A 72,089-nucleotide genomic window follows, 5' to 3' on the forward strand; every position below is an offset into this window, starting at 1 on the left:
CTGTTATATTTGATTTCTGAAACTTGTTTTCATTTTACATGTGTGTTGGTTTTTCTGGAGAAAACTATACGCTGGATAGTTCTGAAGTCCTCGGGGCTTAGTTCACCAGAGCAATCTATGATCTCTTGCTGATTCTGTATAATTTTTTTCCACTCACTTGCAATTCAGGGCCTGTAATGACTTCTTTCAATGTTTTAGTTACTCTCAAACCTATTTTCTCAGTTTGATAAAAAAATAACCATGTCTTAGATGACAGTGGTAACTGAAGATGAAGATAATTGGACATTAGGAGAGATATCTTGGTGATATTATCAAGAGGAATTGCTTATGGTCTAATGTAGGAGTGAAGAGGTGCTCCAAAATGGTTTTTGGCCTTGAGTAAATGGATGAAGGTTTTATAGCAATAGGGGACACTGGGAGATGAATGACTGATAATGGAACAAGCAGGCACTCTATTTGGCTATGTGAAATTTGAAGTACCTGTTAGATAGCCAAGTGGATATATCAAAGAAGTAGGCCTGAACTGAGCGGAAAAGGTTTGCTTAGATGTAACTTCCTTTGGGAAGCCTTTCCTGAATACCCACTTTCCATCCCATGAAACATTACCCTTGCTACCCACAGCATCTTTCATCACTCCTATTGTAGCCTTTATCAAATTTATACTACAGTTTCTTCTTTATTAGTCCATTTTCTCTGTTAGAATGTGAGCTCTTTGTGGAGCAGAACTTATGTTCTCCCCTTTTTTCTCAAATTTCTTTCCTGGCTATGTGCTATGAGTCAGTTCTTATCATTTGTCCAATGAGTGCCTGTAACCAGGCAGCCAATTACATTTTTCTCCATAGCTACAATCATTGAAAGTTATTTTCTAAATTCAGTCAAAATTTGCCTCCTTGGACTTCAAGGAGATCCAACCAGTCCATCCTAAAGGAGACCAGTCCTGGGTGTTCATTGGAAGGACTGATGCTGAAGCTGAAACTCCAATACTTTGGCCACCTCATGAGAAGAGTTGACCTACTGGAAAAGACCCTGATGCTGGGAGGGATTGGGGGCAGAAGGAGAAGGGGATAACAGAGGATGAGATGGCTGGATGGCATCACTGACTCGATGGACATGAGTTTGAGTAAACTCCGGGAGTTGGTGATGGACAGAGAGGCCTGGCATGCTGCGATTCATGGGGTCTCAAAGAGTCGGACACAACTGAGTGACTAAACTGACTGACTTTCTATTCAGTTGAGGATATACCTATGAAGCTAAGTGTTATTAATTTACTTGTCTGAATACTGAGTTCAATAAGTTGCCTTAAACCATATATGATTATATATGTGTGTGTATGCATATTAGCCTTTCAAGCCAAGCATGTAATAAAAATCCCAACATTGTTTTCACATGTAATATCTTTCCCCCCCACATGTAATATCTTAAAAACAATGTCTCCTCAAACATGTTTTTGCATTGTCTTCCATAGCCAAATGCAGATTTAGTATTTATACCACTAACTTTTATCTTGCTATATTCAGCACTCAACTCCAGAAGTCGAGATCATTTTTGATCCTTGAATATATATTTAAATATCTCAAAATACTGTTACCTCCAAGTGTTCAGCTGCAGAAGCTGGAAGCAAAGCAAATGTGCCAAAGTAGGTAACAGAAAATTTATTTTATGGTGGGGTTAAGACAAAGTTCATATTTGGCCAAAAAAGCTTTTTTTTTTTTTTTGGCCAAAAAACACCCACCTAAAAAATTTCAAAACCATTTACTAGGGCAAGTCACTGATAACTTCTTCAAGAATGCAGTCAACACCACATCCTTATCTCTCATCAAACAGCAATTTAAATGATTTATCCAGTGTTGACTAAAATTTTAATTTTTAATGTGTACAGCTAATTTAAATGAATAATTACGTATTTTGGAAATAGCAGAGTAATTTTGTATCTTTGTGAATATTCTTATGATATATAGTTTGAATTCCAACCCTGCAGCTTTAAACACAAAATGGACTTCTGAAAAATAATTTACCAATTCTAAAAATGCTTGCAATTCAGTTGAACTGATTTTGTACTTTCTGTGGAAAAATAAATGCTACTTTTTTGGTCTGGAAAAGAGAATTTGCTGTTTTGTGACTAATTGACATTCTATTTGCACTACTGTGGTTGTTCTTTCCCCTCTCCTTTCACCAGTATATCAGATATGTTTTTCAAAAAGAGAGGAAGTGATATTGTAACACCAATAATCTTTACCAACAGTCTTGTGGAAGAAGAGTTAGTTTGGGGACCATCTAACTCCCTTTTGGACTATTCATTCAATCAGGTATTAGCCCAACCAATCACATTACGCTTCAGTTAATATTTACCATTTTATCCAAATTTCAAGAAAAAAAAAACAACTATTAAATGCCTTGCCTATAGGGCTTCCCTGGGGGCTCAGCAATAAAGAATCTGCCTGCAATGCAGGAGATGTGGGTTTGATCCCTGAGTCAGGAAGATACTCATTCCAGTATCCTTGCCTGGAGAATCTGATGGACAGAAGATCCTGGCAAGCTATAATCCATATGGTCACAAAGAGTCGGATGTAAATGAAGCGACTGAGCACACAGCACAAGTGCAGATAAATCACCATCTAAATTTAATTGCTTTTTTTGCTAGAATTAACATATCAAGGGAATACTATAGCCTATTTTTCCTATTCTTGATGACTCCATGTTGGATTTTGATGGTATTTCTACAAGGTCACATAGCAACTTGATGGTACTACTGAGACCAGAATCCTGGTATTTAGATTCCCAAGCTATTACTCTTTCTACTATACCATGGTGATGTTCAAACACTTACAGGTGGTGTTTATCATAAAACATAAATAAGGAACACCAGAATAAAAAAAATCAAGATGAAAAAATTTAAAGTTTCATCATAGTCCTCTCCCAATTATAAATTCTTCCTTCTTCAGTTTCCAGTATTTACTTGGTCATGGTTTTTTGACTTAAGACTGAGTTCAAGCTTGAATATCAGCTTCTTCTAAGCAAGATGTAGGCGAAATGAAATTATTAAAACTTTTACAGAGATTGGTTCAAGATGGTGGAGTAAGACATGAGCTCGTCTTCTCCTGCCAGAGCATGAAAATAACAACTAGCTGTTGAACAATCATTGACAGAAAGACACTGAAACCCACCAAAAAAAGATATTCCACATCCAAGTACAATGGAGAAGCCACAATGAAACAGTAGGAGGGGCACAATTACAATAAAATAAAATCCTATACCCATGAGGTGGGCAACTCACAAACTGAACAATAATATCAAAGACATGCTCACACTGTTGTGAAGGTTCTAGGTACCACATCAGGCTCCCCAGCCTGGGGATTTAGTCAAGGAACTGGGAATCCCGAGAATCTGACTTTGAAGGCCAGCAGTATTTGGGTATAGAGCTTCCATATGGCTAGGGGAAACAGAGACCCTTGGAGGGCACAAAATCTGTGTGCACCAGGACCCAGGGGAAAGTGCAGTGACCCTACAGGAGAGTGAGCCAGACCTACCTGTGACTATTTGAGGGTGTCTTAGAGAGGTGTGGGTCAGCAGTGGCCTGACACAGGGATGGGGGCATTGGTAGCAGCAGTCCTGGGAGATGCATCTCAGCATAAGTCCTCTTGGAGGTCACCAATAGCCCTACATGCTGTTCATGTATGACTGTGAGAGCTGGACCATAAAGAAAGCTGAGCACCAAAGAATTGATGCTTTTGAACTGTGATGTTGGAGAAGACTCTTGAGAGTCCCTTGGACTGCAAGGAGATCCAACCAGTCCATCCTGAAGGAGATCAGTCCTGAATATTCATTGGAAGGACTGATGCTGAAGCTGAAACTCCAATACTTCGGCCACCTGATGTCAAGAGCTGACTCATTAGAAAAGACCCTGATGCTGGGAAAGATTGAAGGTGGGAGAAGGGGATGACAGAGGACAAGATGGCTGGATGGCATCACCGACTCAATGGACATGAGTTTGAGCAAGCTCTGGGAGATGGTGAAGAACAGGGAAGCCTAGCGTGCAGCAGTCCATGGGGTCGCAAAGAGTCAGACATGACTGGGCGACTGAACCGTAACAACAACAGAAGGATATAGACTCCAGCTGAACAACTAACAGGGAGGGAGCACAGCCCCACTCATCAGCAGACAATTGGATTAAAGTTTTACTGAGCCCCAGAGCAAAATCGAGTTTTCCCCACAGTCAGTCCCTCCCATCAGGAAGCTTGCACAAGCCTCTTATCCTCATTCAGCAGAGGGCAGACAGAAGAAATAAGAACTACATTCCCATTAGCCTCCATAGCCTCCAGAACTAATACCACAATCATAGAAAGATACAAAAAGAAATAGAATTATGTCCCAGAAGGAGGAACAAGATAAATCCCAAGAAAAACAACTAAATGAAATGGAGATAGGCAACCTCCCAGAAAAAGAGTTCAGAATAATGATAGTGAAGATGATTCAGCATCTTGGAGAAAGAATGGAGGCAAAGATTGAAAAGATGCAAGAAATGCTTACCAAAGACCTAGAAGAACTGAAGAAGAAACAAGCAGAGATGAACAATACACTAGAAGAAATCAATAGCAGAATAACTGAGGCAGAAGAATGTATAAGTGACCTGGAAGACAGAATGATGAAAATCAATGCTGCAAAACAGAATATAGAAAAAAGAATGAAAATAAATGAAGGCAGCTTAATAGACCTCTGGGACAACATTAAATGCACAAATTTTCACAGTATAGGGGTCTCAGAAGGAGAAGAGAGAAAGGACCCAAGAAAATATTTGAATAGATAATAGCTGAACACTTCCCCAATGTGGGAAAGGAAATAGTCAACCATGTCTAGGAAGCAAAGAGAGTCCCAGGCAAGATAAACACAAGGAGGAATACACCGAGATACATAGTAATCAAATTGACAAAAATTAAAGACAAAGATAAATTATTAAAAGCAACAAGGTAAAAAGACAACATATAAGGGAAAACCCATAAGATTGTCAACCGATTTTTCAACAAAACTCAACAAGTCAGAAGGGAATGGAACAATATATTCCAAGTTATGAAAGGGAAGAACCTACAACCAAAAATACTCTACCCAGCAAGACTGTCCTTCAGATTTGATGGAGAAATCAAAAGCTTTCCAGATTAGCAAAAGATAAGAGAATTCAGCACAACTAAACCAGTTTTACAACAAATGCTAAAGGAACTTCTCTAGGCAAGAAACACAAGAGACGGAAAAGATCTGCAAAAAATAAATGCCAAACAATTAACAAAATGGTAATAGGATCATACATGTCAATAATTACACATTTTTTCAAGTGCACATGGGACATTCTCTAGGGCTGACCACACGCTGGGCCACAAGGCAAGCCTTGGTAAATTTGAGAAAGTCGAAATCTTATGAAGCAGCTTTTCTGATCACAGCACTATGAGATTAGAAATAAACTTCAAAGAAAACTCTAAGAAACACATGGTGGCTAAACAATACGCTACTAAACAACCATTTGATTACTGAAGAAATCAAAGAAGAAATAAAAAAAATACCTAGACACAAATTAAAATGAAAGTACAATGGTCCAAAACTTACTGGATGCAGCAAAAGCAGTTCTAAAAAAGAAGTTTATAGCTATACAATCTCACCTCCAAAAACAAGAAAAGTTTCAAATAAACAACCTAACCTTATACCTAAAGCAACTATAGAAAGAAGAACAAACAAATCCTAAAGTTAGTAGAAGGAAGGAAATCATAAAGATCAGAGCAGAAATAAATGAGAGACAAAACGATGGCAAAGATCAATGAAAACTAAAAGCTGGTTCTTTGAACAGATAAATGATATTGATAAACCTTTAGCCAGACTCACCAAGAAAAAAAGGGAGAGGACTCAAATCAGTAAAATTAGAAATGAGGAGTTACAACTGACTCCACAGAAATACCAAGAATCATAAGAGACTACTATGAACAACTATACACCAATAAAATGGACAACCTGGAAGAAATGGAAAAGGTACAGTCTTCCTAGACTGAACCAGGAAACAGAAAATATGAACAGACCAATCACAAGACTATAGGGCTTATTTCTGGGTTTCCTATTCTGTTCCATTGATCTATATATTTCCATTTTTGTGCCAGTACCATACTGTTTTGATGACTGCAATGAGATATCACCGCATGCCAGTCAGAATGGCAATCATCAAAAAATCCACAAACAATAAACGCTGGAGAGGGTGTGGAGAGAAGGGAACCCTCCTGCACTATTGGTGGGAATGTACAGCCACTATGGAGAACAGTATAGACATTCCTTAAAAAACTAAAAATAGAGCTACCATATGACTCTGCAAAAAACTGAAAATAGAGCTACCATATGACCCTGCAATCCCACTCCTGGGCTTATATCCAGAGAAAAACATGGCCTGAAAAGATGCATGCACCCCAATGTTCATTGAAGCACTGTTTGCAATAGCTAAGACATGGAAACAACCTAAATGTCCATCGACAGAGGAATGGATAAAGAAGATGTGGTACATATATACAATGGAATATTACTCAGCCATTTTTTAATTCTTTTTAGAATGAAATAAGGCCATTTGCAGCAGTATGGATGGACCTGGAGAGTGTCATACTGAATGAAGTATGTTAGAGAAGGAGAAATATCATATGACATCCTTTAAATGTGGAATCTAAAAAGAAATGATACAAATTAACTTATTTATGAAACAGGAAGAGACCCACAGACTTATAAAATGAACTCATGGTTGCCAGGGGGAAGGGATAGTTAAAGGCTTTTGGAAGGCCATGTACACACTGCTATATTTTAAATGGATAACCAACAAAAACCGATTGTATAGCACATGGAATTCTGCTCAATGTTATGTGCTAGCCTGGATGGGAAGGTGGTTTGGGGGAGAATGGATACATGAGTATATACAGCTGAGTGCCTTCACTGTTCACCTGAAACTATCACAACATTGTTAATCGGCTATACCCCAATACAAAATGTTTTTGGTGTTAAAAAAATGAATTAAAAAATAAATTAAAAAAATAGAAATACCAGTAAGGAAAACAAAACAAAAACAAAAAAACTTTACAGTGTGATCTCCTCAGAGGTGAAAACTGTTTATTTCCCCTCTCACTCCCAAAGTAAAATAATATTCAGCTGGGAAATAGTTATTTACATAAAACAATATATAGAAATTAAAACACTTTAATGTAATATAAACATTTACAGAATATAGACTTATTTTTTCATCAGTACTCTTTGAGAACTCTTTAAAACTATATATCATCTACATTTATTATAGACTGTTTCATTTCCCACTTTCAGAACTAGAAAATACAAAAATACACTGCAAATTATATTTAACAAACGAACAAAAAATCAATCTAAATTGCTTCACATATTTTCCTTGGAGAAAACCAAGAAACATAAATAAACATATAATAGCAATAAAAAATACCACCAACACTAACACAGCCCAAACAGAGGATGGATTCTATAATGCCTGATTTTCTCATTTAAAATTAATTTTCTCCCATAGGTAAATAATTCACTATCACAGCAACTGGATGAACAGGAGCAGAGACAGCCTCATTAAGAGAAATTACTTTATATGCAGGAAACATGTAATTTTTCTTTCACGTTAACAAATGAGGAAAAATAACTTGAGGACAAGGCATATTGAATACTTTTACTTCACTTGGCTTTTGTTAATGGTTAAAGTAACTGTCCACTTAGGGAAATTCAAATAACATGAATTTCATGAAACCAAACTCTTCAATTTATTTCTTTAATTCAACCTTAAAGGAACACAACAGGAAAGTTCAAAATCCAAGAGAAGACTCGTCCTAAAGCACTGACACCTTTGTCTTTTAACTGGCTTCCTTTTCTCTTATGTTCTTACTGTGTTCTTTTGTTCTTTCTCAGAGGCGAGGTTTTGGCTTGTTTGTCTCTTCTTTCAAGTCAATTTCAATTTTTACACACAAAAAACTAAGCTTTCTTGAACTGACACTGACTGTACTCACCTCTCTTTTTCCTCATTGGATGTTTCTGTCTTTGTCTAAATTCCCCCATTCTATTTCTCCTAGGGTAAACAAAGCTAAAAGTTTAAAATCCAAGAATAGACTCATCCCAAAGCATTTCCTCTTCTGTCTTTTCTTCAACAGATTTCTTTTTCTCTTTCTTGTGCTTACGTTCTTCCTTCTCAGAGGGTACGCCATGGCTTTTTTTCTTTTTTCGATGCTTAAGCTTTCCTGAACTGACACTAAGTTTATCTCTGTCTCTTTTCCCTTCCCCAATGCCCTTGTCCTTGTCTAGATCTGTATCCCCATAACTCTTTTTTCTTTTATGCTTGGACTGCTCCTTCTCTGGCCTTTCTTCACCTTCCTCCATGTGCCTTCTTCTCTTCTGATGTTTCCGCTTATGACCTGCTTGATGCTCATTGGTATCGTTTTCTGAGGAGAGGTGCTTATAAACTTCAGATTCTACACTGTATGTGCCAGAGTTATTGTCCTGCTGACTAAGGCTCAGGGGTACTGGTTTTTCTGGGAAACAGTCTCTGGTGGGTTGACAGTAGGTCACAGAGTCTAATCTCTGTTTGCTGTCATGAGTTGGTAAAGGATGAGGTAACTGGTTTTCTTCTGCCTGTGAAATACTGTATGATCCTGGGTAAGTCTGGAAAGTCTCAAATGGGAGTATTTGCTCAAACATTCTAGGTCTGGGTCTGGAATCAACCATTTCTCTGTGCTTATGGGTTTCCACAGAGCTATCACTTATCTTTCTGAAAGAAGTCTTTGGCTCTAGTCCTCTGGCTTTCTGCACTTGGATATAATCCTCAAGTTCACCTTGGAAAGAGTTATATGTCCTCTTTGAATGAGCTGGTAACCAGTGATATAATTGGCTTTCCACTGGTGAAGTAGTATATGGTCGTTGGTAGGTCTGAGAAGTCTCAAATGAACACCTTTGTTCACACATTCTTGGTCTGGGTCCAGAATCAATTTCTCTGTACCCATGGGTTTCCACAGAGCTCTCTCTTACCCTTCTGAAACAAGTCTTTGGATGTAGTCCTCTGGCTTTCTGCACTTTGATATAATCTTCCAGTTCATCTTGAAAAGAGTCATATGTTTTCTTTGATTGAGCTGGTAAGCAATGAGGTAATTGGTTTTCCACTATTTGTGAAATATTATATGGTCCTGGATATGTCCAGAAAGTCTCACATGGGGATCTTTGTTCAAACATTCTATGTCTGGATCTGGAATCAACTGCTTCTCTGTACCCATGGGCTTCCAAAGAACCTTCTTCCATCTTTCTAAAACAAGTCTTTGGTTCTGATCCTCTGGCTTTCTGTACTTTGATGTAATCTGTACATTCATCTTGGCAAGAGTCTGGTGGCTTCCATGAATTCTTCACTAGATTGATAACAATGGATTCTCTGCAAATACGACAGTAGAAAGTTCTTGTTACTAGATTATTTTATTTGGAATATTTGTTTTGCTTTCAAAAATACTAGTTTGAAAAACACAAATACAACAGAGGCCCAAGCAAAATTTTAAAACCTACCTTAATTTAAAAGCTATAAATCATGACTTTGTATGCCAAGGAGAAGAAGCAGGGATAGTCACATATCTCCTAGGCACCTCACAATTTTTTTCTACATAAAAAATTTTCAGACCTGGGATGAAAGGGAAGATAGGTACAAAGAAGCAGACACATCTGATATTGTTGTAGTACTTAAAAATGTAAGGCATGTTGGGATGTCTGGGAAAGGACCAATAATATTTAATGCCCTAAAGATGGTCTTATCTGCATGTCACATTGCTGTAAAAAGTTCTGATTATCAGTTCCTTGTATAGATCTATAAATGTGACAGCTATTTATTCTGGAACTCTGAAATTTTACAAAGAGTCTAAATGAAAGTTAATTTGGTTAGTTATACAATTTAGCTACCTAGTATTCAGACTCAATAATACAAATATTTTCTACCTGAAAGTTATATTAAAAGCAACAAAATAAATATACAATACTTAAGTGCCCCTCTGTCCCACTACTTGACTTATCCAGTCCCCAACTGTCCAGTCAATCTTCTCCTCCTTCAAATAACAGAAAAAATTGGAATAAATGTGTACTAAGCTCCCACAATGTGCCAGGCAAGGGACCTTGCCCATATTTTTATACTTCATTATAACCACTTTATGTCAGAGCTGTCCAAAGTTACTTGGTAGAAAGATCTGGTATTCCAGTTTGGTTCTGTATAACAGCAAGACCTTTTTTCTTAACCACTATACCTCACTGGAAGGATGACAAATGGATAGCTGAATCTCTGGAACTAGCCAACCTTCCAAGGATTATAGGGATTATTTGAATTATCTGGCCAGCCTGAGAATGATAGCATCTTTCCAAAGATGTCTGGTCAGGAGGGTTGCCCGTGAGCCAGCTCTTTCAGCATACTGTCATGGCTAGGGAAATCCCTGGGAGATGGAACTAGCATACAGTATGCTACAAATACTACCAACCATACCCAGGATCAACTCTTAGGGAAGTAAATGTCTAGGAAGTTTGTAAAATGCACGTAAAGATACTTGACAGAACCCCTGGTTTTTGGTATCATAGGAGCACTTTGGTAAGAAATTCTTACTTAAGTTGATGTTCACTTCTTTGCATGTGAGACCGGAACATTTCTAAAGATGTAAAGGTGATATTACAAATACGACAATCGTAGGTTCTCATACTAAATGCTGGAAAAAACAGAGTTCAAGTTAAAAAGGTCAACAGGAATATACTTAGAATCACATAGCTGGACAGGAATTTACTAGAAATCATTTACTTGAACTTTCCCAATTTAAAGATAAGGCCTAGAGAAGATAAATGATTTGGTTGAAGTCACAGAGTCAGTTAGTAACAGAGATAGCTTCTCAAATCCCATGTCTCTTAAAGTCCAAGATTCTTCACACTATACCACACTGCCGCTCCAGCCTTGGTCTTTTTAAGAAACTGCTATCCACTTGTTTATTTTTGTTATGTGAAAGTACAACAGACACCTCAAATGTAGTGTGCCTAATCTATCTTTGCCTCTTAATCCCTCAACCAACCTCTTTTTGTTTGCCCCAATTTTCTTTCTATCCAACTAAAACTCGAAACATCCAAAAATATTAAAGATGAATAAAGGCAAATGTTTACTCTCTTACCTGAAATCACTGTAATGCATTAGTTTACCAAAAGTGATTTCCATAGACAGATTTTAGAGAGAGTTTCAGTGAGCCCCACTCTCAAGATAAATGCTGAAAGCAAAATTCTAAAATAAAACTATTAGTTACCACTTCATAAGAGTCAAGAACTATAGAATAGGTATACTAGTTACCTCTCTATTCTGACTGATAGATAGAACTGGAAGCAGGTGATAGGTTAAGTTTTATTTTCTTAAACTTATCATCCCTCCACTTTCTCTTTGGTCAGAAGATGCAAATTAATAAATTTCATTAAGCTAAATATAAAAACAATCTCACTCTAAAGAAGAGGATAAATTGATGGCTGCAGAGATTTCAGGGTCCAGCAAGGCTATCTTCTTTTAAATCAAACAGCAAATTAATCATTTAAAGGACACTAAATTAATCATTACTAATGTGTATTGGCCATGTCCAAGCAAAGATTATTCATAGAAACAGGAAACTACTGTCAAAGGGAAAGAAAGAGTCTGACTTTGAAGCACATGAGGACTATGTTCACTATTGATGTATTCTCTGCGGTGGGCCTAGGAGAGCTCAGCCGGTTATGTCAAAGTCTGAATAAATGATTCTTCAAAACTATCATCTCCTTTGTTATTGTGGGAGGGGGGTTCAGGATGGGGAACACATGTAAATCCATGGCTGATTCATGTCAATGTATGGCAAAAACCACTACAATATTGTAGAGTAATTAGCCTCTAACTAATAAAAATAAATGGAAAAAACAAAACAACTATCGTCTCTTCCTGTGCTGATTTTTGCACTTGCCAAGTCACTTCTGATTATAATTTGGTTTCCTATATTGCTGATACCAAAAAGAGGATAATCTAAATGATATTTGTTTTTACAAACCTGGGAACTGAAATATCTATTTATGCTCCTACCATAAAACAATAACAGAAGACAGTGAATTAAATTGCAATATTTCACAGACTTCTCTGATAAGAATCAATTGGAGTGTGAGTTAAAAATATAGATTTTTAACCCAGACCCCTTCCTCTGGAGAATATGATACGTTGGGACAGGGAATTTGTATTTTAACAATACCCCAGCTAATTATTGTCAAAGAATGGGTGGAAAAAACCTTAAAGGAGTGTCTTTCCAGTTCCTTCGTTATTTATCACCATCTTGCAATTTTGTTTTTGGTTTGAGAAGTCCTTCATTTGAGGCTAATCACTTTTGAAGATTCTGGCCTTCTTGCAAAGCTGAGAACTGAATCTGGGACTCTGCATGCTTATAAAAACCCTTTTCAGAGATTATAGCTAATGTTATTTAACAGGTGGGAAAATTAAGGCTCAGATTCACTTGGACATGTATTCTAAGGGTGCCCAAGTTATACAAGATAAGCAGGACTCCTGATTTCCCCGAGACTAGTGTTCTTAATGTTAGTTACACATTAGAACCATGTGGGGAACTGTAAAAATATTCATGTTACAGCTTAACATAAAACCAATTTAATCTGAATCTCTAGGGGTAGAACTAGGCTTTCTTACTTTTTTTTTTTTTTTTTTGCTTTCTTACTTTTCGAAAGCATTCTAGTTGATTTTTCTGTGCAGGCACTGTTAAGCACCACTGCCTAAATGATCTCCAATGATTATAAACTTAGATTATATTTCAGAGGTTTTACACATTTGTCTAGTACTTATAGAGTATATATAATGTTCTTCTCAGTTCCTCCTTGGTTTCTTCACAAGTTATATCAGAAGATTATAATACAGACAATATAGTAGTTTAGAGGAGCTGCAGGTCACATACGAAAGACCTAGAAGCAGTTCTGGAAAAGTATGGTCTGCTTCTATTACCTTAGCCCTTGTCTTTTTAACACATTGATATTCTTTTTCTAGGATACAGTCTTCTGAGAAAATAACGTATGAAAATGGTGTAAACTCTTTCTGTGAAGACACAAAGCCTATGTATTTGTCTCAAGATCAAAATTTCTAGTTTAATCCTACTGAAACCTGCCTCCACAGTTTCTCATACTGTCCATTCTCCTATCTGAGTCTGTTCCTTGGGCCTGTCAAGTTTTGCTCCCCTCAGCCCTGCTAGGATCCCTTGTTTCTGACTTCACCCAGAAACTCAAGTTTCTTTGTATCTGGTAACTTTCAAAATCATCCATAACCTAACACATGTGGGGTGGACTTTTCTCCTAATCACAGTCCTATCTTATAACTCCCTGGACTAAGGTCTTTGATTTCAAAGGAGAGATTAGGGGAATGCATGTATTTATAGTCTAACATTTTGGTTCTCATCACTTGGGGAGTTAAAAAAAGAGAAAAAAAAACACTAATGTGAGTCCCAGGGATTCTAATTTAATTGATTTGAGAGATGGCCTGGGCATTGGGATTTCTAAAAGATCCCTGCATGATTTTAGTATGTAGTCGAGAATGAGAACCACTGGTCTAATATCTTAAATGGGGAAAATCAACTGAAAGCTACATGTAAGCAAAAACGCAACTTAACATGGGATTTAGCTTATGAAGAAAAATTGAAAATGTACAACTTTTATGTTTTAAAATTATGACAAGGAAACAATATTTTAAGAAAACTAACATTTGTTGAGGACCTATTCTGTCATGGGTATGGTATATACTGCTTCATTTCACCCTTTTTTCAATCCTGTGAAGTAGCCTTATTTTCACTTTATACCTGAGGAATCTAAGGTGCAACTGGGCAAGTGACTCAAACACCTCTCCAAATCTATGTTTATCCCACTACACAACTCTGCTTCTCAATAAACAATGATCAAATATTGAGGAAAATATATATATATTCATTGGAGCATAAAGCACTGAGAAATAGATTTCAGAATAAAATAAAATCCCTACCTCAAGGGGCCAGTTCAGTTAGGAGACTATAATGCAATTGTCAGTGAATAGTAAAGCCTATGAGAAATCAGAGCGAGAGCAGTGAGGGAAGTTGCGATGGACTTCGGAGGAAAAGGATTTGAATTATAAGGAAAGCAGGTAGGGCATTCCAGGGGATGAAAACAATATCAGGTATGGAAGAGACAGAAATGAGTATGGTGTGCTGAATTCAAATAATCTGTTCAACAAACACTAAACACCTCTGTGGCACCAAGTATCATGCTAGATGCTAAGAGTACAAGATGAATAAAATGGGCAGGTTGCTCACAAATTCAAATGAGAAACAGATACATGAACAGAGGATTTCAATCTCATTTCATAAAAGATAAGGGAAGTATGCTTAAGAGGTATGGGAATTCAAGGAAGCAGACACACTCAGTATAACATGGGAGTCTGAAGAGTGCTACTGAAGGAGATGAGGCCTTAGTTAAATTTGGAAAAATAGTTAACGGTGAAAGGAGTTGAAAAGAGCATAGAAGTATTTATAGGAACTTTTTGAAATTTGGAATGAATAAAAGGGGACAGCATAGGAGAGACAAAAAGGTGTCAGATCAAAGAGACTTCTATATTATGCTAAGGAGTCTAGCAGGTGGTACAGTGGTAAAGAACCTGCTTGCCAATGCAGGAGATATAAGAGACATGGGTTTTGGTCCCTGGGTTGGGCACATCCCCTGGAGTAGGAAATGGCAACCCATTCCAGTATTCTTGCCTGGAAGAATCCATGGACAGAGAAGCCTGGCGGGCTGTAGTTCATTGGGTCGCAAAGAGTTGGAAATGACTGAGCAAGAGCACACAGAGCACAAGGAGTCTAGACTTTTTATTCTGTGGGCTGGGAAACCATCAGGTGGTTTAAGCAGTATGTAACATGGTCAATTGTGTGTTTTAGAGAAATCTCTTCTCTAACTGCAATATGGAAGGTAATTTTGAGAGGAGCAAGCCTGGAAGTAAGGAGACCACAGTTACATAAATACACCAGACCAGGCAAGAGATAAGGAGGCATGGGCTAGAAAGGTCACAGTAGGGACTGACAGGAGCAGAGATATTGGTGAAATATTTACCATTAAATCTAACAAAATTTAATGACTGATTAAATATGGGAGATAAGGGAGGAGGAATCTAGAGAGTTCTAAAATAACTCAGCATAGTTTGATGACTGAGTGGGTGGTGATCCTAACTGAACTGGAATTTCATAAGGAATACTGTTTAAGGACTTGGGAGAATAATCAATGGTGAGTTTGAATTTGGACACACAGAGTCTGCTATATCTGAGATTTCCATATAAAGGTGTCCAACAGGCAGTTAGATATGGGAATTTGAAAGGGAAAGGATAGCTTAGAGTAATTTTGGATAAATTTTGAGGATAAAGGGTAGTTAAGAGAGTGGATGAGATCTCTTGAGGACAATGTATGGGTGGGCACAGGAATAGCAACATAATGATAAAAACCCTGGATAGTGTCACTCTTTAAACTAGATGGTAGAGGAGGAGGGGGGGGGTCCATGAAAAGTCAAGAAGTAAAGGACAGAGTTGCAAGGATGAACAGGAGAAAGTGATGTCAAAGGAGCTAAGGAAATAGAGATTTTTAAAGAGGAATGTTTAGTGAATTCAGCAAAGATGTCTATTGGATTTAGACATTTAGAAGTCACAACAACCCGGCAAAGAACAGCTTCAGTGAAATAGTAGAGTGGTGGTGTGGAGGGCTGGGGGGATGTGTGGCAACAAATGGCAGTGAGTTGAGGAGTGAATATCAGTGAGGACAGTAAGAGCATATCTGAAAAATAAGAACACAACAACAAAAACCTTGGCTGAGAAAACAAGGGGTAAGTATCATAGTGAAAGGGAAACTCAAAGGATTATTTGGTTAGGGTAAGATGCTTGCTATCCACATGTGATGGTCACATTTTTCTTGATGGCATAAGGAATAAGCTTGTCTGAAGGATGTGAGGAGGGGGAGTGTTGAGTAGTAGAAGAGAGTGTTGGAAGGTGGTGTAGGTTTAAAAATCACTGCTGAAAGGAAACTGAAGGAAAAGGAAAAGTACTAAATAGGACTAAAAGGTCATAGAGATTGGATACTAAGACTCTATAGAGGTACCCAATCTCTAGCCTTATATAATTTTCCATAGCATCATCATTAGGTATTCTGAATGTAAAAGTAGAACAGGTAGACTGTGGAATTGATCCTAGGTTGAAATCTTGCTACTAGATAGTAAGAGAGTAACAATGAGGTATAAGTAAAGCCTTCTAGAAGGTGGTTACAGCATTAAAGTGACGGTAGTGAAAATGCAATGGAAGGGTACAGGTAGGAGAAACAGTTATAAGAAGACTTGATAAGACTGTGGATGGATAGGATATAGGGGAATTTAGTCAAAGATGCCTTCAAAGATTCAAGTGTAGGTGACTAAAAAATAGTGCTACTACTGGCAAAAACAAAAAACTTGATAAATTCAAGATGGTTTTAGGGAAGATTATTAATTCAATGTTAGGTACGTTGAGTTACAAGAGGAGGTGAGACAATAAGTACAATAATGGGGCTATAAATTAATAAAATAAAACAAATACAATAAATAAAAAATACATACATACTTTAGCTCCATATCGTTATGGTAGCCATTCCTGTGCTAACAAGATCTGGGCTGGATGAAGGACATGAAGAGAGCAGTAAGAATGATGAAGAAACAGAGAAAGAGATTAGATAGAGTAGAAACATATATAAACAACAGCAGATAAAAAAGAAGGCAAAGACAGCAAGAAGGGAGAAAACAGGTGAAGAGTAAAAATAATTAAAGTGGCACATATTAAATTGCTTTTGTCTTACTGCTTGCTCACTTATAATATATATATATATGATATATATATAAAATATATATATCATATATATATAAATATATATATTCCCTTTCACTATATATTATAATATATAAGTGAGCAGAAACAGCTGTTTCTGCTGTTGCTGTTCTTTGAAATTCTCATCGGCTAATTTAAATTCTCCAGCTAGTTTTTAAAATTTTTTTTAAAAATTGGAATATAATTGCTCTACAGTGTTGTGTTAGTTTCTGCTGTACAACAGCGCTCCAGCTATTTTTTTAATCTTCAATGTTTACTGTAATCAAAATTAAATAGTCAAGTCAGGGTTGAAAATCTTTTGAGCTTCCAGTTTCAGAGGCTAATGTAAAATGACTTCAATGACTGGATTTAAATTATGCTGATGATCAGCAGCCCCCCTCCCTGGCCAGACGAAAATTTCACCAAAATCCTCTTTCTCTCATTCTAATAATCTTGCAACTTCAGAGTCTAAAATAACCCTCCTTTCAGAAGTGACCAGAGTACACATATCTCTCAGAGCTGACATATATTTCACTTCCAATTTACCCAATGCCACTTAACTAGAAGCCACTTATTTCAGAGAACCTTCTGCATAGCAACAGGAAAAATAACCTATCAAGTCTGTTGTATCTTCCATGACTTTCAGGAGCCCTACCACTTCTATTTCTACATTTGTCTAAATTGACATTCTTTAAAATTCTAGATAAAAACACAGATTTCTATGTAACTTTTGGTGAGATGTTGAATCACAATAAGCAGCAAACTTAATAATACAAACACATGGTTAGCATCCAATAAATAAAGGTTAATAGTTCATTGTTTCATATATTAAACTAATCTCTATTGAGATAGGCCTACTCTGTGCCAGTTTCTATCTCTAGGAATGGAAATACAGATGAGTTAGATTAAATCCCCTTCCTCAAAAATCTTACATTCTAATGGGAGATAAAGACACAGGAAGAGATAATTAGATATGCAGGTTAAGGAAGCAAAGAAGACAAGTCTTGAAGGAAGTAAAAAGACTTACAAGGAAGTATCATGTTAAAGTATGAGTAAGAGTTGGTCAAGAGAAGAGGGACATGAAGATGTTCCAGGCAAAATGTCAGTATGAAGGGCACAGAGACAAGAAATAGGGTAATCGTTTCTAGAAACTAAAAGCATTTTGCAGGTTCTGATCCACATGGATCACAGCAGGAAGTAGCAGGGAATAAGCCTGGAGGAGGAAGACAGGACAAGATGGTAGAGAACTATGAAGTTCTCTATTTTTATCCTTAGAAAATAGAAAAATAAGGATTTTTAAGCAGGGAAGTGACATAGAAAGATATGCCCTTTAGGTGAAACACTCCAGTGATTAAATTGAGGGTGGATTTGGGGAGACAAAACTGATGGAAGGAGAATAGTTAGGAGGTTGTGTCAATATTCTTGAACAATGCTTCTCAAAATTTATTGTGAGTACAAACCACCCAGGGATCTTGTTAAAATGCATAAAATGCAGATTCAGATTCAGTAGGTCTGCAGTGAAGCCTGAGATTCTTTTTTCTAACAGGCTCTGAAGTGGTGCTGATGATGCTGCTTACAAACCACACTTTGAATAGCAAAGCTCTAGGAAGGATATTGAGGGCTTGAACTAGTATCAGAAAAGCAGAGCAGAAGATAAGGTAACAGTGATATTCAGGAGGTTAAACAGTCATGGCTTGGTGCTTCATTAGATACAGAAAGTGAAGTAGATGGTGTTGGGGGATTTAAGTTAACTACAGGTTTCTACTTGGAATGACTGAGTGGATTTGAAATGGCTATGAGGTATCCAGGTGAAGCGGTAGCTGCTCTTTGGATATATGAGTCTAAAGCTTTACAGAAAGGTCATAAGCATATAGATGAGATAAGAAATCAAGGGAATGGATTAGATTATTTTACAGATTAAGGTCAAGAATGGAATCACGGGAATGCCTACATTTAGGCAATAATTTTTTAAATTAATTAATTTTTTAAAATTTATTTATTTTAATTAGAGTCTAATTACTTTACAATATTGTAGTGGTTTTTGCCATACATTGACATGTAGGCAATACATTTTAAAAGAGCCCCCAAATAAAACAGAAAAGAAAGAGAGATGCAAGAAAAGAACACAAGCATGAAGAGTTACATATAACAGAATAGAGCTTAAAAGAGGGAGTAATGAACATTTTCACATGAAGCAGAAAAGTCTAGTAAGGAAAGAACTGAAAAATAATAGTGAGCAGAGAAAAAGAAGTGGGTGGAAGAGAGAATATGAAAAGGGAATAAAATACACTAGTAGTGAGAAGGTGCCTGTGGGGGAAAAATGAAAAAAAAAAATATGGTTAGATGAGCAAGTGGATCACTCCAGTCAGGATCAGAATCTTTATTGTGCCAGAATTCTTGCCACTCTTCCTAAGTTCCTTTGTTCATTCTCTCTTCTTCCCACTTCTATCAATGCAAATCATACATTTCCTTTAAAAAGATTTTTTTGAGTCATTTTATTTCACTCCTCTGGTTATCAAAAATATGTACACAAAAATCCATGTCTGCAGCCTCTTGCAATGAAGTGCTATTAACCCAAGTAGTTTATACACTTGCCCTTATCAGGGAAAGTGGTATATCTTCATTTGTATTCCCAGGAATGACTAGTCTAGCACCCGAGAGACACTTAAGCCATACTTAGTGACTGAATGAAATAACTATATAATACTAATTTAAAATACTTTCTGTTAGTACCTATAATATAACATGAAACCATGGTAATTCCTGTACTTGATCAATAAGAGTCATCTAAACCTTTCTGGGTCTCATTTTCCAGAAAACCATAGACAGACCTACATGGACTCAAAAGTCCTTACTTACTGAAAATTCTATGATCCCATGAGTATTATCAACCTCCTATTCAATAAGAGTAAAATGGTATATATATAAGCCAGTATGTTTTATAAACAATAAACTTCCTAAGAAAGAAATTTGGGATATTCTTACTGTTTACCATTTGCATCTGATTTTGCAGGAAGAGGTTTCTCTCTTATCTTGTCTACAAACTTCTTCCTAGCTTCATTTCTTTTGTGTTTTTTCCCAACATAATGTTGTTGGGCCATTAATGGACTATTAAAGGAAGCAGGACAGAGCTTGCAATACTTGTTTGGATTATTCAAATCCAAAGCACTGCTGGAAGAGGAAGGCATAATCTTGTCTTTAATCCCACCTGGAGGAGGCTTGACAGCAAAGGGCTTCAGAAAAGTTGACTCTGCAGAAGTAGTAATAGGCACACCTGCTGAAACAGTCATAATGAAAAGTGATCCACATGTTTGCATTATAAAGTATCAGAGAAAGTTAGAGTTCTTTAAAAACCTACTATCTCTGGACTTTTTCCACACAGCACTGTTGGATAAAGGTATTTAGGCTAAAAATAATTGAATATAAGTCTGTCACCAAGTGTCTCCAACACAGATACAGGAAGCAATATTCAGCAATCAATGAAGGCATGAGAACTGTATTAGGATGGCTCTTGAAATGGGTGAGGGTAAAAGAGACGGGTACCAACTTCTAAGTTGATGTCTTTCTTGAGTAGCATAGTAAGTAGATCATCTATTCAGTGGTGTCCGTATCAAAATACAGTTTATGCAGTTGTTCAAGGCTATAAAATGATATGTTCCCACAATTACAGTTATTTTAGAGCTCTTTCATGTAGTCTCCTTTCTGAGCCCAAATTTATGAATTTGGGGGACTAAAGATAAGGCTTTACAAGACGCTTTCTTTTGTGTGGTACACTGATTCTGTCCCTCTTGACTGACAGGCAGAAAAACAAATATACAAAAATCAGAGAGACTAGGATAAATTTAAAAATAATTCATTTCATTTATAAGAAAACAATATGTTTTAATGCTTATGTGGCCTATGCTATGAGATGGAAATTAATGTAGGTAAAATTGTGATGCCAGGCATGCTTTATTCCTAAAATGTTGAAGCTAATGAGAATATGGTAAATTATTTACTCCAGGGGATTAATCATTATTTTTTGTTAGCACACAACATTTAAAAAATACAGGCTGGAGCATACTCTGCTACTTCAGGCTGAAAGTGAGATCTGTGGGTCAGTTCTCTCATGTGCTGGTGGCCCAAAATCACTGGAAGGAGGACAGAGCAACATGTTATATAGTTCTCTGGATCTCTGGATCTAACATAAAGTAAGTTTTCAATAACTGCTGATTGATATAGCTAATGGTACTTTTTCTTTACATTCATAGGAAGAAAGGAATGAGCTATCAGGGTAGAAGAAGATTCCATACCACTTTTTTTGTGTACAGTTAAAGTCAGAAAATCCTGCAACATAACTATATTATGGTGAAGACATTGGTCTGAACACACATTATGAGATAATGTTTTGTAAAGTACTAAAGCAAAAAAAAAAAAAAAAAGAATGAGACAGATGTCAAAGGGAAGAAGTAAGAAGAAACTATGACAATAATTTGATTAGAAACTGGAGAGCTCAGGTTGCTTATTGTTGTTTCATTACAGCAAACATGTTTTTATTTGGATTTAATAAACTGAAAAAGAGAGGTCACAACATTTCTTAAAATTTAGCTAGCAATCATGATCTCTATATTAAATGACAAGGGCACAGAAAGAGATTAACTGAGCAGAAGAACCAAGTTATTGTGGCAGAGTAAAATTCTTTCCAATAAAAAATGGATAGCAGAGATGGGAAAAAAATATAGAGAGACTCTGTATTGAAGCTAAAGAGGTGAATGTCATCTTACCCGTTTCTGGCTGAAATCTTGATGGAGATACCTGATCACGCTCCTCCATTAATTGCTTCAGTTTTTTAGAATGGACTTTCCCCACATAGTGAGACTGAGCAACAACTGAGGAGCTAAAAACCATGTGGCAGAGACCACAAAATTTGTTTCTGTCCACTACTTCACTTTTATGCTCCTGAAATAAGCACAATCTTGTTAGAAAGATTCAATAACTAAGTTTTGAATTACAATACCAACATAGGCCACTCACCTGAAAATTCCTAACATCCATCTTCATTTTCTTACCAGGCACTTCATTTTGTTCCCCATGCATTTGAAAATAAAACCTAACATTTTGAGCATGTTTTTCACTCTGGAAAAAAGATACAATATGACTTTGTTTATTCAACAACAGAGGCACCTCAAATTTACACCTCTTTGAATCTGAGGACAGCACTTGTGAGTTGGAATATATTTAGTGTGTACCCAGTTTATGAAAAGGTTCCGCATGCTTTCAAAGCTCTAAATCTCAGTTAAAATGAAAATAACACTACAATTTAGGGACCAATAACTTAGTTTTTGACAGAAACTCCTAGTTTTTGTTTAATATCAAATTTTTCTTCTTCCTTAGTTACACATCTTAGGCAATATACCCAGCTAAAAGATTGCATATTCCAGCCTCCCTTTCAGCAAGATGTAACCATGTGACTATATTCTAGCCAATAAGATGTAATCTGAAATGTTGGGTTGAACTTCTGGAAGTCTCCTAACAGAATGGGGGATGAACTCGTCTCATCTTCTCTCCTGCTTATGGAATTAAGATGTAAAGGTCATCTGGGACAATGGGGGCTCTTAAGGACAGAGGCTAGTTCATCAGAGTAGAAAGACAGAAAATGCCTAGATCTCTGAAAGTGTTATGAAGCTGTTACATCAGCCCTGTATTGCTTAACTCTCAAATTCTTTTATGTGAGGAAATTAACCTTTCTAGGTTAAGCATATTAAACAAAAATCTCTGAACACATATATAACAAGATACATAATAACCAAAATGTTGATGTCAATAGAAGGGACACTAATATGACATAGCACATACTTTGAAGCAATTACTCTATCTACAGCATTTTAAATTGTGAAGTGTGTGCAGGAATATAGCTAAAGTATATACCCACTGCCCAGTTTTAATAGATTTTAACATTTTTCTCTATTTCTTTCAGATCTCCTTTTCAAAAGATGTAAAATTTTACACAAGAAATCCTAGCTCCTCATTTCAACAATTGCTTCCTCCTTGGTCTCTCCCCAGTAGGTAACTACTATCTTAAAGTTGTTTTGTATCATTTCCTCTATTCTTTTACTAGATATGCATGTACCTATAAATAGTAATATGTACTATTGTCATTTAAATTTTTTATGAAAATGGAATCAGCCTGTTCCTATCCTTTAAACTTTTTATAACTCAATATTATATAAGATTTGCCCATATTGATACATATGGCTCTTGTTCACTCACATTACATGCTGTACTACTCCATATGCTACCCATCAAATCCCCTAATGAAGGCAGTTATGTTTCTGATTATTTTCTTATTACAAACATCTCACTGAACATATGTAAATGTATCTCCTAATATAATGGCCAAGAGTTTCTTTCTTTTTTTTTTTTTTGAGTTTCTTTAAAGTAGATACATAGATATGGACTATCTGGCTTATATGAGGGTTTTCAGCTTTAATGGGTACTATAAAATTTATCTCCAAAGATGCTGAAGCAGTTTAAACTCCAAATGTAGCACGTATGAGTGTTTTTGACTTCCTATATTTTCTTAAGTGTTAAGTGCTATTAGATTTTAATTTTTGTGAGTATGATGGTTTTGATAAGATAGTTCATTATCATTTTAACCTGAATTTCCCATATGATCACCTCTGAAGTTAAGTATCTCTACTCTAGCCTGTTCATATAATTTTCCCATTTTTCTATTGGGTTGTTTCTTCTTCTGATATATAGTTCTTTATACAGTCCAGATACTAATTCTTTGTTAGTTATTGGAATATAAATACCATTCAATCTATGGCTTGTCTTTTAACTTTATGATGAGTTTTTTGTCATATAAATTTCCCCTATCAAGTATCATGATATATTTTACAGCTACAGTAGTAAGGTGAAATTATTTTAGACACAGGCAAACAGAGTAATACAATAAAACATAATAAGAGAATAAAGTATATATGAAAAATATCTTATGCTGGAGATGCCACTACAAATCAGTGGGGCAAAAATGAACTGTTAAATAAATACTGCTGGAACACCTACTATCTGTATGGAAAACAATGTTATCACCTTGCATATATGAAAATAAATACCAGATGGATCACACACATTAACCCAAGAAATAAAACTTTTAACAGTATTAGAAAAGAATAGAGGGAAATATTTATCTGGCAAAAATACAGAGAATGGTTTCTTAAACATGTATAAACATAAATACAAAAGGAAATATTAATAAGTGCAACCTCATTAAAATTCCAAATTTTTGCAGTAATGTCCTATATTACATGCATAATAAATACTATGCTGAGGTAGTCTGACAATATTAACCAAGCTGTATATTAAAGAGAAAAAAATCACCTTTACAAGTAAGATATCTGTAAGGAAGTGCTTTCAAATATAGTTTTAAAGTCATCTATAATTTGAGTTGGTTATTTAACAAGCTTAAGCACTAAACTTATAGATGGCATTGGAATTTAAATAAAAATATGCTACAACATTATATAACATAATGCTTTATAGTCATTAAACTATTATAGAAAGGTAAAAAGATGTAATGATAGGACAAAGTGTTCAGAATATGTTCTTATATGAAAAAGCAAGGGCAAAACAACATATACAATTCTCTTTTGTAAAAATGTATGTGTGTTTAGAAAGCATACTGGAATCATATAAGCTAAAGAGAAGTTAATTAAATGATGCTTACCCACAAGTGACAGACTTGATTCACATTTTCTCATAATTTTGTACATTTTCTATACTGAATAGTAAGTACTTCATAAGCCCATAAAAGCGATTTTTCAAATTTCAGTCCAAATGGTTCCAACCATGGTTATCATAGAGCTCCTTGATTATGTGTTTCACTTTATTAACTCTTTGAGCTTTGGGGTGCTAGGATATGCTAGGCACACTCAAATGTTTGATTTCATTTAATTTTCACAAGAATAGTAAGAGAGATTTTAGTTTTCATTTTGCAGCCTGAAGAAACATGCTCAGAGAGGTAAAGTGACTTGGCCAGGGTTACACAACAATGGCTTGAACCTAGTTGAAGTGGTTTACTCACTAAGTCATGTTTGACTCTTGCGAACCCATGGACTGTAGCTTGCCATGTTCCTCTGTTCATGGGATTCTCCAGGCAAGAATACTGGAGTGGGTTGCCATTTCTTTCTCCAGGGGATTTTGCCAACCCAGGAATCGTACCCAGGTGTCCTGAATTGCAGGCAGATTCTTTACCGACTGAGTGAACCTAGGTCCTCTCAATCCACAGCCAACACAATTTCACCATCTATAATTATAGTATTAATAGTTGAATCCAAATCAACATAAGGACTGAGATATAACTGCCAATAAGATTAGTAACGGGCAAAACAAAATCAGGTGTTTCTAGTTTTTAAAGTAGAACTGGCATAATATTTTAAGATATTATAAAAGTATCTAGTACTTTTTTAATACAGATACCACATATAAAAAATTCCAATAGTTGATAACATGATGTAGAAATGGGAGACAACACTAAATGAAAGGACAACACATACCTAGTGTGTGAAATAGAAATGAAATCAGAGGAGATATGAAATGAATGAGGATGAAATCAGAGGAGATATGAAATCAGAGGAGATCGTCTTTAAGCTTAGTAATGCCAAGATGGTTAATCACTATTCCTCTGGGTTTCAGCGTTCTAATCAATAAACTAAAGAACTAAGAAAATTAAATATTCCTTCTTTTAGCTCTAGAATTCTATGGTACTGGGCTTAAAAATATGTAGTTAAATCAAGTGCAAGACTAGTTCATTTTGTTTTTATCCTTTATTTACTGTAAAGGAAAATTCTGGAGTTCAATGAGATCCCTTGATTCACATTAATAGTCTCCTATTCAAGCGTTATAAAACTTTCCTTATATTTACTACAAGGACATGAAGCATACAGTGACTTGATAGATAGAAAGGGAGGCAGAAAGATGTGAAGAAAAGAAAATATGCTTTGGAGCCAAAAGAGACTGAGGCTCCCAAATTTCCCAAACTTAAGCTGGTAAATTACTGTTCCTTACTGAGCCAGGCTCCTCATCTATCAGAGGGAAATAATACACAGGATTCTCATAAGTATCAAAACTAGATAACATATGAAGTTTATCTGCTATATTTAAAAATCTATTTTATACTCCATTTCCATTGTCTTTAACCTACCTCATAATGTGAAATCCTTTGTGATTCAAACTGAAGCACCACTCCACACACATTACAAAAATTATCTGCAAAAAGTTCAGTCTTTTCCTGTTGATTCCAAGTCATATCTATGAATAAAATAAAGGGAAGTGAGACATATATCACATCAATGAATAGTTAGAATACATATTGTTTCATACACCACTTCAAATATGAGTGCTTGTGAGGTCACAGTAAAAGCATTTTGCTTATTGAGTATGCCTCTAATGTACGATATAACAAGAGCTATTTAATATGATAAATCTTGGGTGATTTTTAGGTAACATTGGAGCCATAGCTCCAGATAAGTTTTATAACAAAGCCTTTTTAACGATTACATGGATGCTTGTGCATGCATGCTCAATCAGTCATGTCTGACTCTTTGTGACCCCATGGACTGTAGCCCACAGCCTCCTCTGTCCATGGAATTTTCCAGGCAAGAATACTGCAGTGGGTTGCCATTTCCTACTTCAGGGGATCTTCCTGACCCAGAGGTCAAACACTCTCTTCTGCATCTCCTGCATTGGCAGGCAGATTTTTCTTTATCACTGTGCCACACGCAAAACACAAAATTCCAAGGGCTGGTTTCTTTTGGTGCCCCAAATCATTTTATGAAGCTCACGAAGTTACTGGTACCCCCATAACTTCCCTGGTGGCTCAGTGGTAAAGAATCCGTTTGTCAATGCAGGAGGCGGGGGTTTGATCCCTGGGTCGGGAAGATCCCTTGGAAAAGGAAATGGCAACCAACTCCAGTATTCTTGCATGGAAAATCCCATGGACAGAGGAGCCTGGTGGGCTGCAGTCCATGGGGTCGCAAAGACTTGAAAAAGTTGGACAAGACTGAGCAACTGAGCACTCACATACATAATCCTTAAAAAGGATTGTTATAATACTGTCACTTATCTGGAGCTATGGCTCCAATATTATCATATTTCCCTGGTGGCTCATACGGTAAAGAACCTGCCTGCAATGTAGGAAACCGGGTTTGATCCCTGGGTTGGGAAGATCCCCTGGAGAAGGGAACAGCAACCCACTCCAGTATTCTTGACTGGAGAATTCCATGGACAGAGGAGCCTGGTGGGGTGGAGTCCATGGGATCGCAAAGAGTCAGACACAACTGAGCAACACAAAAGTCACACGGAACCACAAAAAACTTTGTCCATAGTAGGCAAACATTTTCCACTGTTATACAAACACTGGCACACTCATCTGGCCATACAAGTCTCACACAAGCCCCCAAAGTATTATTAATAACATCCACAAGTTATGCTACATTTCTCACTGTAATAACACAAGTCAAAAATTTCTGAATTTACACTTGAGGTCCACACTTCAGTCTAAGTCTAATACACTACACACTGCAGTGTATTCTGCCAAAATTTATTAGTGTATCTACAAGGTATAAATCACAAAACATCAAAATTTTGCTTGCTATTTGGCTATTTAAGTGAATAAGCTAATACTATACATACTTTCATGGTGAAATGCCCATGACATATCAAATGAACAAAAAACTGAAGAACATTAAATATAATATATCCATTTCCAACACTAACAAAAATTAAATATACATCACATATAAATATGTGGAAAGATATAAATTAAATTTAAAAACTATTAACTTTGGGAAGCAGGGCCAGAAAAGGATGAAAGGGAGAAAATTTAACATTTTAATTTCTGTACAACTGCCTTAATTTTTGCAAGAAGTATGTAGGACTTTCTATTTAAAAACCTTTAAAAGTATTTATTTTAAAAGTTATGTTGGATATCTTCAACTGAGCTTTAGTTTTTAGTACCACTGTATGGACTAAAAAGGCTTTCTTAAATTGCATGTTCAAGATAATAATAATTGTAACAAGGAACATGTCAAAAACAAGTTGAACAGTTATAAATGTAGGCCTATAATGTATAGTATCCCCTCTGAATTATTTTTAGGTTGTTCTAAAATATATCATTTCTCTAATTTTGACTGTAAAGTTAGCAAGGTAAACAGTTTAACTAAAATATATTTCAGGACTTCCCTTAACTACTATATGCAATGAGCACAGCATAAGATCTTGAACTTCCTATTAAAATTTGTAATAATAAGCAAATGTTATCATTTCGTGGCAACATAACTTGCTATGGAGGGAAAGTTTCCATTAAGAAGGCAAGAAGAAACTACTGATTTAGAGGTTCAAGAATTCCTAAGATTTAACATTCACTTTTTTTCCTATATCAAACTTTAATTCCAGATTTCCCTACTTCTAATAGTCAAAGTTTGATACTGACAGTCAAGTTGGGAAATATGAAGGCTGAGTTTTTTAAACACAGTTTTTCATTATTGGTGACCCAGATCATTTCCACAAAGCCCATGAAATTACTGGTACCCCTACAACTTTTCCTTTAGAATGGTATTGCCTAAACTTACTGCCTTTGACTCATTTTCTCAAACAAGTTCTTGGTCTGTATTTTATTAAATGGTATGATATTCCAGACTCAAAATCTCAGCCATTATTTGCCACAGCAAATCACTGTTTCTTGTCGATTCTAGCTTATAATGTTATTTGATATCCATCTCTTCCTTTAAATTTCCCATAACACTACCCAAGTTCAGGCCCTCAATGTCTTGGGCGTCATTAAGATTTATTGTTATTTACTGAGGTTAGTTTCAAAATACTATGGTACACATTTTGGAAAGAGATAAGGAAAAAAAAAAGAATACTTATTGAAGGCTTTTGTGTGTGTGTAAACAAGATAATAGCTTACTCTTTTAGTCCTTAAAACAAATCTGCCAGGTAAGTGTTATTTCCCAAATTCTGAAGGTTAGGAAATTTCACTGAAATCAAGAAAACTTATCATGTGTTATTCCGTGAAGCTGGAACTTAAACTTTTTATCTTGACCTTTTCCATTATACATACATAACTGTCCCACATGTTGGAAATGATGCAGCAAATGAATAACTATTAATTTCAAGAAATTTACAATTTATCAGGGAAGATGTGTATAGAAAGAACTATGATCCAAAGATCAAAATGTCATAAGTGATATAAGACATAAGGTACAATGTATTCCTGCTGAGAAGTTTGGGGAAAGCTTTCTAGAGGAAAATAAGTTTTGAACTGAGCTTTAAACAATGTATAACATTCAGATAGAAGAGTGGAATAAAGGTATGGGGGAGGTCAAGAATATGATTTCATATTTCAAATATTTTGTTGTTCAGTTGCTCAGTCAGGTCCAACTCTGTGACCCTGTGGACTTCAGCACACCAGGCTTCTGTGTCCTTCACTATCTCCCAGAGATTGTGCAAAATCATGTCCATTGAGTCAGTGATGCCATCCAACAATCTCATCCTCTACTGCTCCCTTCTCTCTCCTGCCCTCAGTCTTTCCCAACATCATCACATCAGGTGGTCAAACTATTGGAGCTTCAGCATCAGTCCTGCCAATGAATATTCAGGGTTGGTTTCATTTAGGGTTGACTGGTTTGATCTCCTGGCTGTCCAAGGGACTCTCAGGAGTCTTCTCCAGTACCACAGTTTGAAAGCATCAATTCTTTGGCGTTCAGCCTTCTTCTTTTTTTTTTTTTTCTTTTTAATAGATTTTATTTTTTAGGCATCTTAGATTTCTAGGGGGAAAAAAGAGAGCAGAACCTATAGTGAGGTACTTTACATGCCCTCTGTTTCCCCCTTATTAACATCTTGCATTGGTGTGATACCTTTGATAAAGTCAATGCGGCAGCGTTGATATATTATTATTAACTCAAGTCCGTCGTTGACATCAAGAGTCAATCTTTGTGACATACAGTAGGCATAATATCATGTATCTACTGTTACAGTATTATAAGGAAATAGCTTTGTTACCCTGAGAGTCCTCTGTGCTCCGACTGTTCATCCTTCCCTGCCCTGTAACCCCTGGCAACCACTGATTTTCTTGCTGTCTCCATAGTTCACAGTTGGACTTTTCCAAAACGTCAGATAGTTGGAATTGCACAGTCTGTAGCCTTTTCAGACTGGCTTCTTTCAAGTTAGCAATATGCATTTAAGGTTCCTCCATGTAGTTTTGTAACTCGATAGCTCATTTCTTTTTACTCTTGACTAATCTCCCTTTGGATGGATGTACCATGGTTTGTTTATCCATTCACTTATTGAAGGACATCTGTTTGACTCCAAATTTTGGCAGTTACTAATAGGGCTGTTGTAAACATTCGTGTGCAGGTTTTGTATGGACATAGTTTTCAACACACGAAGGTAAATGCCTGGGAGCCCAGTTAGTGTTTATATGGTCAATCTGTGTCTTAGCCTTGTAAGAAACTACCAGACTGTCTCATCTGCTATAACAAAGCCCCATAGGCTGCAGGGTAGGGGCCGGGGAGGGGGGGTTGCTTAAAACATCAGATTTACTTTTTCCAATTTTGGAGGCCAAGGTCAAGGTGCTGGCAGATTCAAGGCCTTCTCCCAATATCCTCATGTGATGGCAGAGGGTGAGGTTCTCCCAGGGGCCTCCTATAAGGGCACTGATCCCATCCTGTTCATTTCCCAAAGACCCCACCTCCATAAACCATTACACTGGGGGCTAGGTTTCAACCTCTGAATTTGGGGCAGGGAGGGGGGGCTGCATATTCAGCCTGTGGTCCTTTGGAGGGGACGACATAGCCAGTCTGTAGCACTGTTTTCCAAAGCAGCTACAGCGTTTTGCTTTCCCATCAGCAGTGTACGGAGTTCCTGTTCTACAGCCTCAGCAGCGTGTGGTATTGTCTGTGTTTTGGATGTGCTATATATCCACACACACATACATATATGTACATAAATGCACATGTCTATGTGTGTGGCGCTCAGCTGTGTCCAGCTCTTTTGCAACTCCGTGAACTGCAGCCTGCCAGGTTCCTCTGTCCATGGGATTTTCCAGGCAAGAACACTGGAGTGGATTGCCATTTCCTTCAAGAGATCTTCCCGAGCCAAGGATCAAACCCAGGGCTCCTGCATTGGCAGGCTTTCAGCCTTCTTTATGGTCCAACTCTCACATCCAAACATGACTATAGAGAAAACATAGCTTGGACTAGACGAACCTTTGTCCATAGAGTGATGACTCTGCCTTTTAATAAGCTGTCTAGGTTTGTCACAGCTTTTCTTCCAAGGAGTCTTTTACTTCCATGGCTTCAGTTACCATCCACAGTGATTTTGAAGCTCAAGAAAATAAAATCTGTCACCGTTTCCATTTTTCCCCATCTATTTGCTATTAAGTAATGGGACTGGATGCCATGATCTTCATTTTTTTGAATGTTGAGTTTATGCCAGCTTTCTCAGTCTCCTCTTTCACCTTCATCAAGAGGCTCTTTAGTTCCTCTTAGCTTTCTGCCATTAAGGTGGTGTCATTAGCATATCTGAGGTTATTGATATTTCTTCTGCCAATCTTGATTCCAGCTTGAGCTTCATCCAGCCCGGCATTTCACATGATGTACTCTGCATATAAGTTAAATAAGCAGGGTGACAAAATACAGCCTTGACATACTCCTTTCCCATTTTGGAACCAGTCCTTTGTTTCATGTCTGGTTCTAACTGTTGCTTCTTGACCTGCATACTGGTTTCTCAGGAGGCAGGTAAGGTGGTCTGGTATGCCCATCTCTTTCACATTTTCCAGTTTGTTGTGATCCACATAGTCAAAGGCTTTCATGTAGTCAATAAAGCAGATGTTTTTCTGGAATCCCTTTGCTATTTCAATTATCCAACAGATGTTAGCAATTTGATCTCTGGTCACTCTGCCTTTTCTAAATTCAGCTTGTATATATGGAAGTTCCATCTCATGTACTATTGAAGCCCACCTTGAAGGATTTTGAGCATTACCTTGCTAGCATGTGAAATGAGTGCAATTGTGTGGTAATTGGATATTCTTTGAAATATTTTAGATGTTTCAAATCCTAAAAGATGATGCTATTAAAGTATTGCAATACTCAATATGCCAGCAAATTTGGAAAACTCAGCAGTGGCCACAGGACTGGAAAAGATCAGTTTTCATTCTAATCTCAAAGAAGGTCAATGCCAAAGAATGTTCAAACTACTGCACAACTGGGCTCATTTCAGATGCTAGCAAGGTAATGCTCAAACTCCTTCAAGCTAGGCTTCAATAGTATGTGAATCAAGAAACTGCAGATGTATAAGCTATATTTAGAAAAAGCAGAGGAACCAGAGATCATATGGCCAACATCTGCTGGATCATAGAAAAAGGAAGGGAATTCCAGAAAAACATCTGCTTCTGCTTCATTGACTACTTGAAAGACTTTAACTGTGTGGATCACAGCAAATTGTAGAAAATTCTGAAAGAGATGGGCATAGCAGACCACCTTACCTGCCTCCTGTGAAACATGTATGCAGGTCAAGAAGCAACAGTTAGGACTGGACGTGGAACGATGGACTGGTTCCAAATAGGGAAAGGAGTACTTGAAGGTTGTATTTTGTCACCCTGCTTACTTAACTTATATGCAGTGTACACAATGTGAAATTCTGGGCTGGATGGAGCTCAAGCTGGAATCAAGATTGGCAGAAGAAATATTAATAACCTCAGATATGCAGATGACACCATCCTAATGGCAGAAAGCAAAGAGGAACTAAAGAGTCTTTTGATGAAAATGAAAGGGGAGACTGAAAAAGTGGCTTAAAACTCAATGTTCAAAAAACAAAGATCATGACATCCAGTCCCATGACTTCATGGAAAATAGATGGGGAAAAATGGAAAGAGTGACAGATTTTATTTTCTTGAGCTCCAAAATCACTGTAGATGGTGAGTGCAGCCATGAAAGTAAAAGACACTTGCTCCTTGGAAGAAAAGCTATGACAAATCTAGACAGCTTATTAAAAAGCAGAGACATCACTTTGCCGACAAAGGTCCATATAGTCCAAACTATGGTTTTTCCAGTAGTCATGTATGGATGTGAGAGTTGGACCATAAAGTACACTGAGCGCCAAAGAATTGATGCTTTCGAACTGTGTGCTGGAGAAGACTCTTTTTTTTTTTTTTTAATAATTTTTTTAGTTCTACCACTTTATTGCTACCAACCCATTTCCATCCACCCTCGTGCACACATGCTCAGTCATGTAATCCCATGGACTTCAGCCCGCCAGACTCCTCTGTCCATGGACTTTTCCAGGCAAGAATACTGGAGTGGGTTGCCATTTCCTTCTCCATGGAGAAGACTCTTGAGAGTCCCTTGGACAGTCAGGAGAGCAAACTAGTCAATCCTAAAGGAAATCAACCCTGAATATTCATTGAAAGGACTGATGCTGAAGCTGAAGCTCCAATACTTTGGCCACCTGATGCGAACAGCTGATTCACTGGTAAAGATCCTGATTTGGGGAAAGATTGAAGGCAGGAGGAGATGGGGGCAGCAGAGGATGAGATGGTTGGATGGCATCACCAACTCAATGGACATGAGTTTGTGCAAGCTCTGGGAGACAGTGAAGGACAGGAAAGCCTGGCGTGTGCAGTCCATGGAGTCATGAAGAGTCAAATACAACTGAGCAACTGAACAACAACAAGGATATGAAGGACAATAATTGAAAGCTTGGAATGAGGCTAACTCATAAATGGCTTCATTAAGGCATTTAGACTTAATTCTGCATTCAACAAGGGAAAAGAAGTGACTTAAAATAGGACTATGAATTAGGAATCAGTCACAGGCAAAAGGCCATGAAGTTAAACCAGAAGTGTGCAGAAGGCATAGAAAGGAAGAAGCAAATATAAGAGGTGCATGTAAGCTAAGTCACATATGACTCTTTGCAACCCCATGGACTGTAGCCACAGCCTTGTCTAACTCAATGAAACCATGAGTCATGCCATGAAGGCCACCCAAGATGGACGGGTCATGGTGGAGAGTTCTGACAAAATGTGGTCCACTGGAGAAGGGAATGGCAAACCACTTCAGTATTCTTGACTTGAGAACCTCATGAACAGTATGAAAAGGTAAAAAGATATGACACTGAAAGATAAACTGCCCAGGTCAGTAGGTGTCCAATATGTTACTTGAGGAGAGTGGAGAAATAACTCCAGAAAGGCGGAGTCAAAGCAAAAACAACACCCAGCTGTGGATGTGACTGGTGATGGAAGTAAAGTCTGATGCTGTAAAGAACAATATTGCATAGGAACCTGGAATGTTAGGTCCAAAAATCAAGGCAAATTGGAAGTGGTCAAATAGGAGATGGCAAGAGTGAACATTGACATGCAAGGAATCAGTGAACCAAAATGGACTGGAATGGGTGAATTTAACTCAGATGACCATTAAATCTACTACTGTGGGCAAGAATCCCTTGGAAGAAATGGAGTAGCCATCACAGTCAACAAAAGAGTCCAAAATGCAGTTCTTGGGTGCAATCTCAAAAACGGCAGAATGATCTCTGCTCGTTGCCAAGGCAAACCATTCAGTATCACAGTAATCCAAGTCTATGCCTCAACCAATAATGCTGAAGAAGCTGAAGCTGAACTGTTCTATGAAGACCTACAAGATCTTCTAGAACTAACACCCAAAAAAGATGTCCTTTTCATTATAGGGGACTGGAATGCAAAAGTAGGAACTCAAGAGATACTTGGAGTAACAGGCAACATGAAGCAGGGCAAATGCTAATAGAGTTTTGCCAAGAGAACACATTGGTCATAGCAAATGCCCTCTTCCAACAACATAAGAGAAGACTCTACACATGGACATCACCAGATGGTCAATAACAAAATCAGACTGATTATATTCTTTGCAGCCAAAGACGGAGAAGCTCTATACAGTCAGCAAAAACAAGACTGGGAATTGACTGTGGCTCAGATCATGAACTCTTTATTGCCAAATTCAGACTTAAACTGAAGATAGTAGGGAAAAGCACTAGACCATTCAGGTATGACCTAAATCAAATCCGTTACAATTACACAGTGGAAGTGACAGATTCAAGGGATTAGTTCTGTTAGAGTGCCTGAAAAACTATGGACGGAGGTTCATGACATTGTCCAGGAGGCAGTGATCAAGACCATCCCCAAGAAATGAAATGAAAAAAGGCAAAATGGTTGTCTGAGGAGGCCATACAGATAGCTGAGAAAAGAAGAGAAGCGGAAGGCGAAGGAGAAAAGGAAAGATACACCCAGCTGAATGCAGAGTTCCAAAGAATAGCAAGGAGAGATAAGAAAGCCTTCCTCAGTGATCAATGCAAAGAAATAGAGGAAAACAATAGAATGGGAAAGACTAGAGATCTTTTCAAGAAAATCTGAGAAACCAAGGGAAAATTTCATGCAAAGATGGGCACAATAAAGAACCAGAAATGGAAAAAAAAAAAAAGAACCAGAAATGGTATGGTCCTAACAGAAGCAGAAGATATTAAGAAGAGGTGGCAAGAATACACAGAAGAACTTTACAGAAAAGATCTTCATGACCCAGATAACCATGATGGTGTGATCACTCACCTAGAGCCAGACATCCTGGAATGTGAAGTCAAGGGGGCCTTAGGAAGCATCACTATGAACAAAGCTAATGAAGGTCATGGAATTCCAGTTGATCTATTTCAAATCCTGAAAGATGATGCTGTGAAAGTGCTGCACTCAGTATGCCAGAAAATTTGGAAAACTCAGCAGTGGCCACAGGATCAGAAAAGGTCAGTGTTCATTCCAATCCCAAAGAAAGTCAATGCCAAAAAATGCTCAAACTACCATACAATTCCACTCATCTCACACGCTAGCAAAGTAATGCTCAAAATTCCAAGCGAGGCTTCAACAGTACATGAACTGTGAACTTCCAGATGTTCAAGCTGGATTTAGAAAAGGCAGAGGAACTAGAAATCAAATTGCCAACATCCACTGGATCATTGAAAAAGGAAGAGAGTTCCAGAAAAACATCTACTTCTGCTTTACTGACTTCGCCAAATCCTTTCACTGTGTGGATCACAAAAAAACTGTGGAAAATTCTTCAAGATGGGAATCCCAGACCATCTAACATGCCTCTTGAGAAATATGTATGCAGGTCAAGAAGCAACAGTTGGAACCAGACATGGAACAACAGACTGGTTCCAAATAGGAAAAGGAGTACATCAAGGGTGTATATTGTCATGGTGCTTATTTAACTTATATGCAGTGTACATCATGAGAAACGCTGGGCTGGATGAAGAACAAGCTGGAATCAAGATTGCCAGGAGAAATATCAGTAACCTCAGATACTCATATGACATCATCCTTATGGCAGAAAATGAAGAAGAACTAAAGAGCCTCTTGATGAAAGTGAAAGAGAGTGAAAAAGTTGGCTTAAAACTCAAGATTCAGAAAACTAAGATCATGGCATCCAGTCCTGTCACTTCATGGCAAATAGATGGGGAAACAATGGAAACAGTGACAGAATTTATTTTTGGGGGGCTCCAAAATCACTGCAGGTGGGGACTGCAACCACGAAATTAAAAGACACTTGTTCCTCGGAAGAAAAGCTATGACCAAACTGTACAGCATATTAAAAAACAGAGACATTACTTTGCCAACAAAGGTCTGTCTAGTCAAAGTTATAGTTTTTCCAGTAGTCATATATGGATGTGAGAGTTGGACTATAAAGAAAGTTGAGTGCTGAAGAATCGATGTTTTTGAACTGTGGTGTTGGAGAAGACTCTTGAGAGTCCCTTGGACTGCAAGAAGATCAAGCCAGTCAATCCTAAAGGAAATCAGCCCTGAATATTAATTGGAAGGACTGATGCTGAAGCTCCAATACTTTGGCCACCTGATGCAGACAACTGGCTCCTTGGAAAAGACCTTGATGCTGGGAAAGATCGAAGGCAGGAGTAGAAGGGGATGGCAGAGGATGAGATTGTTGGATGGCATCAGCAACTCGATGGACCTGAGTTTGAGCAAGCTCCGGGAGTTTGGTGATGGACAGGGAAGCCTGGTGTTCTGCAGTCCATGGGGTTGCAAAGAGTCAGACACAACTGAGTGACTGAACTGAACTGAACTGAACTGTAGTCTGCCAGGCTCCTCTGTTCATTGGATTCTCTAGGCAAGAGTACTGGGGTGGGTTGCCATGTTCTCCAGGGGATCTTTCCAACCCAAGTATCAAACCTGCATTTCTTTTGTCTCCTGCATTGGCAGGCGTGTTCTTTACCACTATCTATGGAAACTAAAGGGTAGTAGCCTGAGCTTAAAATTTGCCATGAATATGGTAAGTCTTTAGATCTATTGCATGTAAGCTTAAGCAGTGCTGTTGCTGATGCAGGAGGTAGACCTCTGACCTTTTATCCAATTCACTCATCTACAATTACTTGTGAATAGCAAATTCTCATTTTGGGTATAATATAATGAATATGTTAACTTTAGTGAATCAAAAATTAAAACACACAAAAATCTAAAATTCAAAAAGAAGACATCAGAGTGATGTTGCATATTAGAGTATACTTAAAAGGTCTACTTAAATAGCACACTTTCCTAATTCTAGGATGATTAAATCTACATTCAAAATTTCAGAAACAAACCTTCAGGTAAGAATCATTCTGAATAGGGTTTCACATCAAATTCATAGGCACAGCTTCAAAATCAAACATGCTGAATCAAAATAAAACTCTCTGTGGGTGGTCCCATCCACCCACAAGTCATTCTCATGATCAACCAGGCTCGACAGGACAGGCTCAGATCCTTACACATAATGACTGTACAATATCTTTTTAGTAAATAAGATGATTGATACAAAGGTCTTGTCATCTAGAATGATACTTATCAAGCGTACAGAGTTTTAGTGTAATATGAAGAGATTTTTTTTAATGAAGGAAGGAAGAAGGGAGGGAGGAAATAAAAAGAAAATATTCTTTGGCACTACTTCAAATCTATTTAAATCTCCAGGACTGAGGATCAAGAATCTGTGTTTGTAAATAGGATCCCTAAGTAATATCTTTAAACAGCCAACCTAGTGATCCTTGTTGAGTCTTCCACCAAGGTAGTTCTCAATCCAGGCTGCACATTATAATCACCTGGGTTGTTTTCAGAACATACTAGTGCCCAGGCTCCATCCCAGACCAATTAACTCAAATCTCTGGGAGTGGTTCCCAGCCATGGTTTATTGCTTGTTTTGTTTTGTTTTTTTTTTTCAAAGTTTTATGTGTGACTCTGTTGCACAGTGAAGGTTGAGAATCACTGCTATCTTTTTTAGCAGCCAAGTTTTTACTTCTTTTTGTTGAACTGAAATCTGTTTTCCTACAGTAGGGGTTCTCAACTTTAGTATGCATCAGAATCACCTGGAAAGTTTGTTTAAAGAGATTGTTGGACCCCATTCCAGGATTTCTGATGCTGTAGTCCCAGGATAGGAGCCCCAAAAATGTACATTTTAAAAAAAGTTCCCTAGTGATGCTGATGGTGCTGGTCCGGGGACCACACTTTGAGAATCACTATCTTAGAGCTTCCACTAGTCTTAGTTCTATTCCTTTAAGTCATTGTAAGCATATGCTTTCTTCTTAAATATTTTTTAGAGAACCATTACATCTTTATTCCTTCCCTTCCTCTTGAGCCTATCTGTGAGCTGATCCCAGTTCTGTCATGCAGCATGATTTGTAGATCTTTAACTAGTTTGCCTAAATCCATGTCATTCATAAAGTGCAACACAAACACAATCACCCTAATGTGGGTCACAATCAGAACAAACTAATAAAATGAAATCACCTTAATCTTTTAAACTGTGGTAAAAAAAAAAACCCATATAACATAAATTTTACCACCTTAGCCATTATTCAGTGTACAGTTCACTAATATTAAGTATATTCTGCTCCTTATTTTGAATATTTCTTCTAGTAATTCAGCCTAAGATCGCTTTACCATCTTTGGGTGGTCACATCATACTGTTAACTCATGCTAATTTTTTACTAAAATACAAACTTCTTTTCCACCTGAAACTGAATAAACTCTGTACCTCCAGGACATAGTTATATAATAGGAATTTTCCTGGACCCCCCAAACAGATCCTGTATACATTCAGATTTATCTCAGGAGGATTGTGGAAGGTGGCTTTTTACTGTGGGCAATTACAAATGATGGGGTATTGTGTTTCAGAGGTCATGCCATACTACCAATTCTCAAGCTGCATTTCCCCAAATTTAACACGAATGTAATGATATCTACTTTCTAAAGGTGCTATGTGAGGCTTGGAGAAGTCAAGCAATTATCACAAAGTCACACAGCTAGTTAAGTGTCAGAGTCAGGATTCAAACCTAAGTCTGCCCAAGATTTCCCTGAGAGCTGGCTCTTTTCTGTGTGTGTGTGTGTGTTTCTTGCCTTTGTTTTTAATATGATTTATAATGTTGCAAACTTATATAATGTTTAATAATGGCTGTGTTTTTTTTTTCATTTATTTTTATTAGTTGGAGGCTAATTACTCTACAATACTGTAGTGGGTTTTGTCATACATTGACATGAATCAGCCATGTATTTACATGTATTCCCCATCCCGATCCCCCCTCCCACCTCCCTCTCTACCCGATCCCTCTGGGTCTTCCCAGTGCACCAGGCCCGAGCACTTGTCTCATGCATCCAACCTGGGCTGGTGACCTGTTTCACCATAGATAATATACATATTTCGATACTGTTCTCTCGAAACATCCCACCCTCGGCTTCTTCCGAATCAGTTCTAATGAGATGGATGAAACTGGAGCCCATTATACAGAGTGAAGTAAGCCAGAAAGATAAAGAACATTACAGCATACTAACACATATATATGGAATTTAGAAAGATGGTAACGATAACCCTATATGCAAAACAGAAAAAGAGACACAGATGTACAGAGAGCTGGCTCTTAAAAAGACCAAAGTCTTGAATGAGAAACTTCCTCTCTAGGTTTGGCATATGTAAGAAACATATGTTTGATTCACACAGGATGCTAAATAAATATTCCTTTAGGCCCTACTTTACCATGATCCCCACTCCTTGAGACATGATTTTGGGACATCCAGAAAAAAATGGCCTATAGCCAGCTCTGAAAATAGATAAAACTGGTGATAGTACAGATGTTTTTCATGGGGAAGGCCAACCTCAGGAAGCAGATGTTAAATTAGGGGTCAGGTGAGTAAATGACATTGGCTGTGAGGAAGATGGCTGAGAGAGGCACTAATGTTTACTGAGCAATCACTACATGCCAGGAACTTAAGTGTTTTCTCAAAGAACTAGACTTCAAGAGCTGGTTCTGATAGGAAGCAGGACCAACGTATAGCTGAAGAAACTTGGAGAGTTGTATTTTCCTCACTTTTCTTTTCTTCATTATACTCTCACCATGTCTTTTTTAAACTGGTTAGAATAGGAAACAAGTGTATTTTTATTGGTTGATTGCTAAAATATGGGCATATATCAATTTTTAATTCCAAAAGCAGTAAGACTGTAAAAAGCACTAGAAAGAGGGAGACTGTATTACAGACTTTACCCTGCGACTAACTAGCATATAACTAAGAACATACCACAGACATATCATGTATCAGGTTACCATTTCTGGAGTTTCTTTTGTACTTGACTATATCATGGGTTGATGGTCAAGGGAAAAGATTGTATTTTAGAATACATACAGAAGCAAAATTTTGGTGGGGTACTTACAGAAGGACCCAAATATCTTAGCTCTTTCCAAATAGTAAGCCTACCAGGAAAGCACAAAAGATGATTTGAAGTATTAAGCAGCTATTCAGTTCATACACACTTTACGGGTCTAAAACTTCAAAAGGTCCCAGTATTTCTTCCCCTAATCCTCCATTATTAGCATCTCCTTGTCTATGTCCTAACCCCACAACTGGTTCTTTCTCAAATATTTCTTGGCAATACACACATATTTCTGAGTATAAGGTTTTAGTCATTATAGCTAGTGTCAGAAAGTAAACGTCTTCTTAGCAAACTGAAGTATTATTTTAGTTATAATTTAGGTATAAGTGGCTCAGTTTTCAATAACAAAGAATACACCAAATTCATGGCAGATGGTCCTGCATCTTTAAATCTAATTTGGTTGGAGAGCAAGGGCTAAAATATATATAAATAGGTTACATATTAGAATATCAAATGAAAAATACTGAATGCTGTGAAATGGGATTTCATCTTTTGTATGCAGCAAATAAGCTGCTTTAAACATAGATGGTAAACATCTCCCAGTTAATCTTAGGTATACTGTTTTAATATTCCTAACATAGCACTTCTGAGATGCTCTTCATTCCTTGACATATTTTGCCTGCTATCATAATCCTGGAAAAAATATGCATCAATTTAGTCGCTCAGTCACGTCCGGCTCTTTGTGACCCCATGGACTGCAGCACACCAGACTTCCCTGTGCATTACCAACTCCCGGAGCCTGCTCAAACTCATGTCCATCAAGTCAGTGATGCCATCCAACCACCTTATCCTCTATCATCCCCTTCTCCTCCTGCCTTCAATCTTTCCCAGCATCAGGGTCTTTTCCAAGGAGTCAGTTCTTCGCATCAAGTGGCCAAAGTATTGGAGCTTCAGCTTGAGCATCAGTCCTTCCAATGAATATTCAGGGTGAATTTCTTTTAGGATTGACTAATTTGCTCCCCTGGCTGTCCAAGAGACTCTCAAGAGCCTTCTCCAACACCACATTTCAAAAGCATCAATTCTTCGGCACTCAGCTTTCTTTATAGTCCAACTCTCACATCCATAAATGACTACTGGAAAAACCATAGCTTTGCAAGATTTATACTCTGAATCAAAGCACACCTTAGGGCAGATTGGTAGTGAGATCTTAATGATACAGTGGTATATTCTCAAATATGGACTGGGATATAGTGTCTTTGAAGTATACAGGAATTTCTGATGCTGATACCATTTCTTTGTTTTAACATAAAACAAAAGCAATGGGGAATAAAGAAGTACTGTCAAAAACTTGGTTCAATATGGGAAGAGAACCTAAGTCTGATAATGGAGTGAGAGCTTAAACTCATAGGATATGGAAAAGATTAAGAATAACTTTTAAATATCTGTTATTTTCCAGAATCAGCAAGTTCCATAGAGTGTAGAAATATAGTCACATAACAAAAGTTTCAGTTTGGGGCAATGAAAAAGTTCTGGACATGGAGAGTGGTGCAGGTTGCATAACAACGTGAATGTCACTGAATTGCACACTTGAAAATGATCAAAATGGAAACCTTTATATTATTCATATGACAATAAAAAATAAAATATTGAAAAAAAATTAAAACCACCCTTCTTCTCCCTGAACTATGGCATGAAAGGCAGCTGACAACCTGCAGAGCCAACCTGTCACTCAAGAAACTGCATAAACAAGTAATAAACCTTTGTTTTGCTAGCAGTAGTGTGCCTGCATGCTAAGTCGCTTCAGTCGTGTCCAACTCCTTGTGACCCTATGGCATGTAGCTCGCATGTAGCTCTGTCCATGGATTCTCCATGTAAGAAGAGTAGAGTGGATTGCCAGGCCCTCCTCCAGGGGAATCTTCCTGATCCAGGGATTGAACCCATGTCTCTTATGTCTTCTGCATTGGCAGATGGGTTCTTTACCATTAGTGCCACAAGTGTAGTGTAGTGTTAGTCGCTCAGTTGTGTCAGACTCTTTGCGACCCATGGACTGAAGCCTGCCAGGTTCCACTGTCCATGGGGCTCTCCAGGCAAGAATACTGGATTGGGTTGCCATTCTCTTCTTCAGGGAATATTCCCAATCCAGGGACTAAACCCGGGTTTTCTGCACTGCAGGCAGATTCTTGACCTAAATGATCTTCTACTGAATAACATTTAAGAAGGCTATTTTAAATGAAAGAGTGATTTTATGACAAATTATAAATGGGATCTTATAAAAAAGAGTTCATGTATTTGATGCTCCTACAATTTGATTATATTTATGTATAGTTGTAGCCTTTGGTTACAGACTGAATCAACCAATTTTCTATTAATGAATGTGCTTAATCTCTTTACTTTCTTCCTACAAGGAATGTTTACATGACTTGAGAAAATAAAACTTTCATAATAACTTGGGATGGGAGAAAAAACTATGGCCTACAGTATTGCTGCTGCTGCTGCTGCTAAGTCGCTTCAGTCGTGTCCGACTCTGTGAGACCCCATAGACAGCAGCCCACCAGGCTCCCCCGTCCCTGGGATTCTCCAGGCAAGAACACTGGAGTGGGCTGCCATTTCCTTGTCCAATGCATCAAAGTGAAAATTGAAAGTGAAGTTGCCCAGTCATATCCAACTCTGACTCTTCGTGACCCCGTGGACTGCAGCCTACCAGGCTCCTCTGTCCATGGGGATTTTCCAGGCAAGAGTACTGGAGTGGGGTGCCACTGCCTTCTCCGATGATGAACCTAGATAGCATATTAAAAAGCAGAGACATCACTTTGCTGACCAAAGTCCATAGTAACAAAGGTCTGCTGACAAAGGTTTTTCCAGTAGTCATGTATGGATATGACAGCTGGACCATAAAGAAGGCTGAGCACCAAAGAATTGATGCTTTCAAACTGTGGTGCTGGAGAACACTCTTGAGAATCCCTTGGACAGCAAGAAGATCAAATCATTTAATCCTAAAGGAAGTCAACCCTGAATATTCTTTGGAAGGATGATGCTGAAGCTGAAGCTCCAATACTTTGGCCACAAAATGCCAAGAGCTGACTCATTGGAAAAGAACCTAATTTTGGGAAAGATTGAGGGCAGGAGGAAAAGGGGGCAGCAGAGGATGAGATTGTTGGATGGCATAACTGACTCAATGGACATGAGTTTGAGCAAACTCTGGAAGACAGTGAAGGACAGGGAAGCCTGGTGTGCTGCAGTCCATGGGGTCACAGAGTCAGACAGGGCTTAGCAACTGAACACCACCATAATGTGATAATAAGTTTATGCTTATTCAAATTAGGTGACTCTAAATTATAATTGGCTATATTTACTTAAATGAATCTTACTTGCATTTGTTACATGACAATTAGATTTAGTTGTACAAAACATCAAATTTCCTCAAGATAATTCATCAAATGTTTATGGCAAGAACTAGCTACTAACTGTTTTAATGCTTTGCTGAAGTAAGAATTTCATAGTCCAGTTGATCTTGATGCAAAAAACAAAAACAAAAACAAAAACAAAAAACCAACCCAGCATTGTAAAGAATGCCTTGTATGTTCTAGTTTAATAGGGACAAGAATGCAGCAAACCTCAGAAGGGTTGGCTGCAATACTATGAACATATATCTCATTCTTAAGTAACAGATTTGAAATCAGGAGCCATCAAGAAAGCTAAGAAGTAAACATGTTAATTCTACCGGGAGTATATGCACTATATTCTCCATGACTGTACCTTTAGAAATAATCTTTCTCAAACATTCTTGGTTAAAACGTATTTTTAAGAAATAGCTGTCTTGATCTTTGCAATCTTTAAATACCATCATTATCTTAGGACAGAATGAGCAGAGCTCAACACTAAGTTGTAGGACACTAGGCAACTGAAGTTAACCTTGCTGAGTTTTTTTTTTTTTTTTGGATTGCTGAGGAGTTTTAACTCTTTATTTCCCTAAAGGGCACATTCCATTTAAGGAGTTTTCAGATAGATTAATTGTGCCAGAAATGCAGATCTGTACCTGTCAGCATTATGAACACTTATAGCTATATGCTATCTAGTACCTTTACTTTCTCAGATTATAAAATTAGTACCTGACCTATGAGTTTGGCAAGATTTATTTACACAGATTATCACAATAAAAAAAAATGAAGGCTTTCTCAGGGCATATTAACAATTATAAAATGTAATGGAATTTACAAAATAATTGGCAGTACTTGTTATATGTTTAATATTTATTGAATATTAAAACTAAATTCTTGACCTTCAAAATCATAAGCACTTTGTGGCTAGCTAGCTCAGCAGTCATGCTTATGAAGTTAGAAACTGAATTCAAGTCCTGTCTAACTTCATTAATTTACTTGATCCATGAGAACTACTTTGCATCAGAAAGTCACCATGCCCCTCATTCCAACAGGTTAGTAAATGTGAATGGATCTGCAAGACTGGTTTCAGGTGGAAAAGAATCAAAGTTAATATCGTAACAGATATATGTGATGAATATAACATTAATAGATGTTTATAAATCTAGATGCTTAGTCAATATTTTCACATATTGACACTTAATAAGGCAAAGGATTGGAAACTTAGAAATGGTCATTAACCTCTCTCCAGATATCCCCACCCTGCCAAAAGCAGAGAATTAAAAATTAATTCTAACAGTTGGCTAATTATTCTTCCTTAGTACCAACATTAGATGTATCATATGATTTGCTTTAGTGTGCCTATAATATTTGAGACAATGTGGGCAAAGTACAGATTTACAATGAATAATGGCACAGTCTTGACAGCTTTAGAAGTCTGACTAGTTGCACTTAAAACTGTCTTTCCCTCAATTATTTTTACTTTATAATTTTACTATCAAGCACTACTATTGAGCTCTATAATATAGCTACGTCTAGTTTGCCTGTATATTCTGGGCACTGAGCCAAACGTTCGGTGCAGGTGCACACACGCACACACACGGCATTCAATAAATTATTCCTGAATAAATGAAACAAAGGCTATTAACTAGGTTTTCTCATGCTGGACTTGAAACTTTACTTAAGAACATTAAGACAAAGGAAAGCCTTGTTAGGTAATTGCTATGCAAACAGATCATTAAGTAAAATGCCAGGATGTCCTACTAACACATATATATGGAATTTAAAAAGATGGTAACGATAACCCTATATGCAGGACAGAAAAAGAGACACAGGTGTATAGAACAGACTTTTGGACTATCTGGAGAGAAGGCGAGGGTAGGATGATCTGAGAGGATAGCACTGAAACCTGTATATTATCAAGTGTGAAACAGATGGCCAGCCCAGGTTGGATGCAAGTGCTCAGGGCTGGTGCACTGGGAAGACCCAGAGGGATGGGATGGGGAGGGAGGTGGGAGGGGGGATCAGGATGGGGAACACATGTAAATCCATGGCTGATTCATGTCAATGTATGGCAAAAACCACTACAATATTGTAATTAGCCTCCAACTAACAAAAATAATTTTAAAAAACCCAGAATCTATTTAATAATTTCTTTTTCTTAAAAGGAAGAGGAAAATACACAAGGGTTTCTGTTTATTTTCATTTAGATAATTTTACTATGATCACATGGTAACATCAATACTGGATGAAAACTCAGTTTTGAGCCATTATACATTTTTGAAAAAAACTTCACCAAATGAAATATGAAGGGTCCTAGAAAATCATGACTTGCCCCTCTCTGTGAATTTGTTTGTGTTTTTTTCATACGTGTTCACTTGGCATTTCATTTATTTGTTGATTTGTTTTTAAGCTGATTGTCCAATTTCCCACTTGTAACCTTTCAAAGCTTCTAATCTTCCCTGCTTAGCAATTTCTAATCTCCACTGACATTTGCTCATTACCAACCCCAAGACAGATGAAAGCCTCAGGAGTACTGACTATAGTTGAAAATGTATCAGCAAATGTTTCATCAAGTAACTTTTAATGGTCCTGTCTGTAGTGGATTTGTAATAATCTGAACCTTGACAATTATTTGCAACTTGTTAGTCATCTTCTAACTAGGACTTAAAAAACAAAACAAGCAAAAGATATTGGCACACCACCAAGAAACATTTTTCTCTCCTCTCCTTTATCCACTATCATAACTGGTAACAATTAATGGCCTCTACAAATATCTAAACAAAAATAACTTGATACCTAAATAGCATTTTGGAAAGTGTACTATATTAACTACGTATCATTTGTTAAGTGAAAAGTCAGGAGTTTTGGTTTGCACTGAACAGTTAATGAAGAATATTTACCCAAAATGAAATGGTAAGAGATAATTTTTAGGTAGCAATTATATTTGGTTTCTCATATCCTAGTAAACTGTATCAACACTAACAACACAGATTGTATGACTCACTGAATGTCAGGTCATAAATGTTGGTCAAGGTTTCTACAGTTTATGAACCACTGTTCTAGTGCACAGCCATGGAAATGCTATTGAAAGAGTATCAATGCAGAATTGCAAAATAACGGTTCATAATTTCAGATCTGAAATTGAGCTAGAGTTTGGCTAGTTCAATACCTGTATTTCATAAATGTCAAGACCCAAATCCAGGAAGCTTGAGATCTGTTCAGGGTCAGAAAAATCTAGCAGATAAACTAACACCAGAACCTAGATTCAGCAGACTCCTATTTTAGGGCTCTCCTCATTTTTACCAGCTAGCAGTAGTATAGACAGGGTATTGCCACTACTTTCTGAATTTGTAACTCTTAAAGCCATTAATACCTGCATATATTCAAAGATACTGCAACCAAGTCAGTCACAGAGCCAGGCAAAAAGCCATCTTTTCCATAAGATGCTGGTCCTAAACCTTACTGTGAACAGGCCATGTGAGTCAAACTGAAATGTGATCTTGACTCCTGAAAAACTGTTCTCTCCTTCGTGTTGGTTATAGACAGAAAACTTTGGTATGAAAACAAAAATTCCAGGAGGCTTCATACTTTCATCCCTGAGCAACAGTGTTTAAGTCCAGGATGACTGAAGACACTAAATAAAAGTCTTTCAAAAGCTGTCTTCAGTAAAAGAGATCATAAATTAAAAAACCCCATCATATACAGTGTATTTCTAACTTCTATATTTAGTAAGTGCCATTTATGCAATGTGCCTATGACAAACATTGTAAGGGATTTTCTTCTGCTTTGCCACTCCTCCAAACTGAAAGATGTCATAGGTTATGGGATACATCATTTAAGAATGTGAAAATTATTTTTATGGAATACTTTTATTTTTACTTCTAGGAAAAAGTAACTTAGATTATTTTACTCTATTTGGGGGTCCACGATCTTTCACTTTAGAGGCAAATTAGCAGCATACGGTAACACAGAATATACTGGAAGTTAATAACGAAATTTACGATGGCAAAATGCTTTACAGAGATCTTCTGCGGTGGACTCGGTCTCACCCAGATAAGAAGCATTTCCAAAACTGCTTTAAAACACATTTCAATGGCAAATTTTACAGTTTGCTATTAGCAGGCTGTTCACAAATATATAGTACTTTGTGTGAACTAAATACTACTTCGACCGAAATCGTCAAGAAATATCTTATGTTAGGAGTAATGTGTGTTGGTATGTACATTATTTATTAAGGCTAAAACCACCTTAAAGATGGGCACGAAAACCTTGCTTTGGAAGGTTACACCCTCAAATAGCCAAAGGAAATTCTGAAATCTGTGCCTCTGCCACTCTTCTTTCCTCGGTACAACCCCCTCCACCAGACCCTACGACTCTAAAATCCAACCGATCCTACCTTAAAGCTCAACATACACTCTAACCTCCCCAAATGTCTAATCTCGTCTCTCCTTAAATACACTACTCAAAGTTTCTACACTGAAGGATGCTGAATTTCCCCAAAGGGAAATTTCCTCCCTCTCGTTTCTTTGGCCGTTTCTCTCTCATCTCTGGCCCCTCTCGCCGTCAGTCCCCCTTCCCTCTCCCTGACCTTCTAGTTCCAGCGCACTTTTCTACCTTGCCCTCTCTCCTTTCACCAAGTCACACCTCGGATTCCTAGAGAGAGCACACTAAAGTGCCCCGGCTGGGAGAGAAATTAAGTGTTGTTGTTTTTTTTTTTTTCCTTCCCTTCGAACTCCTGGCTTGTGAGTACCTGCAGTTCCTTTTCCTGGGGGCCCCCATCCTTTTCGGACAGGAGGTAGGGAAGCCCCTCTCTGCTTCGTCCCTCTGGCACACTCGGGGCTACCACGGCGGGGCGGGGCGGGGCGAGCTTGGCCTTTACTGCGCCACAGCAGGTGGGGGGTGGGGCGGTGGCGAACCGCGCCCAGTCCGCTCTGGGGCAGGCAGAAGAGAGGCAGCAAAGGAGATGGGGCCTCCCCCACAGCCCGGGACGGGAACTCACCTTCTCTCAGGCAAGGGCGGGTGTCTACTTTAAAACTACTGCCCCCCCTCCCCGCCGCCGCCATAGTGGAGCCGCCAAAGCCGCCGCCGCCGCCGCCGCCACAGTCACCGGCAGGCGGGCAGGCAGGCGTGGAGGTGGCAGAGGAGGCAGGCACAATCGCTGCCGCCGCCCCCGCCGCCGCCGCTCAGGCGGTGGCGGTGGAGGAGGAGGAGGAGGAGGAGGAGGCGACAGAGACGGTAGCTTCCTGAGGGGAAGACTGCGCTGTCAGCTGTGTGACAGCGCTCGGCGCCGCCGCCATCGCAGCGAGGCGCTGACAATTGCTCTTGCGCCTCACTCCTGCTAAGCTCCTCTTGCCCCGCCTCCCGATGAGCCCTGCCCCTTAGCCCCTCTTTGCCTTGCTTCAGCTCAAGCCTCTTTCTCGCTCCTTGTCTCCACCAATAGGAACGCTTCAGACCCGCAGGCCACCCCCTCCCTTCCCCCCAAGGCTTGGCGTCACCAACCTCCCTTTGGAGGGGAAGCGAAGGCGGCCAAGGGCAAAGGGCAAAAAGCGCGGGATGTAAAAGCACGTGGTCTTAACACAGTGATGTCTCTTCCGTTGGAGGAGCTAATCTAAAACCAATTTAAGGAAAAGAATGTCTGGAAACCAATTTATTCCATCACCAAAATCGCTCTGAAAGGTATCTTCTCCCACCTTTCTTATAGCCCTCAGTGAACAGAAAAATAGCAGAAGCCTTGGTCATAATGCATTTTCATCACAAGCGCTAAAGTCCTGCTTAACTATGGATCTACCCGTCTAAATTACCATTAAAAAACTGGAACTCCAGGACCCAACAATAAAACTAGAATATTGCTTATTTGAATCTCCTCACCATCTTTCCCCCAAATTCCAAAGAAACAATTATCTTGATTCATATTAGCTGTTATTCCCATATTCTTTTTACGTACGTTCCAGTACATAGATATATGCCTAAACCATGTTGTTTAGTTTTGTTTTCAAATTTGACAAAAATTTAGGTATTTTTCTAGGGAGCATTTTGGGGCTTGTTACTTTCGCTAAAATTTTATTTCTGAAATTCATCCATGTAGCTGTAGTTTACGCACTGTCAATGCTGTAAAATATCTATCCATTTCTCTGTTGATGGGTGTGTGTCATGGTGCATCTGTGCAAAAGTTTCTCTTGGGTATACTGTCCTTTGCATTTTCACTTCCACAGCCGTATTTCAAATCCTCATTGTCTCTTGTCAGAACTATAAAATTTGCCTCACTGGTCTCCTTTCCTCTGATCTCAAGTCCTCCAATCTATTTCCATATTCCTGCCATTTATTACTGACCCACCTTTGCTTGTTAGACAGTCAAAGGACACAGTTTTGCACTATTAGTCTCCCCCCTCACTTCCTATTCTGATCCCCTTCCACTGTCCCTACCTCCCCACACTGCTTTTACTTTATTTGGCAGTATTAAAATCTTCTTACAGATTCCTATAAAAGCTGTTATTTCATGATGTAATGCTATTGTATATATTGCGTCTTCTTCCTGAAATGTCCCCTTTCCCTGTAATTAGGCATCTTCTTACTGAATCCCTATACACCCCTTGAAATCCAAATAATATATCACTTCTTCCAGGTAACATGTCCTGTTCCTACTTAGCCTTAATTCCACCCTCTTCTGTGCTATACCTATATCATATGCGTATTTTGATTGTGTGCCTCTCTTCTCCATAGACTGGGACCATTTTGAAACAAAAGACAGTTTATTTCTGATTTCTCATGATCCAGCACAGTGAAGTCCTAGGCAAAGGTCAAAAATCAATGGTCCCTAAGCCTAGGCCCCTAAGTCCTTAGGTCTGGCCCACAGATGTGTTTTAACTGCACAGTTATTTATTTACTTCCCTGTCAACATTTGAAACATTTTGCATTTCATACAAAAGAAAAAAAATATCTTAAAAACATTTGAAGATTTGGCAGTATTTGTTGTGCATTCCTAACTGCCAACAACTGGCGGGAGCTGAATAGTAAACTCAGAGACTTGGAGTGCTAGGCTCTTAAGGACATTTTTATGTTGTTTTTGTGGTTCAATAATTTACCCAGATTACCTGAGTCATTGGGTTTCTCTAATGTTCTTTCTTGTCCCTCTCTAAGTTAGTGCAGCCTTTACTCATTGAAGAAATTACTGGAAAGATCACACACAAGAAATATTCCGCTGAAACAGCCAGTAGGACAAGGCATGCATAAAAGAGTGTAGCTTATCCCTTCTAGTATGGGAGGGAGAATCCCTCAAAAACATTGTTTCTCAAAATATGAATCACAGTTCGTATATAACTGTATAAGAACTATTCAATCAGAATCTGGGGAGTGTGCATCCCTCAGGATTCAGTCAGCAAAAGAGAAATTGCATTAGGTATTTCAAACAGAAATTATTTAACATAGAGAATCAGATATTTAAAAAAATCAGGAAGGTTAGAGGAATAAAACTCAGAGGACTTTTCCAGATATTGTCAACTAGTATTGAACAGTCTTTCCATCCTCTTCTGTGTTCTCCTCTGTGTTGCAGAAGCTGGAAGCCTGTGAATTACATTTCCCAGACTTTTTGGTCAGCAGGATTCTGAATATGGTTTAGGATTCTGAATATGGTTTAGGTCTCACCAGTGGTACACATTTTAGAATAGAATGGAGGCCATTCTTTACATTCACTCAAATAGATGTAAAACATGAGTTTTTGTAGTGGTCTCAACATTCTTCTGCACAGCTTATACCCAGCTTATACAGGCTTTGGAGGACCTGTAAGGTTAGCAGTGATTTACTTGAACCTGCTGACCTCTGTGTGGTAGTTAAAATTTCCTGTCTTTGGACTATGCTGCTGCTGCTGCTAAGTCGCTTGAGTCGTGTCCGACTCTGTGCGACCCCATAGACAGAAGTCCATTAGGCTCCTCTGTCCCTGGGATTCTCCAGCCAAGAACACTGGAGTGGGTTTCCATTTCCTTCTCCAATGCAACAGTGAAATGAAAGGGAAGTCGCTCAGTCATGTCTGACTCTTAGCGACCCCATGAACTGCAGCCTACCAGGCTCCTCCATCCGTGGGATTTTCCAGGCAAGAGTACTGGATTGGGCTATAGCAGCCAACAAATACTAATTAAGATACAGTTACTTCTTCCTTCTTAGGCTCAATGGAAACATTTGTGTTTTGTCTTCTGTTCAATCAAACAGTAAAAAAACATGACATAAAAGAAACTAGTTAATTTTCTCCCCATTCCCCAACTCCATTTGGTGACATGCCAAATGCCACCGAAGCTGAGTAATACACTATGACAATAAGCACCTACTTTCCTGTCTTCCTCTACACTTCTCATTGTTCTCTCTGACTGTAATGCTATTAAGTGAATGGCAAAATAGTTTCTTTCACAAGAGAGAGGAAATGGAATGTAGCAAAGAGTAACAGTTAATGAAAGCCTCCTATGGGCTAGACTTTTCATAATTTCCCAGTCATCTCACAACAGTGATGTTGAATTGGGTTCATTAACCTCATTTAAAGAATGCACTCAGATTCATGGATATAACTAACTTTTCCCTGGTTTTCAATTTAGTGATTGAAATTGTCTGCTTATATCACTGGACCACAGGGAGGGGGACAGTATTGGCTGAAATGAGTTTTAACTACTGACTCCTAAAATCACAGAAAGAAAATGGGGGTGGGGGGTGTGTGGAAGTGGGTCTAAGATGTAGGTCAGAGTTGCCAAAAAGAAATAAAGGAGTGTATCTTTGAATATTTGAGAAATCAATAAGGAAAAGCATACCAATAGTTATTTCACTATTTCTATGGTGAAACGTAATATGCTTTGGAATAATATGGGGAAATTAAAAATTCCATTGCCAAATACAATACACTTAAAGATATCAGAAAATGGAAGAAATAATTAGAATATAATTTAGTGGCATATAACTAATGTGACTTACATAAAAATGAACATGACTAAGTAGAACAGTAATATTCAAATTTATCAACAAATAAATCAAAAGTGAAAAACAGTTGCAATCAAATATCCAAAGTTGCTCAGTACCAGTAAATTAAAGAAAAGCAAATAGACACATTGATATTTACAAATAAGAAAGACATAAAATAGCATGTATAATGTAACAAAGCTTTAAACAAAAATATATGCATATGAATATACAGATATAACAATTGAATTATGTACAAACACACATTCAATGTATCTGCAGAATACTAGGAGTATTTTAGATTTCTCCATTGTTGAAGCAGTAATATAGATAAAATTATGACAGCACAAGATGTATCTCATTAAGAACTGGTGTTATATGACCTAATCAAAAAATGGGCCAAAGAACTAAACAGACATTTCTCCAAGGAAGACATACAGATGGCTAACAAACACATGAAAATATGCTCAACATCACTCATTATCAGAGAAATGCAAATCAAAGCCACAATGTGGTACCATCTCATGCTGGTCAGAATGGCTGCTATCAAAAAGTCTACCAACAATAAATGCTGGAGAGGGTGTGGAGAAAAGGGAACCCTCTTACACTGTTGGTGGGAATGCAAACTAGTACAGCCGCTATGGAGAACAATGTGGAGATTTCTTAAAAAACTGGAAATAGAACTGCCATATGACCCAGCAATCCCACTTCTGGGCATCCACACTGAGAAAACCAGAATTGAAAGAGACCTGTATTCCCCAATGTTCATTGCAGCACTGTTTACAGTAGCTAGGACATGGAAGCAACCTAGATGTCCATCAGCAGATGAATGGATAAGAAAGCTGTGGTACATATACACAATGGAATATTACTCAGCTATTAAAAAGAACACATTTGAATCAGTTCTAATGAGGTGGATGAAACTGGAGCCTATTATACAGAGTGAAGTAAGTCAGAAAGAAAAATACCAATACAGTATATTAACGCATATATATGGAATTTAGAAAGATGGTAATGATAACCCTATATGGGAGACAGCAAAAGAGACACAGATATAAAGAACCGACTTTTGGACTCTGTGGGAGAAGGCGAGGGTGGGATGATTTGAGAGAATAGCATTGAAACATGTATATTATCATATGTGAAATAGATGACCAGTCCAATTTCAATGCATGAACAGGGCACTCAAAGCCGATGTACTGGGACAACCCAGAGGGATGCGATGGGGAGGGAGGTGGGAGGGGGACTCTGGTTGGGGGAGCCACATGTACCCCTGTGGTTGATTCATGTCAATGTATGGCAAAAACCACTACAATATTGTTAAGTAGACTCCAATTAAAATAAATTAATTTAAAAAAAACAGTTGATGTTATGGAATTGTATTTTTATTAACATGAAAGTTGTCAAATACCCATACAGTTAAATGAAAAGGAAGTTATACAGAGACTTTACAGAAAATATATCTGTGTATATCTAATGTCTTGGTCTCACAGTATACACTTTTGTGTATTCTCATTCTTGTTCTCTGCTCCTTACCCCCATCACATAGATGCATACACACACACACACACAGAACATTCTTATCAGCCTGGAGAGGGTCTGAGAGGAACATCTTATCATGTGACTTAGTGTCCAGATATGTAGCAGAATCACACAATGCTCTTTATGTTACAAAAACATCTAGAAAATTTCAGAAGATTCTCACTGTTTGAGACCTATAGGGAAGTGTTTTCCTAAACCTGAGTTTATCTTGTATGATTGGTTAAGGGAGAAGCAGCTTTAGTGTTGGTCGCAGAACCACTCAATGGAGTTTGGAATCAGGGACAAATTTCAGCACCCCATCTCCACTTGTTTCCTGTGTTTTCCTGACTTCTGATTTTTACATTTTATGTTAACCATCCTCTTTACATTACCATGCAGCTCTTGCTTTAAGAGACATCAACTGCCCTCTTAGGTCCTATTTAGAGTTGTTCTTTCAGCTGTAGACGTCTCAGGATTAAAATGACAATGGAGTTAAGTAAAAGTAATTGCGTAAGTAATATTAATAGTGTATGCTAGCAAATTTTTAAATTTTAATACTAATCTTACCAGCCAGCCGATAGTTGTTTTCTGGATGTAAAGAATGTCAGAATAAATGTCACTGTTAGCCATTTTTTGTTATTATTAAAGGGTGTATTCCATGTGGGCACTTAAAAAGTATTTAGTATTATTACAAAGAGATTTTATGCTGCAGGAAGTGTCTGAGAATTTAGCTTGATGATACCTGCTATGCGTGCGTGTGTGTGTCTGTGTGTACTGAATAGACCAGATCCAGTCTTTGAATGTCTCTTAAACAGAGCCACTCACCACAAGTCTTTTCTTCAAGAAAGATTTGCTTTTAGAATAGCTGCATTGTATAAGTGTTTGGATGAGGGTCTGAATATCTTTACAGGGTCTTGTAAAATTACTCAAAGCACCATAGGACATTTACTTCACTATAATATTGAGTTGACATTTACTGGGTGTTGAACATGACAGAGGATGTGACCTACCTCAGGTCCTCCAAAGACTGATGGGTTTGATTATGGGACACACACCTGCTGATTCTCACTTTAACACTCAATTCAACAGACCTACTCCCCTGGGTATTTTGTCTTGTAAGCCTCCAGGGACAGCATAGATGTGAGGTCCCCAGAAGGAAGGATACTGCAGCTCTATAGCAAGTTTATATGGTAATAGTTCACAGAGTCCTTCCCCAAAGGGATCTATAGACTTTTATTTAGCTAATTGTACATTGGGGAAAAATTACCCAGGCATATTTAGCCTCTTGGACCCTGAGGTCTAGTTGACATTGATGCCTGAAAACCTAAAGTATACTCGTGGCTCTCTGAGAGGGAGTATATAAGTTATCCCAGATATGACTTACTGTATTCCTAATAAGTCTATCAGACAATCTGCTTGTCATTTCCCTGATCCACAAATATATAACTAGAATAGATATACATGGCAGATGACAGAATCTCCATATTGGTCCCTTAGCCTGTAAGGAAAAAGCTATCATTCTGGGGTAATCCAACTGGAAGCCTCTGAAATCGCTACCACTCTGGCCAAGACAGTAAATTTAAAAAAAGCATACAAAATCCTGTGGGGAGTGGCAGAAATTTGTCCCATCCTTAAAGACTTAGAGGATGTAGTGGTAATAAGGCCTATCATTTTCCCTCTTATCAGTCTGGATCATAAAAAATCCAAAGGGATTAAAGAGGAAGAGAATAAACCACCACAAACTCAAACAAGTATTAGATCCATTTGCAGCTGCCATATTGGTTGTGGTATCTTTGCTAGAACAGATTTTAAGTACACAGGACATGGTCACTAATCTCACAAATGAATTCTTTCCAACCTTATCATGAAGAATGCCCAGGCACAGTTCACATTCACGTGATTTGGACAACCAAATTAATGTGTGGCTTTGTCCCAGAGATATGTTAACTTTCCAATTCTGTTATAGTTTGAAGAGATATGAAACATGTGGACATTCTGCAGAATATTGCTTTGGGCCACTATATAGATGATATCATGTTAACTGGGTCAGATGAGAAAGTTACATTTGAGTCCTTAGTAAAACACATAGTGGGAGATAAAACCATCACAGATTCACATCAGTGAAGTGTTTAGGGATCTGGTCATCTTGGGCATACACAGACAATCTTATGAACATACAGGATGCATTATAACATTTTTGGCCATCCACCAATCAAGTAGGATGGATAAGACACCTGATAGGCCTCTTCAGGTTATGGAGGCAGCAAATTCCAACTTAGAAATACTGTTCTGACCCATTTACCAAGAATGGTAAATGCAATGCAAGAATGCCAACTTTGAGTGGGGTTTAATTAAGAAAAGGCTCTGTAGTAGGTCCAAACTTGTGTGTATGCAGCCTTGCTGCTTGGCCAATATGACCCAATAGATCATATTGTATTAAAGGTAGGTACATGTAGAGGGAATAGATGACATGTGTAATTTATGGCGAGCCTTGGCAGGAGATTTACAACATAATCTCAATGTCCTGAAGCAAAGCCATGCCACCTGCAATGAAGAATTAGATACCATTCAAAAAAGACCCCAGGCATGTTGTTGAGCCTTGATAGATATACAGCACCTGATCCTTTGACACCAAGTGAATATACAGCTAGAATTTCCCATCATGAGCTGAATACTGTCAGGTCCACAAAATCATAAACTTGAGTGGGTGCAGCAATGATTCATTGTAGATTTGGAAGTGGTATGGCTAGTATTGGGCATGGGCAGGTCACAAAAACATAGTTAAACTACTGATGTGGGTGCCAAGGCTCCCAAGTTATGAAAACTGTTTCATCAGAGCCTCAAGTCTCAACTAGTTGTGGCAATGGAAGATTCCTTATGACCAGCTTGATGGAGAAACAAACTGATTCATGGATGGGTTGGCCCAGTATGTGGGTAGAAGCTGAAAATAGAATGCTGCTGCACTATGCTTTGCTCTGAGGTAGCCTTGAAAGATGTACATTTTAAGGGTAAATCTTCCCAATATGCAGCACCATGGCGAGAGTATCTTGGTCATTCATCTTGGTTTAAAGAGAATTGGCCCAGGGTAAGCATATATATGAACTCAGAGGCAGTGGAAGATGACTTGTCAAGTTGGTCAGGGTCCTGGAAGGAGAAAGAATATCCAGTAAAAGAAATTCTGGAGAGGAGGCATATGGATGATGGATGAACTAATGGGAGTAGGCACAAAGTGAACATCTTTGTTGCACACCCACTAAAGAGAGCTATGACAAACCTAGACAGCATATTAAGAAACAGAGACATCACTTTGCCAACAAAAGTCCGTATAGTCAAAGCTATGGTTTTTCCAGTAGTCATGTATGGATATGAGAGTTGGACCATAAAGAAGGCTGAGCACCAAAGAACTGATGCTTTTGAACTGTGGTGTTGGAGAAGACTGGAGAGTCCCTTGGACTGCAAAGAGATCACACCAGTCAGTCCTAAAGGAAATCAATCCTGAATAATCACTGGGGGGACTGATGCTGAAGCTGAAGCTCCAATACTTTGGCCACCTGATACGAAGAGCCAACTTATTACAAAATACCCTGATGCTGGGAAAGATTGAAGGCAGGAGGAGAAGGGGATGATGGAGGAGGACATGGTTGGATGGCATCACTGACTCAATGGATGTGAGTTTGAGCAAGCTCTTGGAGGTGGTGAAGGACAGGGAAGCCTGGTGTGCTGCAGTCCATGGGGTCACAGAGAGTTAGACATGACTGAGCAATCGAACAACAACAACAAAGACCAAGTGGCACTAGTGGTAAAGAACCCGCCTCCTAATGCAGGAGACATAAGAGATGCAGGTTCGATCCCTGGGTGGGAAAGATCCCCTGGAGGAGGGCATGGCAACTCACTTCAATATTCTTGCCTGGAGAATCCCAAGGACCTCAGAGAAGCCTGGTAGCTTGCAGTCCATGTGGTCGCACAGAGTCGGACACAACTGAAGCAACTGAGCATGCATGCACACAAACACAAGCAGCACCTACCACAGAAGAGATATTAAACAAACAAGTAGACAGAATAAACAAGCCAGTTGACCTTGGCCAGTTTCTGTTAGAAGCCTACTATAATGATAGCAAAATGGTTACTTGAAGGGAGTATTAATATAATTAAAGAATTAGATTAATCAATTAATATAGTTAATGTTCATTAATAAAAATGATGTTGGTTATGCACGGGCCCAACAGTATTTGTCTCCTGAATCCATTTCTCTGTTTACCAGCCCCACTATGCTCTGTCCCTCTGTACCATCTTTTGCTTTTGGAGATCAATGGGAAATTTTCTCCTAAATCATACATAAAATCAGGGGTTAGGAAAAGACATGAAAGAAAAGAAAATGATAAAAATCATTCTTTTCTTTACCAACTCCATTAGGTAATTTATCCTATAACCAATGAATGTTGAAAATAATGTGAACTGGGATTGGAATGCATAATTGTCTGACTTAAAGTCTAAGACTTTAACCACTGCACTAGGTTTTCTCTCTCTGTCTTTGCACACACACCCACTCACACACACACACACACACACACACACACACACACACACACACACACACAACTTCCTTGAGAGATGAGATACCATTTAGCAAAGAACAAAGCCAGTAGAGAATAAAACCAATACACTGGCTGCTGGAGAGGCCACTGGAGTGAATTCAGGAGACCTCTCTAGCTCCTGGCACCAGCAATCACCCTGTAACTCTTTAACAACCTTGAATAAATCCCATCACCTCTCTTCTTACTTTACCTATCGGTATAAATTTCACTTGTCATGCTTCTCATATATCCAGGTTTGTGCAGGAGAAGAACACGAAAATTAGTTGAATTATTTTGATTAAATGCCTCTAGTTCATGACACTGAAGCATGGTGGCACCAAGAGGCTGATAGGGAACAATTACTACCAAGAGCAGAGGCCTTGGGTTCAGTAGCTCTGGTAGGGGTTCCAGCTTTATGAGAAAAATGTGAAAGTGGTTTAAAGCACCCTGAATTAACATACTGGTTATCATTTTGCTACAAAAATGAAATCCAGTTAGCATCATATCCAGTGATTCCACCCAATTCCCCATCAAATGATGTGTGTTCATTGCCTTAAGAGCCACCAGCTTCCCTCCTGGATTATATGTGGTATCTTCGTTCTTTCAACTGGAAGCCCTTTCACTACACTCAAGTAACAATGAAGTAAAATGAAATGTATTTCTGTCCTTCTTCACCAAACACCAGAATTTAACATGCAAACCAAGATTGCTCTTCCAAGTAGGCTTCCATTCCCATGATACCACACACCCATGCAATAAAATTGTCATTGATCAAGACATTGATCCCAGGACAACCAGTGTGTGACCCACACAGGAGCACCAGGATCACAAAAACATAGCTAATCCACTCAACCTTTTTTTCAACTGTTTTTCCAACACAAAACCAAACTGTATTTTCCATTTCCAGAACCCATATAATTTATAGAACACAATGCCTTTTCACAGTCCTTTCTCTATTAATATACCACCATATTAGACATTTATGTATATAGCACAGATGACTTATGGAGTTAATTCTCAAATGTTTATTGATCGTACCTTAGGAGTTCTTTTCAAAGACAGAGCCAAGCTGAAGGCAATAACATTGAATATAATATCATAAAGACCTGGATTATGATATCAAATTTTTCATACAGTGACTATGTTACCCAAGACCTCATCTAATGAATGGAAATGCTAATACTTCACATCACTGTTATGCTGTAGGCAATAACTGGGGTGATTTATGTAAAGGAGCAAGCACAGTGCCTGGCATAGAGCCGTCATGCAAAGTGCCCTGGGTTTCCCAAAGTATAAGGACCATGTAAACTTTCTTCAATCCTTGCAAACACCAGTGGGCACTTATTTAAAGATCAACCACCACAACAAAAATAATTTTTAAATGCTACTACTTGTTGGTATTTATTGTGAAAAGTCAGTAGGATAGAAAGAAAAAGAAACATGGTGATTTTAAATCATGTCCACAGACTCTTTGAGGTGGGGTTTGTGGTCCTTCTCCCTGAACCGGGGCATAGTTATAACCTACTTTTAATCATTAGAATGTGGCGGAAGTGACAGTGACAGTTTCTGGGCACAAATCTTGGGTTACTTGCACTTGGAACCTAGTCACCATGCTGTGAAGAAGCTCAGGTCAGTGCAGATACCACATGCAGATGTTCTGATCAGCAATTTCTGCTCAGGTCCCAGCCCACAGCTAGTCTCAACTAGATGAGCTCAGATGACACCAGCCCCAGCCATCAAGTCACACTGAACCTCTGAATTTTTACAGTTGAGCCCTTAGATATTGTGGAAAAGAAAAGCTGTCTCTGCTCTGTCCAGTCCAGATTCCAGACCCACAGAGTTAGTGAGCAAAAGAAATATTTAATGCCACTAGATTCTATGACAGTTTGTTACACAGCAATAAATAACCTGAAGAGTAGGTATTAAAGTGACTTTGTTATGTGAGGGAGAAAGCAGAGTGAAGACAGTTTCTGAATGTGCCCAATGTGACAAACCTTCTTAGGCTTTCTCATTTTCTCCTCCCAGTGGTCAAGGAAGGAAGGTTCTATTGCTCCCATTTTGAAGATGGGCAATGCCTGAGTTACAGGAGTTAAATTACATTTCCTGGGATACACCACACACACACACACACACACACACACACACACACACACACACTCTTCTTGTTAGCTGAGAGAGGATCTGAAGTATATGTTTTGTCAAGTGATTTAGTGTTTGGGTGCTCTGCCTGATTTCCTTTACCAAAACCCCTTTATGCCCCCTCAACTCCTGTTATGTGATGTCAAGAGGAGAGTGAAAAAGTTGACTTAAAGCTCAACATTCAGAAAAATAAGATCATGGCATCTGGTCCCATCACTTCATGGCAAATAGATGGGAAAACAGTGGCTGACTTTATTTTTTGGGGCTCCAAAATCACTGCAGATGGTGATTGCAGCCACGAAATTAAAAGACACTTACTCCTTGGAAGGAAAGTTATGACCAACCTAGACAGCATATTAAAAAGCAGAGACATTACTTTGTCAACAAAGGTCCGTCTAGTGAAGGCTATGGTTTTTCCAGTGATCATGTATGGATGTTTGAGTTGGACTATAAAGAAAGCTGAGGGCCGAAGAATTGATGCTTTTGAACTGTGGTGTTGGAGAAGACTCTTGAGAGTCCCTTGGACTGCAAGGAGATCCAATCAGTCCATCCTAAAGGAGATCGGTCCTGGATGTTCACTGGAAGGACTGATGTTGAAGCTGAAACTCCAACTTTGGCCACCTGATGCGAAGATCTGACTCATTTGAAAAGACCCTGATGCTGGGAAAGATTGAGGGCAGGAGGAGAAGGGGACGACAGAGGATGAGATGGTTGGATGGCATCACCAACTCAATGGACATGGGTCTGGGTAGACTCCGGCAGTTGGTGATGGACAGGGAGGCCTGGTGTTCTGCGGTTCATAGGGTTGCAAAGAGTCGGACATGACTGAATGACTGAACTGAACTGAAAGCTATAATATTGGTAGCCTTTGCCAAATGGCACTGACCTGTGACTAAAAACAATATATAATGCATTCCATTTTAAATATAGATGGTGAAAAACTATAGAAAAACATAATTAATAGCCACATTCAAGTGATAACCTTTTTCTTCACTCTTACATTATTATTATGAATGCAAATAATACAATTTCATATTTACATTATCACATGGTGCTCACAGGGTCATCAGATATAAAAGACAAAGTCCACAGTGAGCTGGGACTTAGGGACCTTAGTACAGCAGCCTGGATGCAGACTGAAGCAGCAGGTGCCAGCAGGTCAAACCAGAGCTGATCAGTTTCACTTCAGCCACCAAGAAACTTCTCAGACCACCCATTTCCCAGCAGAGAGTCTATGTGGGTCTGTTCATATAACTGTGCTAGAGGGAGGGTATTGGCTTGGACAAAATGCATTAAACTTGCCCAGTCTCCTAACCGCTAACCTTTATTCTTTTTCTGGTTGGCTGCGAGGTATATAAGTAATGATACATTCAGCAAGCATGGACTTCCAAAGTGGCATTAGTGGTAAAGAACCTGCCTGCCAATTCAGGAGATGTAAGAGACCTGAGATTGATCCCTGGGTTGGGAAGATCCCCTGGAGGAGGGCAAGGCAACCCACTCCAGTATTCTTTCCTGGAGAATCGCATGGACAGAAGAGCCTGGAGGACTATAGTCCATGGGGTCCAAAGAGTCAGACATGACTGAGCGGTTTACCATACAAGCATATGCTGAGATTTTGTTAAATGCCAGGATTAATACTGCTTAAGTTATGTGCATTTTCTCTTTTACTCTTCACAACACTTCTATACGGTGTGTACTTCCATTTCTAGTTCACAGATGAGGAAAAAAATACATAACTGGTCAATTATTATGTAATCAGCAAGAAGTTTAAAGTTGGGATTTTATTAAATATGTCTATATACTGGATCTCTTTTTGAATGTGCCGTTTTATTCCTGAGCCATTTGTCATCTCCTTTCTAGCCATAAATGGGCTCTTCTCACTTATCAGTTCAGTTCAGTCACTCAGTCATATCCAACTCTTTGTGACCCCATGGACTGCAGCACGCCAGGCTTCCCTGTCCATCACCAACTCCTGGAGTTTACCCAAACTCATGTCCATTGAGTTGGTGATGCCATCCAACCATCTCATCCTCTGTCGTCCCCTTCTCCTCCCACTGTCACTCTTTCCCAGAATCAGGGTCTTTTCCAATGAGTCAGCTCTTCGCATCAGGTGGCCAAAGTATTGGAGTTTCAAGTTCAGCATCAGTCCTTCCAATGAATATTCAGGAGTGATCTCCTTTAGGATGGACTGATTGGATCTCCTTGCAGTCCAAGGGACTCTCAACACCACAGTTCAAAAGCTTCGATTCTTTGGTGCTCAGGTTTCTTTATAGTTCAACTGTCACATCCATACATGACTACTGGAAAAACCATAGCCTTGACTAGATGGACCTTTGTTGGCAAAATAATGACTCTGCTTTTTAATATGCTGTCTAGGTTGGTCATAACTTTCCTTCAAAGAGTAAGCATCTTTTAATTTCACTTGTAGGTCTAGGTATACAATATCCACTGTAACAGCACCTTCAAATTAATGACATGCCCCCATTCTATTATTCCTTTTCTATCCTGGCACAGGATTCATATCAGGAGCTCCTGGTCCCTCTGCCCCATTAGGGTCCTTAGAGGTATCACTCACAAGCAGGCAACAGATGAGAGCATAGTCTACACACCATCATCTCAGAAGCAATGGCCTCAGCTCAGCAGCCTATCACTTTCAAGATGATGACCTCTGCCCAGTAGGTGAACACACTGCAAATGATGGTCTCAGCACAATGTAACAGGCCAAGCCTTGATGCTGACACTGCCAGATGTCCTATCACCACAGTCCGATGCCAAAACCCACCAAAAAATTTCTGACCAGACTCACTTTCTCTGTTCCCAGACTCAACCCCTGACTCTTCCATCCCACCTGTTTATCCACCTGAATCTCCTATAATTTCCCCAACTGCCCTCTCTTTTCTCTCTCTCTCCTCTTACCTTATCCCTCAGTTTCAATCTATGCAGGCCTCTGTTCCCTACACAGTGCCACCATGGTTACTGTCCACTACTTAACTGAAGGTCCTACCCATCCTACTTACCTACATCTCTAAGATTTCATATCCTCTCTTATACCATGTAATGACACCTTGCAAGGAACTAAAGCCTATTGGCAGGCCCCAGTGTCTATCCTGCTGCATCAAGGAACTCACCATAGATTATTCAGATTTGTTCTTAACCCACTCTTTTCCATCTTTGTGCACTGCCTCTTGTAAACTAGCACTCTATATGCTTTCTGATGTATTCTTATTGGTGTCACATCATTTAGTTTCTCCTCTTGGGTACCTATTAGTAATGATGGCTCAGTAGTAATGAATCCACCTGCAGTGCAGGAGACACAGGAGATGTAGGTTCAATCCCTGGGTCGGGAAGATCCCTTGGAGAGGGGCATGGCAACCCACTCCAGTAATCTTGCCTGGAGAATCTCATGGACACAGGAACCTGGAGGGCTACAGTTCAAAGGGTCACAAGGACTGAGGGTTACATGACTGAGTGAGTAAATGAGCAAATCTTGGGTACCTAAAACCTGAATTGGGATCCTCACCTCCACAATCTCTCCACAAAGGCCTAAAACTCTACCTACTACTATGCATTTCAATTGGTAGCTGGCTGTGATTACTGTCCCTGTAATTGTTTCCATATCATTTTCCGTTGTAAACTCCACAACTGCAGTAGTTATGATTTTCCCTTGTCCAACAGCCCCACACTACATGCTCCGCTATTTTTCAGTCTCATCATACCCAAGTCCTCCTTTCTGTGACTTACTGGATAATATCTGTGTAACATGTTCCCTCAGAGCTGAACCTCTAACAATGCTGGGCATACTAACTGGTGCTCCAGCCTGAACAACCACTCCTGCAACTAATCCCTATCCCCTTGAAGGCGTTTGATGTCCATATTGACTACTCATCATTCTCTCCTTATCTGCCCCCTGCATTTCTTTCCAGCATTCTCTTAACCTCATTAAATTCCCATTCATGGACCCCATATCCCTCCTGTCTCCCATCATCAATCAACATTATAGACAGCCATGCCCCTCCATTAAGACTATTTGACCCTCACATGTCTGCACTGATTTAAACTTTTCCATCAGAAACTCCATCCTCCAAGCTCCTTGGGGCTACTTGTTCTCCTGTGGTATCACACCTATTCAGTAGGGTAGCATATTCTATTCCTCCATCTCTCTCAAGAATAAGTTTATTTACAAGAAACATGGTAGGTTGCTGTGCTAACTCAGACATCAGGGATACATTTTTAAGATCCCTGGAAAAAACTTGTATCCTCACTGATATGTGATTTAGTATCAGCATCCTCTCTGCCACATTTCCTACTTGTGTCTTTTGCCTCCTTCAGCATCCTGATAAAGCTCGCCCTTTCCACACCCATACTCCTGTCCTTCCTCCAACTGGTTTGAGTCTGTCTAGGCAAGCAGGAGCACTTGCCCTGCTGAATCTTACCAGGGGCCCCTGCTCCCACCCACTGTTACCAGGCTCCTTTCTATCTCACTCAGTGTTACAAATCTGGAAAGGGAAACCACCATCATTTCACATACACATCCCTTTAAGCCACAAGGGCAGAGGAGGAAGAAGAGGAGATGGGAACTCTGAGAAATAATAAAAATGTTATAATCTGAAAAATCTGTCTTTTTTGGAGAGGAAAACCAAATAAGGGAGGATTCTGTCCTTTTGGAGACAAAAGCCAAAAGCAAATTCATTCATTTAATTCAATATACACTTACTAAATGTAGTTCCAGGAGTGTACTAGATGTTGGAGAAATAAAGGTGACTAAAAGAACATATTATTTGACCTCAGAGAGTTTGTAATCTGATGGAGTGATCAGGCTTCTGATACATGTAATGAGTGCTATGAGGATATCCCAGGATGAAAGAGGAGCAATCCTTGTTGGGGGATTAACTGAATATAGGGGATTCACTGAGGCTTCATAAATAAGAGACTTCTAAATTTGTGTTTAAGGATGTAAAGGAGAGCAGGAGTTTGAGGGTATTTTAGATATAATATTTCAGAATTCAAAAGAGAGGAGCATGTATGATGTCAGGGAGACACGGGAAAATACGACCCATTCAAAGGTCAGTGTGTGAGTAACTATAGGGAGTAAATAGCTTCCCAGGTAGCTCAGTGGTAAAGAATCTGCCTGCCAATGCAGGAGATGCAAGAGACGCAAGTTCGGTCCCTGGGTCGACAAAATCCCCTGGAGGAGGAAAGGGCAACCCACTCCAGTGTTCTTGCCTGGGAAATCCCAGGACAGAGGAGCCTGGCAGGCTATAGTCCATGAGGTCGCCAGAGTCAGACACAACTTAGCAACTAAACCACCACCACCACCATAGGGAGTAAATAGAGAAGAAGCTAAAGAAAGAAATGTCATGAGTCAAATCATGAAGAGTCTTGGATGATATGTCAAGGGATCTGGATTTTATTATTTGATTGGTGGGAGTCCCTAAAGAGTTTAAAGCAAGGAAGTAATAGAATCAAATTTGTTTTTGAGATATAGTACTTTGACAGCACTGTGGAGGTCAATTTAAGTAGGAGTGGCTGATTAAAAGAATTTAGCAGTAATCCACAGTTTTATTGATGAAACAGTACTAAAATTAAAGCATTGACAATAGGAGTAAAGAGGGGAGAACAAAACCAAGTGATAATTAGGAGGTAGGATCTGGCAGCTAAGTGGATGAAGGAGAATGATAAGAAGTGACCAAAAATGACTCCAAAATTTCTGACTTGGACTATGTGGCTGATTGTTAAGATAGGAGATATGAGAGAGAGAGAGAGAGAGAGAGAGAGAGAGAGAGAGAGAAACATTTGGTGGAAGAAGAGGAAAGAAAAAACGGGAAGACTTTTATATTGTATATTCAGTTTGACAATCTCTGAAGAGTATCTTAGAAGCAACTGAGTGTATGGGTCTACAGTTTAGGAACAAGATCAAGACACTGAGATGTTTGAATCATCAGCCTATAGATGGCCATTAATTAAGGCTAAGAACCTGGCTGGGCTCATGTAACAAGCTCGTATAAAATGAAATGAGAATGGGCTAAAAATAAAGCCCACCACAGGAAAGGCTATTATATTAGAGGGTAGTTAGAGAAAGAAAACCAGCAAGGGAGATTGAGACGCACTAGCCACATTGCATGAGAATCACAAGAAAATGGTGTCACACAAAGGTAGGAAGTATCAGTTGATGAAGAGTTCAAATAAGATAAAGACTAAAAAGTATCTGCTGGAGTTAGCTTTGGTAAGAGCTATTTTACTGGAGGGGAAGGGGGCTGTATTCTACAGTAGGTTCAAGAAGGAATGGGAAGTAAAAAAAGTGCAGATAATTATAAAAGACAATTTCTTTTAAAAATATTGATTGTGAAAACAATGACCAAAGAACTGCCATCTTTTTATTGACTGCAATGAAAAAGCCAGTAGATAGTGAAATGTCAAAGATCCAGGGAAGAGAAAGGACAATTTAAGGAGGAAGGTCCTAATATCACAGGAAGGGAGGGGAGTTTCGGAACACAGATGTAGGATTTAGTTTTGAAAAAGGAGGTTTCCCATTCTACTAAATTTCTACAGATGATGGTAAGGATTAATACAGATATAGATACTATCATGAGGGATGGAGGAGGAACTTTAGGGAATCCCATGTTCTGGACTCTGTTTTCTCTGCCAAGTAGATGAGGTCATTTGATGAAAACAGAAGACTGAAGGACAGTAATGAATGTATGGAATAACTACTGAGTGAAAGCAGAGAGAGAGCCAGTGAGGGACACATAGAAGCATTTCTTTTTTCTTTTTCTTTTAAAAAATCAATCCACTGGAGCTTTGGCTAGCACTGAAGGCCAAGTTGAGACTGTAGAACTAGAGCTTGTAGAGGCACATATGCTTGGAGATATGCTACTAAGGAAAATAACAAAGGAAAGCTATGATTAGCACCCTTAGGTGAAGTAGGAAAAAAAAAAAACAGACAGTTAAATAAAATTGCATCCAAGCAAGGGGGTAGGATGGTCAAGAAGGACAGAAGGCTGAGTGTATTGGCAAGAAAGTGGTTGAAGTTATGAATTGGCAAGATAGAGAAAATAGAATGTCAAATACTTGAGAGCTCTATGAGATCATACACTAATTTTAGTGGGAAAAAAAGGAAAGACAGGTGAAAATGTAGGAGGTGGTAATTAGAAAGTAGCACTAGAGTTTAAAATGTTGGAAGTATAGACATTATGAATTATAACTGTGTCCAGGATGTGACCATGAGAGGGTATTTCTGGTATGGAAGAAAGGGGAAAACAACTGAAATTAAGTAACCCAAGAATCCATGATACTAGGGAGTTAGTTGATTTGTGTAAGAAGATATTGAAGGCAGGGAAGATGAGATAGATAGGATAGATGGTAAGGACATGAATATAAGGAAAATGATCAGGGGGTTGGTAGAGAGTAATAATCAAGAAAGGTAGCTGATTATGTACAATCAGATGGCATGAGAGGAAGTTTTTATATGAAGGTATAAAAATAATGCTTTAGAAGTGGTCACTGGGTCTCAGAGACATCTCTAGGACTGTGGTATGGGGGCTTGAAAGAACTACCAATTTTTCCATGAAGTGCTAGTGCTAAATTGCTTTGGTTGTGTCCAACTCTTTGTGACCCTACTGACTATAGCCCGCCAAGCTCCTTTGTCCATGGGATTTCCCAGGCAAGAATACTGGAGTGGAATGCCATTTCCTTCCCCAGGGGATCTTCCCAACCCAGGGATCAAACTTGTGTTTCTTAACATCTCCTGAATTGACAGGCTGGTTCTTTATTACTAGTGCCACCTGGGAATCCCAAATCAAAACAGAGACTGGCAAAAGATAATGGGTGAAAGACAGGAAAGACCAGCAGTCCATTAAATACACACAAGATATGGATGAGAATGACTCTGGACTCATCATTACCCTGTCACTTTTAGCTTATGAATTATTACTATTTAATATCTGTCCCTGGTGGCTCAGATGGTAAAGAATCTGCCTGCAATGCAGGAGACCCAGCTTTGATCCCTTGATCAGGAAGATCTCCTGGAGAACGAAATGGCTACCCACTCCAGTATTATGGCCTGGAGAATTCCATGGACAGAGAATACCATCCATAGGGTTGCAAAGATTCAGACACGACTCAGTGACTACACTTTCACTTTTTTACCTCCACCCAACACACACATTAGTATACATCTTTTTTTCACACTACCTCTCTCTGATGGTTGTTTCTACTTTTCTCAAGAATTCTCATAACGGACCAAGATAGTGGAATTTCTATAGAGCTTTATAACAGTAGTAGCTAGCATTTGTTAGGTATTTCCCATGCATTATATCATACAACAATTTAATTAAAAAGTACTAATGTTATCCCCATTTTTTAAGGTGTGGAAACTGAGAGATCAATCTGTCCAAAGCCACACAGCTAAGTAACACTATTAAGTGACGGATCCAAGATACTCATGCAGATATCCAGATAGTAGCTCCTAAGTTACCATACCACAGTATCTTTTTTTACCTGCTTTTAATGGGAATTGCAAAAAGGGATCAAATCTGCTTCTCCTGAATGGGCAGGCGATTCTTTACTACTGAGCCACCAGGGAAGCCCCAACTAAGATATAGTATATGTGAAATAAAAGGAGAGATGAAGCTAAAATGTCAGGGTAAGGAGTTTTCATGCAGTCCAGGATGCAGTGGGGAAATATGGAATGGTTTTTGAGAGATATGATAAGTGTCATGTTTTAAAAAATGAATTGGCATAATAATATTAACAAACTCTATTAAACATACTTTGTACTACTTTATAAAAAAATGTGTGTGTTTGTGTGTGTGTGGTAACCCCACAACAACCCTAAGAATTAGATGCTACTAAAATTCTTATTTTTTTTACAGGTGAAAAAAACTAATTCACAAAGAGGTTAATTCTTTTGCCCACTATCACAGGAAGAGTAAATGACAGAACCAGGATTACGTCCTTTAAATTTTTATTAGAATTGAACTCAACAGTTCTTTTTAGATTTGCTACACACATTGCTTTTAAAGTTCACTCTCTCCAAACTACCAAAAAGTAACAAAATAACAGGTATTAGTTCTAATAGAATAGAAAGAATATTACTTTGTAGAGGAAATAAAAATCACATTTTTTTTCTAGCTGCTGTAGACCAGCCTTACAATTGGCATTCATCGAGCAGAAAATATGTGAATCTTTTGATCAAGACAGCTTGCCTTGGGGCCAGGTCTCTGAACGTAAGGCAATATATTTGCTCTTCAGCTCATCCCGCCCATTTTGGCTTCTGTAAACTTCCTCACTGTCCTTGAAATTCTAACTACCCTCTTTACCTTGTCTTTCTGTATTATGAGCCTCCGTAAATTTCTTCAGCATGACTGTACCTGTCCTCAGGATTACCCCATCATACACATCTACCAATCCTATGTTTTTGCTTGCTAGCTTCTGATTTGATCTTTGCCTTGCTGTTTGATTTGGGGGTGATTTCAGGTTTCTAGCTACTTTTCTGCCTGGATCACCATAGCCTGTACCCTTGACTTCAAGCCCATTCTTTACCTGTGGATGTCTGTAGTATTGTGGAAATAAAAATCCTAATAATGCAGAGAATTCACCACAAAGTGTAGAAAGGCAAGAACGATGTTTGATTTTTAAATAAGCACATGCTGCTCATGTTATGTGAGCATAGGCAGTTTGTATAAAACTTAAAAAAAGGCCATTTTCACACATATTTATATAGACAGTTTGCAGCCATACAAAACACACATCCTTCAACTTTTATGGTATTCTTGTATTCCCTACAAGAGGACATAACAGAACAGTTTGTGTGTATATATATTTTTTCCATATAGTTCATCCTAAGTTCACTTGAGAATTGAGATAGCTATTTGGTCTAGCTAATTGCCGTCACCCATGGGAATAGTAAATCCTCTCTTATCTCTTCTATAAGTAAATGATTACAGCCTAAGACAGACAGCTAGTTAAACTATCTAGGGGCCAGGAAGACTCTTAGATGTTTACATTTCAAAGGTGATGAAATCCAGACCCCTGAAGAGAGTTATTTACATTCCAAATGTTAGATTAAGGACTCTGGTTGAATTGGGTCTCCCAAAGAAAGAGTCTTAGAAGGAGAGGGCAAAAGATCTATTTGTCCATTAAAAACAGACACAATTATTTTTATTTACTCTTAAATATAGCTCTGTCATTGACAACACTGGCAGTTCAGACCCAAAGAGTAGTGATGAGAGCTGTCTAAAAGGCAGCATCGAACTGAAAAGACTCAGGAAACCTCATTATTTAAAAAATCACTGAGCACTAATAAGAGTGCTCCTAAGTTCTCCAACAGCATCCTGGAGGGCACACAAGTCTAGGAGCTACCTACTTTCCACCAGTATTAGAGAATTTGTTCATGATCCTAAGGCAACCAACTACTGGAAACTGGCTAATGTCCACAGGGAAAAAGAAAAAAAAAAAAAAACAACAGTAAATTCACTCAACAGAGTATTGATTTAGTCTTCTGTTAACTTGGATCATTTCTTTTTTTCCCCCAAAGTTTAAACTTTTTACTTTGTATTGGAATATAACGGATTAACAATGTTACAGTAGTTTCAGGTGAAAAGCTAAAGGATTCAGCCTTTTTTGTTTCAGACAGTGAGTGTTTTTGCTTTCCTAAGTTCATTTGTATCAAGGCCCTTTGTCAAAAGAGGTCATGCAGAGTGTTTTGGTTGGTATTCCAGAAATGCTCTTCACATCTGACAGTCTAAATGTTTACTTTATTTTATTTTTTAAATTAATTTATTTTAATTGGAGGTTAATTACTTTATAATATCATAGTGGTTTTGGCCATACACTGACATAAATCAGTCATGGGTGTACATGTGTTCCCCATTCTGAGCCCCCTCCCACCTCCCACCCCATCCCATCCCTCAGGTCATCCCAGTGCACCAGCCCTGAGAACCCTGTATTATGCATCAA

General features: G+C 38.5%; 1 protein-coding gene across 1 annotated transcript; it reads right to left on the minus strand.

Moving 5' to 3' along the window:
- Window positions 1-7,379: 7,379 nt before the first annotated feature.
- On the minus strand, window positions 7,380-21,849 carry ZMAT1 (zinc finger matrin-type 1). Its single transcript, XM_061136512.1, has 4 exons — window positions 21,668-21,849; window positions 19,897-20,181; window positions 10,634-10,733; window positions 7,380-9,430 (listed from the first exon to the last, which is right to left on the minus strand). The coding sequence occupies exons 1-4, from the start codon at window positions 21,789-21,791 to the stop codon at window positions 8,107-8,109; spliced, it is 1,833 nt and encodes a 610-aa protein (XP_060992495.1). The 5' UTR covers window positions 21,792-21,849; the 3' UTR covers window positions 7,380-8,106.
- Window positions 21,850-72,089: the final 50,240 nt, after the last annotated feature.

Source organism: Dama dama, chromosome X, assembly GCF_033118175.1.
Source record: "Dama dama isolate Ldn47 chromosome X, ASM3311817v1, whole genome shotgun sequence".
In the NCBI taxonomy this organism is placed as follows: domain Eukaryota; kingdom Metazoa; phylum Chordata; class Mammalia; order Artiodactyla; family Cervidae; genus Dama; species Dama dama.

Excerpts from the sequence above, each read along its gene's own strand:
- ZMAT1 (XM_061136512.1), bottom strand. The coding sequence starts at position 21,791 with ATGGTTTTTAGCTCCTCAGTTGTTGCTCAGTCTCACTATGTGGGGAAA. Across the intron at positions 20,182-21,667 it reads AAGATTTCAGCCAGAAACGG|CAGGTGTGCCTATTACTACT; the intron begins GTAAGATGACAT and ends TGACTGTTTCAG. Across the intron at positions 10,734-19,896 it reads TGCAAAATCAGATGCAAATG|CATTTAGTATGAGAACCTAC; the intron begins GTAAACAGTAAG and ends TGTTTTTTCCAG.